Source organism: Podarcis raffonei, chromosome 2 (assembly GCF_027172205.1).
Source record: "Podarcis raffonei isolate rPodRaf1 chromosome 2, rPodRaf1.pri, whole genome shotgun sequence".
Classification (NCBI taxonomy): Eukaryota; Metazoa; Chordata; class Lepidosauria; order Squamata; family Lacertidae; genus Podarcis; species Podarcis raffonei.
The window spans coordinates 56912382-56984470 of record NC_070603.1 but is presented as its reverse complement, the minus strand read 5'-3'; the positions used below and the strand labels follow the sequence as shown (position 1 = coordinate 56984470).

The window sequence follows — 72089 nt, the reverse complement described above, 5'->3', positions numbered from 1 at the left end:
TTTACCAGGAATGACCCTTATTTTCCATTCTTCGTAAATTCACTTTCTTGGTAAACCCCAGCCCCATTTTTGTCTTTTGGGGATGCCAAGTTAATTTTTGTTTTCGGTGAGATTTCCTAGCGCTGACATCCTGGAGGGTTCAGCTTCTTTCCCTAGAGTCCCTTAAACTTTGCCTGGAGGTTGGATGCCTCACATTTGCAGTGCACATATAAATGCAAGCATATGAAATAGTGTGGAGCCACTCTGAAGCAGCTGATCTCCCTCTTAACATTTGCCACTGAAAGGCCATATGGTTGAAACATGTTTGGCAACGTAGTGTTGTTTTATTGACATCAGGTTATATTCTCTACTATCTATCAGTCTACCTTGTATTTAATCACTGTTATTTCAAATGATACATGCATGGCAATATATTGAGTAAAATTTGTGGAGGGTGAATTCCAACCAGCACTCAATGCCCCTTTCTCATTCTCATCTATGTGCAATCGCATTCGCGCTCCCTTGGCAAGACACCACCTCTACCTCCCCTCACCATATACACATACCATAAGCTGAATCCTGGGTAAAACTCACAAACTGCAAGAGCTCATTTAGAAGCACAAGCAGCCAAGCTAAGGTTCTGTGGCCATCTGCCAAGAATGCTATGGTTGCATCTTGCATTCAAGATCTTGAATAGAACAGGGCGTTGAAGTAGATGACCTCTGATATGCTTTTTAAACTCTTTAAATCCTATGGTATATGGGGAAGGGTGAACAGGGCTCAGGCAAGATATTTTTGCAACATTTTCTGAAGGAGAACCTTCCAGGGTCAATGGTAGAAAACTGTTAGTATGGCAGCTCCATTACCAATTAACATCCTGAGAGTAAGAAAGAAACAGCACGCCAGAATAATCCATAGCACCGCCTTAATAAACCATGTCCCTTCATGCTATTCCCTCCAGCAGAAAACATATTTGCATAGTGTGAGCATATGTTGCAAGTGAAGATGAAAAAACTGCTGCTTGTTCTTTTGGTTACGGCTTTTCCCACACAGCGCTGCAAGCAATAAATGCATTCCCAAAAGGAGATGTAAAGCCTTGGGTGGAGGCAGGTGGTCTACTGTTACAAAAATCCACCATGATTCATCTCTTGTGAAAGTGTCCATTATGTATAGAGCTGCCTTAGGACTTGGCTCTAAAGTTGGAATATTTCCTTGAGAAAAAGCCTTAGAGGGAAAAGGCTACTACACTGCACATCCTGTAAATACAGCAAAGGGACAGCTACCCAGGCTGTGTCTCTCTATACCCTGACTGATTCAAGGAGGAGAGGCTTTCTTAAACTCATCCAGGATTCTTTATGCAGCTTTGCAAGGAATCTGAGATGCTAGGCTTTACTTCTTAGAAAAGACTTATTGCACAGGTATGTGTGAGAGTGGTGAATTATGAGATTGCAACATGTTCTTAATTGGGGAGAAAAGCCATCTGTTTGGGCCTCTTCAACAGCTGATTCTCCTTCTGCAAACAAATTAAGCACATGTTTTAGGAGTGACAAAGGACTGTAATCCAGAAAGGGAAAGATTAATCTCCTAGATGAACAACACCCCCTTTTTCATAAGCACATCATCCTGTTTGCTGGAAGGGGAAAAAACCAGAGGGGAGTTGATATAAACCTTGTTCTGAGCTTTAGCGGGCCCTATCTGCTTTCTGAGGCATTGAATCATGTAGTCAGGCACAAAGGTTTGCCACAATTAACTTGAGTTATGCTTCTCGGTACATTTTAAGATGCATGCATTCATAGGTGCCAGCTCCCTGGGGCCGTGGGTGCCCAAGCACCCATAAAATTCCCCTGAAGTGGCCAGGCACCCACAAATTTTCATGCCAGGGCCTGCATGCTGCATGGCACCCACAGCCCTGGGCACCCACAATCACGAGGCCAAGCTGGCCCTCGTGCATGTTTTCCTATGGCAAGTATTGGTCTTGTGTATGTTCTTCCTTTATAAGGGACCTTTTAATGCATCCAGTGGACCTTTTAATGATAAATTCTGTATCCTTTCTTCATAAACTGCCTTTATATTTCTACAGTCTTGTTCCTCAGTGTAATATGAATCCACTGTGATTAATGCCAGTGACAATGAAGGTTTTAGCTTAGATAAGCAACAGGCAATGTTAGCTTCATCACAAAGCTTGGTATGTCAACACTGCCAGACAAAATGGGTCAGGGATGCATGTCAAAGTCTGGAATGCCTAAGCTCTTCAGAACTACAAGGAACAAAATCCAGCCAGGCCCTTGTGAATGTGACCTCAGTCCAGAAGAACACCCCAAGATCAACACATACGCAATCACTGGTGCTATAGGACTAACATCTCTCTGACCATGTGCTGCAGTCAAGATAAGTAAGAATATGAAAGAAGGCTTGAGCAGCTGATTGCCAGATGGATGGAGAGAAAACAGTACAAAGCCTAGGCAGAAAACAGCATCTTTGGGGCAAGAATTTTGCATCCACTTGGAGTATGGTGCATCTGGCGCTACAGCCCTGCTCCTTACTCCTCATTCTGAACTCCTCGCAGGTAGAGAACCTATTCTTGATATCCCTGCAGTGTGTGAATAAGAGCTCTTTTGATTTTCTGAACGGTATTCAGTACACATGCTGTTCTGAACTCCCAGCCCACCCCTCCACAGAAGAAAGGCAATGTGGCAGAATAGTGGTTAGAGTGTCAAACTAGTACCTGGGAAAGACCAGGGTTCAAATCCCCATGAAGCTCACTGGATGACCTTGGGCCTGTCACTGCCTCACAGCCTAGCCTACCACAAAGGGTTGTTGTGGGGATTAACTGATGAGAGGGAGAGCCACGTACGCCGCCTTGACCTCCTTGGTGAAAAAGGTGGGACGTAAATGCAACAACATTTTAGCAGTTTGTTTAAGGTTGGGCTTTACACTCACTAGGGGTAGCCTTCCTCCCAGCTCTCACCACCATCTCTTCTTCTCTCAGTTCATTCCCATAAGGGAGGTAAAGGTTGTTATTCTTCCTTCAACTCTTAATAGTCATTTACAGTTTTGATATTTAGTCAGCCTCTCTCCATCAAATGCCCTTTTGTGCCCTCCAGCAGCAGGCTTCAGGCAGGTTGTGGGGCAAGGTAAGTAGAAATGTTTAGTCCCATTGGTGCTAGTCTCTCCAACAAGCATCCCTTCATATGGTTCACCCTCTTTAACCCAGTCCCATGCCAGCTAAAGTATTCACCTGCAGGGAGGTGAGGGTAGATAACTCAGCAGGTTCTGCAACCCCCAGCTCTTCACCCCCATCACATCCTCAACACAATGTAGGAGCCTGAGTAGAAGTCTTCACGGGGAAGTGTTTATCAGGCATACCAACAAACTGAACCAGGTCCCATTTCATGATATAAGCTTCATCGTGATATGCTGCTGGATAACAATTATTTTGCTTGTTTATTACATTTCTACCCTGCCTAGAGCCAGGGAGACCCATTCAGCCATGATGCTCAGTAGGTGACCATTTTGAGTCACCATCTTTCAGCCTAGTTTACCCAATAGGTTTAATTTTAAGGCAAAACATGGAGAGGTGAAGAACTATGTATGCCTTGGAGAAAAGGGTGAGTTTTTTTATAATAAATTTTTTATAATAAAAAATACCCAAGACAGAACTCTTTCACGCACTGAGGCCTTTAATTTTTTTACCCACAGCTCTCAGACTTAGGAATGCTCAGCTAATCCTCCTCCCCCCTGAACCGGCTTATAGGCTCAGAATATTTTAATGCCAAAGTACATGCCTAATTCCACATACATAATTAGCTTTCTCCTGAAAATCCTGATTAAATGATTTGCCCACAAATTCTACAAATTCTGATTTGCACTAATCAGCATTCATGACAGTCTCATTCCTCTTTGAAATGTCAGCAAATGATATGAAATCAATCTGTATTCTGCCTGTTCTTTGAAAATGGCTTAATTGAAAGAACAAAGCCATTGGAAGCCATACATAGAAGTATTATAGTATTTCATTATATTCATATTAAAGATTTAAGACATTAAATATTTAAGAGTCAATAATTGTCAATGTTCTTCTAAAGCACTTTGTTTTGATGCACTACTCGCAATAATGGAACATGGACAATAAATAATTTCAAGAATATACCGGTATTCCTAATCTAGAGATTAGGTTCACCTGCCCAGTATCCTGTTTCTGACAGTGGCCAGCCAAATGCTTTCAAGGACATGAAGAAATAAAAAAAAATCACTTTTCCTCAGATGTGTGCCAACACATGACCAAAAACAAAACATCTGCCATTGGAGAGGATGAGAGTTGTGGGTATATTCACCTTATGTTTACCCATAGTCACACTGAAATTAATTGACCTATGTTAGTTATGGCAATTTCAATGGGTCTACCCTGAGTAAAAGTTGAATACAACCCATACATTTTAAGCTTTTGCAGCACTGACCTGGAGGCTTCTCAAGTATAGTTTGATCATGATATGCTGTTGGCTATCTCAAGAGAGTGGAAAGTTACATTTTCAGCTCCTCGTGATGTGGCCGATCTACTACATGGGGGGAAAGATAACATCTTTGATGGCTACTACTAGAACTGGCAAAGCTGATTTTCAAAGGCCTTTCTATACCTCCATGGAGGATAAGGCTATCAATGGCTACTAGCTACGATGTCTATGCTCTGCCTTTGCAGTTGGAGGCAGCAATGAATCTCAATACTAGTTGCTGGAAGCCATAGGAGGGGAGATTGCTAGTGTGCTTGGGTCCTGCTTGCTAGTTTCCCACAGGCAAATGGCTGGCCACTGTGAGAAGAGGATGTGGACGAGATGAGCCAGTGGCCTATTCCTGCAGGATCTTCTTGCGGTGTTTTGTTCTTGCCTGATTCATTTTGTACATCCGAAAGATCATTTTTGCGCACTCACAAAACGATCAGGCAAGGGGCAAGCTAGGCTCAGTCAATTTATGAGTCAATCTCCTTCTCATTGCTCTGTCCCGGTGATGGTATTCTCCATTATTTTGTACCATAGTTTTTGTATTTAAAACTGCTTTACTTTTCCCATTGTTGATCTGTTAGCAACTGATCAAGTCTTATAATCTATTATCAGGCATTGATTGGTTGTCTCTATGTAAAATATGTAATCCTGTCTAGACCTGTTGAGGTGAGGGGCATCGCCTCCTCTTGGCCTTTTCTTTGCTCCTCGAGTTGCAGCCAGGAGGGCCTGGCCCATAGGCGTAGTCAAGGGGGGACAGGGAGGGGCAACTCTCTCCAAAAAATCAATAAAAATACATGGCTAACTGAGGTTTTGCCTCTCCTAATGAAGAGCCTTTTCCCCCATGGTCTGGCCTTACATTATCTTTTCACCTCCTCCATACCATCCCTTTTATCTCAAGTCACATTCAATCTGCTGTCAGTTTTTCTTTCACAGCAAAGTATTTTATCTTTACAAGTTGTTTACAGGTTATTTAAAAAGGGCAATAGTGATTTACATTAAAGGAAATCAGTTTAGCTGACTAGAAAGAGACACAGCCTATGCTGAGGCTAGGAACTGCATCCTACTTGTACATATTTTTCTGTTGCCAACAGTGTGGGCAAAACCTTGATTAACATTTGTTAGTCGCACCAAGGGCAACATAAACATTGCTTTGGTTATGTCAACGCGTGGAAACAAGTCATGCAGTTGCTGTGTACTCATTGCACTTTTAAAACACATCTGAAACACACACGTGAATTCTGGGTGCTGTAGTTTGTTAAGGGTTGCTGGGAATTATAATTCTGTGAGGGGTAAAGTGCAGGGCTCTTGGGGGAAAGAATGTGCTTCAATTGTGCTTTAAAGGTATAGCGATTAGGCAGCATAATATGAAAGGTTTTGGTTCCTGCTCTAAATAACTTGGGAGGTCTCCCTATTGATCATGTTTATGTCTGCTTCTTCATGGACACTTTTTTCCAGCTTTGACCCAGCCCTCCTTCCTGGAAATGGGAACGTCTACATGTCTAGATTTGCTTTTCTTAAAAAGACATTAGTGCTAACACATATTTGTGCATGATATGCAATTAGCTCCTTTACCATTTTTAAGTGTACACTTAAGATCTTTTATACGTAAAGTGCCCTTAGGATAAGTTTGTTCACATTAAGGGAGTCTCCTTTTGAAAAGGGTGGAGTGCTGCTGTTGAAACCTGCACTGATATAGAAAAAATAGGGGTGGTTGGCTTTTGCTGCCCAATTCCCCAAGGGACTGAGTCCCCAAAGTCCATGATCAGTGAGAGATGAATGGATGGATCGAGGCAGGATAAAGTGAAAGCAAGACAGATCTTTATTTTTCTGTTTCAACAGAGTTCCCTCCACTCCTTGCAAGGAGGCAAGAGAGACCCAGAACCAAGAAGAACCATCTCTTTTAAGGGTTTGCATTTTGCCATGGAGAAGAAGCACATCCCCTCTACAAACATTCAGAAATTATATCACAGACAAGGTGAGGTTACTGTGGCTCAGACAAGCCAAGGTGTGATATTCCTGAGGATTTAGCAAGTTTTACATAGTTCCAGACACAGTTTACAGAAAACATTAGCATTTGATAAGATGATCAGGCTAGGCTGCCCGTCAGACATCCCTCAATGCAGAGCATCTGGGAAAATAATGACAATACAAAGGAGGTTCATAGATATAGGAGAGGATTGCTGTCTGCCTACCTGTCCGCAGGCAAGGAGGATTTAGGAGGCAGAGGAAATCTTTATAGTCTTCAGGAGATCCAAGATGGCTTTTGGATTGCTCTCCTGTACAATTTTAGACGTGTGGTTTATATACTTATGTATGTGCAATTATCAACATTTATTCTATATCTGAGACCTTAGAATTCCTACAACACACCTTATACTCTCTCTCTCTCTAGAATCATTCTACTTTCATTGAATACAGTCATACCTCGGGTTGAAGTAGCTTCGGGTTGAGCGTTTTCGGGTTGCGCTCCGCAGCGACCTGGAAGTAACCGAACGCGTTACTTCTGGATTTTGCCACTCGCGCATGCACAGACGCTCAAAATGACGTCACACGCAGGCGAGGAAGCAGTGAATCACGACCCGCGCAAACACGGGTTGTGTTTGCTTCAGAATGCGAACAAGGCTCTGGAACGGATCCCGTTCGCATCCAGAGGTACCACTGTAAATATATACAGTATGTACACAGAAAGGCAAGCTGTCTACTAGAGCTTAAAATCTTTGGTCTTCATTTGTAAGCAGACTGTTGTCCTGAGGATTTTGTCCTCTCTTTGTAATTAAGTGAAGTCACTCATCTAAGACCATCTGCCAAATCCAGCTGTTCAGAAACAGCAGAATGCATATTACATGCAAATGCACGTAACAGTATATTTCTTGGAGAAAGGCCATAGCCCACTAAGGTACTTATGTAGACCTACTGGCCTCCATTTTCATAATTAAAGCAAGGTCTGGAAAACCTTGCTTAAATTCACTTTTTTGTAAGTGAAAATGGAAGGCCAGTGAGTCTACACAAGTACCTTAGTGTACTATGACCTTTCTCCAAGAAATATACTGTTATGTGTTTAAACAAGTTGTGTTCAACTTCTTGTATATGCTACCCATAGAAATTATAGGATATTGTATAGAGTGCATTAACTTGCTTGACATGTTACATTCTCAAAAGTGTTCCTGTTAACATTTGCACCTCCTCTCTGCTTGCTGGAATCCTGGCTGTCCTTACAAGTGAGGCAGCAAAAACTTGTCTGCTTGAACCCTCATCTCTCCTTCTGCTCTTGGCAAGCACACACACAACATGACTTCTGAAGACCATTACATACCCACTCATTAACAGGAGCAGTTTCTTGCCAGAGGAAAGAAAGAATTGCTGGCCTGGCCTTTAAAGAAAGAAAGAAAAATCTTGTTATCTTTAGTTCAGAGAGTTCCATTCCTTCTCTATTACACAGCATTTCCAGCAAAGGTTACAGGGGCTGGGACAGCAATAACCCTATCTCCCAACGCAAGTCTATAATTGCTTGATGTAAGTCAGCTGATAGGTGAAAGACCCAGGAAAATGCAGATAAAAGTTAAAGGTAATGGGAGAAATTCAGCATCACCGTCTTCTAATCATTTGGCGCAAGCATTTCTGTTTGCCAAGAGGAACAACCTCCTCTCTCCTCCCCTGCATGCTATGCTGAGGGTTCTCCTGACTCTCCCAAGTGAATTTGGGGAAATGCGTGGACAGGAGAAGGAGAAGAAAAGCCCTGTTGCATTAGCAGGAGCCCTTGGTCTGACTTCTGCTAGAATGCAGAGTTAGCTAAATCTAGGCCAAAGTCTTATTTTTATTAAAACAACTGTATTTTAAACAAAGGTGTAGAGTGAGGTCTTAAATTTTAATAAATAATAATAAATATACTCAATAGTAAGAATATTTCATGGCTGCCTGACCCATTTCATCTGGTATATAGGCAGTGGGATAGCTGAGTTATTAAGAGCGTGAGACTCATGATTTCAAGGTCATGGGTTCGAGCCCCACATTGGGCAAAAAGATTCCTGCATTGCAGGGGGTTGGACTAGATGATCCTCATGTTCCCTTCCAACTCTATGATTCTATGAAGATACTGAGTCATAATTAAAACCTAATTTGGAACTGCTTCTGATATTATATTTATAAGAAATATGGAGTGGACTTGTAAATATTACACATTTCCTTTTGATTTACTCAAGCGTACAATAAATTCACTAACCAAACTATGTTGTATATTCAACTGTTCTTGTAATCTGGATATTGCCTTAAAAGTAGCGTTTAAACTGTTCTAGACATCTTCATTTTATCTCATTGGTGAAATGGGATTCTGAAGCTATTTATGAAGACCATCAGGCTGTTGTTTCGTGTGCTTTGTTCAGAATGCTCCAAGAGAGGCACAGAAAAGGCCCTGTTATTTATTTTATGTCCATCTACCGCACTTTAGACTGTGGGGAGAATACTGAGCAGGGCTGTCCATGAGCAGGACAAAAACAAACAAACAACCAGTTAGATTAATAATACCAAATATGATTTTGGGAAGGTCTACATACCAGGAGTTGGAAAATATATGACAGACCTACATCATCACACTGTTTTGGCATGAAGCAACATAAAACTACCAGATTAAGGGAGGAACAACTGGGAATACAAGACCCAGTGTGCTATTCGGAAATAATCTATTTTTGTGACATGGTTCCAGAGCAATGTGACTTAAAGGAGGAGGCAGTTTAATATGGGCAGAGATTATTCCTGTGCCCTAAAGATAAAAAACAGCACCTTAAATTAAGTCTGAAAACCAGAGCAGATGTTATAATCCTCTCTCTCTTTTTTAGGAGAGTTATAATTGTGACCTTCCAGCTTCACTTAATATTATGGTGGTGGCAGTCTGAAGCCATTTAATTTTCTTAACTGTCTTCCTAAACATCTCCAGATGTACTGCAATAATGCAACCTGGAAGTGACTAGAGCAGGAGAATGAATGAAGTTAGGCCAGGCTTTGCACAAAAAGGGAACCAACTGGAACTAGCAAAGAGGGCACTCCACTACTGCATGATCACTCAGGAACATGGCTGGTTCCAGAATCACCTTCAAACGGCAAACCTGATTCTAAGGTTATGCTCTTCTAAACCAAATGTCTTTCTTTGAGATAATTACTTTACCTGTGATGTCTTGCTTTAAGATAATAATCTTGGTGCTTGGGAGAATAATACGTCATACATTTGTGCCCCAGGCAAACATGTGTGCAGAAGGACAGCACACTTGATGTCATAGCCTACCATAACACTTCCGTCTTGGGATCCATTTATCACTGTGAGGTGAGGTCTCAGCATTGTATGGGAATTATGGGCATCAAAAGCAGTCAATGCAAAGAAGAGCTATAGTAGTGCTTGCTTGATGATAAATAAAAAGGAAAACATTAATGCATTATTCTTAGCCTTAATAAGAAAGTGCTGGGGAAGGCAGATCTAGCTGTATACTCTTGGAGGGGACTGATTCCAGTGAACTGTTCACAAATTCCCAATGTATTTGCATCTTCAGGCTGTCTTCTGTAACTTGTTTAAATATTTGTTTGTGCACTCTTGCTCATTAGTTCACAAGTAGGCAGAGAAGTTAAAGAATGTTCTCATTCTTTCGTTCTCTGTTGGTCTATATGTGAAAAGACTCCTTTATCTTAGGCTGATTGACATCCAAGGCCCTTTTAAAATGTGATGTGGAAGAGAGGATTATTGGGTTGTCTTTGTTTTTATTATGCATTTTGTGTTTTTTATATTATAATTTTTATGTTGTGAACCACCCTGAGATCTATGGGTATAGGGTGGCATAAAAATTTAATTAATAATAATCTTAGGCAAGCCAGTTACTGCCAGTGTTTTCAAATTGTGCTCTCCATGAGTCCAAAAATAACTACCGATATATGATTTGTTGTAAACTCAGGGAAACCCCAAGCTAGTGAGCCCCACTTGGGCTGTGGGTCCTTGCCTGCCTTCCATCAGAACTGACAGCTTGAGGTCAGGGGTGGTACATCCCATTTCACCACTTGAGGCAAAACAGGAAGTGCCATCCTGCTCTGCCACACCACCACCCACAGGATACTCACCACCACTGCCACCTGCCGGATGCACTGGTAGCTGTACCATACCCTCCAACATTTCTCCGATGAAAATAGGGAAGTCCCATGCCATCATGATAATTTTACTAAGGATAAGGATACCACATTTCATCGTATGTGAATGTGGTGCAGTGGTTAGTGTTGAACCAGGAGCTGGAAGACCAGGGTTCAAATCCCATTTAACCATGAAGCTCCCTTGAGCTGGCCACTGTTTTTTAGCCTGAGTGTATGTGTTGCGAGTACAAAATGGGAGATATACGCCACTTTGAGCTTATTGGAGGAAAGGTGAAATATAAGTGTAATAATAAATAAAAATAAACAAAAGGCCTGCCTGTTCAGTCAGCATCCATCTGTCTTGGGAGACAATGGAGGAATGCGCCTTTAAGGGTGAAGTCAAACTGTTGGAAGACTGCAGGGCTTACTGTGGCTGTAGAGACCAATACAGGAGAGACATGGTTTATTGCAGCTGGGGCAGACGAAGGTGTCTAGTTTTGCTATTACAGATGCACCACGGCGTTTCTTCTCTCTGCGCTCCTCCAAGCGGTCATCCCTTCCCTGGGCATATTCAGGACAAAGAAAATAAGGTTCACAAAAGAAATGCACCCTGCAGGTACTCAAGAGTACTTTATCCTTGCGTCATAAAAAATCAGAACAAACCACCCTGTTATACAAGGTGAGGAGCCGTAATTTTTGAAAACGAACATTAGCACCTTTAGAGCGACACCCCTTTCAAGGAAGTGTTTTAAAGTTCTTTGCACGGTGCTTGGCCACCTTTCTCTTAATAAATTCCTCACAGAAGCTATTTTTGCCTCTGGAAACTGCGCGACCGGCAGCCCACCGGGCAGCGAAAACCAGGGCCTTCGTTCTGGTGCGGCGCTCTCTGCCTCAGTCCATCCCGCGCCCGCCTGGGTGGCAGCCTCCTCCAGATTGCTTTTCCCGCCCAAAGGCCCGGGCGCCGCGAGGCAGGCTGAACGCCTTGGGGCGGGCTCGTCGCCGGCGCCTCCCTCCAGCGGCGGGAACCCGCTCGCAGCCCCAGCAAAGGTTATCTCGGTCAGGACCGGTTAGCGCCGGTCGCCCAGGCGAAGGGGGTGTGCGCGGGAAAGGCGGAGTCCGCCGGGGGAAGACCCCACCTCCGGAGAGATGACAGAGCCAGTCAAGAGAGCGCAGCGCGGCTGCCGCTGCCTCATACCCACTCGGCGGTGTGCGCTCCGCTGCTGCGTCTCCGTCAGCCTCCCGCCGCCGCCGCCGCCGCCATGCGAGATTACGACGACATCATCGCCTTCCTGGGCGAGTGGGGCCCCTTCCAGCGCCTCATCTTCTTCCTGCTCAGCGCCAGCATCATCCCCAACGGCTTCAACGGCATGTCCGCCGTCTTCTTGGCCGGCACCCCGGAGCACCGGTGCCGGGTGCCGGCCAGCGCCAACCTGAGCCGCGAGTGGCTCAACGCCAGCATCCCGCTGGAGGAGCGCGGCGGGCGGCAGGTCCCGCAGCGCTGCCGCCGCTACAGCCTGGAGGCCCTGGCCAACTTCTCCGCCCGCAACCTGGTGCCCGGGCGAGACGTCAACCTCAGCCAGGTGGAGCAGGAGAAGTGCCTGGACGGCTGGGAGTACAGCCGAGAGCCCTACCTCTCCACCATCGTCAGCGAGGTAGGGAGGGGCGGCGGGCAGGCGCCGCAGCAGCTGCTCCGGGAGGCAGATTTTATTATGACTGGGCTGTGGCGCGTGTGTGTGTTTGTGTGCGGAAGCGTCAGCTGTGGGTGGAAGGGAGAGTGAACTGCGTGTGTTGCCGGCGTGAGGGAAAGGAGGCGCGCGTGTCTGGAGCCTCGGAGTCAGAAAATGGAGGAGCGGGTCGGGGCTCAGGAGGGGCCTGGTCGGCTGCAGCACGCGCAGAAGATGCGCTCCGGGGCCGACGCGCCGCCGAGCTCCCCTTCGTAAGAGCAGAGGCCGGCTCCGGCTCCGGCGCCTGTCCTGGGGGCACGTGTCGCCCGCGCGGTTGTATTCGTTTCTGCTGCCGCCTGGCTCCCCGGAGGAAGGGTTGCATTTAGGCTGCGCGGGGTCTTCTTCTCATGCTTTCCTGCTTCTCTGGCATTGTCTCGTGCATCGCGCGGCACCTCGGTCCGTTTGCCTCTCTGAAGTCGTGGCACAAGCCTCTGCTCCTCGCCCTTCCATGCGTAGGGACAATGCTGCTTTGTTCGTGATCTATTGGGTGTATGAGGAAGGGACCGAGAAAGGCCCTCAGGCAACGTACATGCATACATTGGGGCCCACGTAACAGATCCCGGTCAATGCATTTAGCTTCGTATGGTTAAGATCCAGCAGTACCATAAGGGACCTGTTTACCCATGCAACCCAGGAAACATTTAGGGCCCCTACTCTTATAGCCGCTTGATGCCACGTCGCTATACGTCACCATTAGACCACTGACTGTTGAACGTGTGGACTGGCTCCATTGCAAAGTGTTGTATGTGCTGTGTGTAGGTGGATGATGTGTTGGTTTGGTTCACACGTGTAAATAAACTGAATGCACCCATAACATTTTGTGTTAATGGATTCTGCTCTCAAGGGAATCATATTAGAGAGGGGAAATCTGACTGCAAAACACAACACCAGAGTGAGGCTCTAAGTTATCTGATGGATCAGGCTCTTCTGGGTAAGAGAGCCATGATGCTGGGAAAGATTTTTTGTTTTGTACCCTTCTCCCTGTGTGTTGTTCTCCAGCTGTCACTCCCTTCCCAAGCTGCTTCTTACCATATGGAGGAAAACATAGGCACCCTTATGATCAGCAACCAGAATACTGCATAAGTACCTCCCATTGCCATCTGTATCCTGGACTGGTAGGCTACTGTAAATAAATAAAAAACACAGCTATTGCTAGCATGCTAATTATGTCAGGTCAGATTAGATCAACTCCTTAGAGTTCTGTTGAACTGTGTAAGTGTGGGCACTGGTGTGGAATAACTTCAATGTGGTAGCTAAGGGTGTGTCATATAAAGGGTGTTGTCATAATACAATTTTAAAAACATGTTATTTCACCTCCTTAAGGGGAAGAAGAAAGGAGCACAGTCCAAAACAAATTAGATTACCGTAACTAATCTAGGATAAATCTGGTAGTAATAATTACCCAATTTCTAGAACTAATCTAGAGATCACATCAGATTTCTCTTTTTTCATTTTTTTAAAAAATCTTCATGTCACAAACAATTGTTCTATTGGAATAGACTGTTTTGTAGATGAGAGTTGAAACTCTGACTCATTTCTGAAACATTCATGCTTAATATTTGGAGGATTATGGATTATGTTAACCCAACATGTACCTTTTGTATCTACTCGAGTGGTAACATTAACAGTCCAATCCTATATCTGCTTACTCAAAAGTAAGCCCCATTGAGCTCAATGGAATTTACTCCCAGTAAACTGGTCAGGCCACTGTTCAGACTTGCTTGTTTGGGAACCGCTACATTGCCTCATGTTATGGATGCTATCCGGGAGACTGCTTGAAAGACTTATCAATTTAAACTATCCTTTCTGTAGTTTAATACTGTTTAGACATTTAAATGAAGACTTGACTATTCTTAACTGACTCTTGTTGGTCCTGAAAATGGGGTCAGTGAAACGGAACATATAGTTATGAATAAGACGCACAAGCCCATTATTTTTATTGTGATCTTCCGAAATATCTGAAAAAGCACCACATCTTACCAGTAGTCAGTGAACTGCAGTTTTAAGTTGATGTGGGGTCTTTCAACAAGATTGACTGTGCATTAAGTCACTGGATGCTATAATGTTTCCTAATACCAGGTGCTGGAGGCCACAGAGGAGAGAGTGCTCCTGTGCTTATATCCTGCTTGCGAGTTTCTCACAGTGGATGGCCACTGTGAAAACAGAATGTTGGACTAGATGGGCCATTGGCTTGCTCTTGCTCTTATTATGTATGCAGTTGTTTCCCAGTCTTAAATACTTCCTCAAAGTCTTCACTTTGCAGAAAGACAGAGAGAGCATTTCCTAGCCACTCACAAAATAGTTCTTCTCCTAGCATTTGTTTCTGTTGTGGTTGCTGTGCTGAATAGAGTTGTACAGGGCCACCTACAGTGATAGGCAAAAATATTGTCCCTTTGTTCCTGCCCTAGCAGTATTTTGGAAACCTTGTGTTGAGGTGGATGTTGTTGTTGTTGTTACAAAATGTTTAGATGCTCCTTTTCAGTTTAAAACTCTTGGGGTATCTCACATAAAACAGCAACAGATACAGTATAATAAAACAGTGTTAGCTGACCTTTATCATGAGCAGGAGAGTACCGTATAATCCTGTTGTTGCTTGACCGTAGTATCCTCCTAAACTGACTTTGTGCAGTGGGATTGATGGCACTGTAATTCAAAGCAGGCAACAGACTTTGTAGAAAAACTGTGTGTGTGTGTGTGTGTGTGTGTGTGTGTGTGTGTGTGGTGGGGAGAACAGCAATACCGAATTGGCCTGAATATAAGCCTCCCTTTCCCCCCAAATTCTGACCATGAAAAGTTAAGACTTATGCAGAGTGCGCATAAGTCCACCCCTCCCCATTATGCCCTGTTTTCAGTCGTGCATCAATCAGATATGCGTAAAATGGTTGCTGCCTGTTGTTAACGTCTAGCTTTAGGACAGTTCACAGAGTATGGCTTTGTCCAACTGTTCATCAGCCCACTGGCATTTGCACTATGGGGTCCTTCTACCATAAGAAGAACCTGCTGGATCAGGCCAGAAGTCCATCTAGTGTAGCATCATGTTCTCTCAGTGGCCAGCCTGTAGGAAGGTCACAAGCAGGACATGAATGCAACAGTGCTCTCACTGCAGTGCTCTCCCAGCGTCTCATATTGAAATAGTGAAGCAGAACATGGCCACCTTGACTAGTAGCCATTGATAGCCTTATTTTCTACGAATTTTTCTAATCCTCTTTAAAGCCATCTGATGGCCGTGACTACCTCTTGTGTAAGCCAATTCCATAGTTTAACTATGTGCTGCATGAAGAAGTACTTTCTTTTGTCTGTCCTGAATGTTCCAAAATTCAGCAATCTTCCAAAAGTCCAGAGTGCTCTGATTTCTAGTGTTAGGAGAGAGGGAAAACACTGTATTCACGTTGTTTCATACTATGCATAATTTTATACACCTCTAATTGTGTCACCTCTCACTTGCCTTTTCTCTAAACTTAAGAAGCGCTCAATGTTGTAACCTTTCCTCATAGGTGAGTTGGTCAGTACTCTTGCTTCTGAGATGAGCCGACCGGAATTGTACACAGTATTCAAAATGGATTCATGCCTTCGGTTATGATATTGACAGCCTTATTTTCAGTCCTTTTCCTATTGATGCCTACCATCTTGCCCCTAATGCTTTTTAACATAACATTGAAGCCTTTGGGTGCAGTCATTAGGATATTTGGAACATATTTGGAACATGGTGTCATCAGTATACTGAAGACACTCAGCTCTACGCTGTCACATCTGAAATCAATTGAGACGATGCAAATTCTGTACCAACATAGCTCGAGTCAGTGATGGGCTGGATGAGGCCAGTAATCTGAAGCTGAATCTTGTTAAGATGGAAGCTCTATGGATAAGTGGTTCCTAAGTTTGAGAAATTCACAGGTTGCCTATTCTTGATAGGTTTCCACTCTTCCTTGGGAGTACTCTTAAATCCATCATTGTCACTTAGTGGCCAGTAGTGCTTTTTCTAGCACATATACCATCTACACCTGTTCACCTGTCTTAGTGATGGAGGCTTTAGTAACCTCTACATTGTACTATTGGAATGCGCTCTATGTGAGGCTACATTTGGGGTGGTTTGGAAATTTCAGCTAATGTAGAATGCTGTGGTCCAGAGCAGCTCCACATTAGCGTATTGCACAGCTAAAAGCTCTACACTGGCTTCCGGTACATTTACCAAGTTCAAGATAGTAGTGTATAAAGTCCTAATGGCCTCTAACGCTTTTTACACCTACCAGAGCACTATCGTCATCGGCTGAATCCTCGTAACTGTCCCACAGCTAACTCATATTCATTCAGTTTCTGTGCAAACCAAGGTTTTTCACATTATGGCACCAGTAATTTGGAACACTGTTATAAATAACATACAAATAAGGTGTTAAAACCAATAAAAGCCAACAAGCAAACAAGAGCTGGTAAGGTAAAGGAAAGGGGACCCCTGACCATTAGGTTCAGTCGTGGCCGACTCTGGGGTTGTGGCGCTCATCTCACTTTATTGGCCGAGGGAGCCGGCGTACAGCTTCCAGGTCATGTGGCCAGCATGACTAAGCCGCTTCTGGCAAACCAGAGCAGCGAACGGAAACGCCGTTTACCTTCCCGCCAGAGCAGTACCTATTTATCTACCTGCACTTTGGCAAGCTTTCGAACTGCTAGGTTGGCAGGAGCTGGGACCGAGCAATGGGAGCTCACTCCATTGCGGGGATTCGAACCGCCGACCTTCTGATCGGCAAGTCCTAGGCTCTGTGGTTTAACCCACAGCGCCACCCACTTCACCAGCGGAGCTGGTAGGCCTGGGCAAATAAAAAGGTATGGAAGAAATGCCTTAAATAAATAAATGAAAAATGTTTTCATTTACGGTGTAGCCACATGCACTGGCTGCTTAAGTGTTATGCACACTTTTTAAGGTGCACCTTATCAGAGGCATAGCTAGGGGACGGTGGGCACTTGGGCCTGCAGTGCACCCGAGCCACATGTCTCCTGGGAGTGACGTGGTGGCTTGGGTGTCTGCAGGCTCCGCGCTGTCTGAAAGGGCAGTGTACGGTTTGCACCTGCCCGCTGCCTCCTCCTCAGGATGCTAGTCTACGGCTGAGGGGGAGGCAGCAGGTGGACTGCATGCAAGCTCCATGTTGTGCGAAACTACTGTAAACTACAATGTGTTTCAGTGATGATGGTTTAGACCTTAGCCTGGGGCTTCCGTGCTCCCTATCTATCCTTCTTTCATGTACTCTGATCCCACCCACCCCACCCCCCGCTGACGTCCTGGTTTGCTGTAAGCCGCCACCTGCATCCAGTCCAGGTGAAGCATGTTTTTTCTGCAGACCATAGTTGGAAACCATAGGCCACATTTCTGTGTGCTCCTAAAGGACTGCAGCATTAAAATATATATGTGAACATGTGGAACAGATGCTCTTCCCTCCCTGTTTTCTTCCCTAGCAACAATTCTTTTTGCCACCATTTTAGCTGCATTTACCCTAGATAATAGCTGTCTAGGCTTACCGGTTGGGCCATCTGTTGTCCATTGTCGATTTTGACAGAAAGCATTAGCATGATACAAATCTTTTCATCTGCATTGTTTCAACATTTGATGGTACTTGGGGACTAGGTTCTTGGAAATGGGGGCAAAACTACTTCATTGTACTGCTTTCCCCACATATACTTTGGCCAGCTTCTACTTTGATTTAAAGGTCTTTGTTAATTGTAATATATATATATATGAGTAATTAGAAATGAAGCTAAGGGAGCGCACCCTGTCGAAAGGGCTTAGTACTTAGCCAATGTACGTATTCGGGGCTGTTTTAAATCAAATTGGCCTTATTTCTACAATTTCCATAAGTGAGATCTGCATATTTTTCTCTGTGTGTTTCGAGTTTCTAGGCCAAATTGAACATAAAATATGTGGCTTAGTTGGGAATGAGTTGTCCTGTGTGCTTCCCCAATCCCGATTTCCTAGCTTCTTCCCCGTGCAAGCCAGCTTCAGTACTTTGATTTTGGTCTCTTTAAACTAGTTCCCCATTATTATGCCTAAAACAGAAAACTAGTTGAATTCCACTCTTTCTATCAGACAGGATCAGAAGCCACAATCAAACTGTGGTTTCAGATCCTGATGAATCAACCAACACTGAAGTACAATTCAGTTTATAATTTAATGGAATAGCAGACCAGATTCAGTTTGGTGCATGGATACGTGCTGGAAGTCTAAGGAAAAAGAGGATACCTTTTACTATATGTGGTGGTTATGTAAGATCGTGAAAGCTTTTTGGGAAATGATTTATAATGAACGGGGGGGAAATGTTCAAGGTATATTTTATTTTAAAAAGCTTTATTTTTGGGAATAATAGGTCAAGCGATACCCAAATGTCAGGAAAAAAAGTTTATTATGTATGCAACAATGCCTTATGATGATTTACGCGCAGAAATGGAAAGAAGAAAAAGTTCCAACCAAGGAAGACTGACAGATAAAACTAATGGAGTATGCGGATAGAAACACATGTGGTTTCATTATTTGTATACTTTATTATAAAATTGGAAAAGGATAAATTATATTTAAAAAGGATTAATCTGGTGCATGAGGGGGTAGAGCAAAGGATAGGTAGCACAGTGGACCTGACTTGTTCAGTGGACTTGTTCCTGGCATAAAAAAAAACCTATGGTTTGTTAAGCCAGGAACATTATGTCAGAAACATCTATTGATCTTGTTAGCTTTTTCAGCCTGCTTCCATGATTTTATCCCTTTGTTTCATTTTTACTTTCCCACAGGTTTCCAAAGATTGGTACCAGCTTTTTATTTTGTCAGGATTTGCCCTAAAGGCAGGCTTTTTGAGTTTTAGGCTCACGGACATTTGCTTCTTAGGCTAATACAGGTGCTCTGTTGTGCTTGAACTCTATGATGTTTCAGTTCATTGCAAGACTTGGTTTATTATCAATTCACCATGAGTTACAATTTATTTCTATAACTGTATTTGCCCATATATTGACTGTCTTTGTGTTCAGTGGTTACAAACAACAGAGCAAGGTATTTATGTCAACAATGTTCTGTTCTCACCCCACTATTTTGTTTACTGGTGAAGGCTCAGGAATGTTCACAATTATTATTGCGCAAGGAAGTATTGAAAGTATTGACCTGTTTAAGAATGTTGTTGTTCCTTCTGAAGATGAGAAAGCTTGCAGGAATTTGCACCACTTCCTGTTCCCTTTATGGTTATTATTCCTACAGTTGCAGACCCATTGATATTTCTTTGACTTTGGTCCTGCAAACTACCTATATAGTACATTTGCCTCCTCCATTAGCTGGACCAATTTTTTAAATTCACAGTTGGCACTGTTGAGCCAGTCAGTCCCCTAGCTAGGATAAAGCTCAGGGGCTTCAGCAAGTGTGGGCAACCCTTGGCCCTCCAGATGTCACTGAACTACAACTCCCATCAGTCTTAGCAAGCAGCTTCCGAAAGGCCAGACATTCCGCACACTTGGGCTAGGAGATGCAGCAAGCAGGGTGATATTGAAAGGAGATGGGGGCTGTGAGAAAGCAGCCTTTCCACAAAGTGTGTATTGTGAATGTGGCAGGAACAACATGATTGCTTTGCTTATATGTGATGGAGGGCTGGGTAATTGTGAAGTGAAAAGCTGGAAAGAGCAGAACCATGCCACAAATGCTACTTCGGAAGTATCTATTGTGTGGTTTACTGTAAACATTTCCAAACTGGTGTTGGTTATGGGAAAATATGACTTCTTTTTCCTTTGGGGAGTAGTAAAATCTCTGCCGTTTTGAGATTTTTAAAAAGTTACATTCTTGGCCTGCAGTTACAGAAGATTTGTAAACGTAGAGAGAAGAGCAGAAATGCACCATCACAGGGGTTAGACTGGAGAAAATAAAGTTCTCTCCTTTACTTCTGTTTTTCCTTTGAGATAGAAGAACCGAAAGCATATTACAGGAAATTAACTTATTGGCCAGCACTGTGCACATTATGAGGTAGAAATAAGAAGAAAGTGTGAAAATCCTGTCTTGCCTTGATTTAAAAGTTGTTGCAGGATCATTTGGTTTTCAGGAGCAAACTAGATAGATGCAAATTATATAGATTAAATTCATCTATGCATTTAATGCATAGGCTCTTAAAAATGCAGGTTACATTAGTTGAGAAGGGTTAATAATGAATTGTATCAGGACAGGCTTGGAGAAGAATTCAAACACTTTCCTCCCCTGCAGTGTCCTGAGGAGAACCCCTTTTCTCAAACTGATATCTGCTGTGGGGAGGGATTACCCAGTGACTCAATGCATGGCCAGAAGGAGCCAGAATGAAAAACTGCAATTTATAGTGAGCCCGGAGATATAAAATATCTGGATTATTATTTTTTTAAAAAAGCTAACTTAAACCCAACTTTTATTTATATCCCACTCCATCTTATTAAATTACCGTATTTTTCGCCCCATAGGACGCACCGGCCCATAGGACGCACCTACTTTTTTGGGGGGAAAATAAAGAAAAAAAGGATTAATCCCCCGACCCCAGCCCCCAGAACAGGCTGCTATCAGCAAGCCGTGGGAGAGCTGTGCGAAGTCACGCAGCTCTCCTACGGCTAGCGGAGGACTGCGCAAAACCCGAAGCCTGGGGTGTGCTGAGCTCAGTGTGCCCCAAGCTTCTGGGTGCCGGAAAGCTCTCCGCTAGCCGTGGATGAGCCGCGCAACTTTGCGCAGCTCTCCCACAGCTAGCGGAGGGCTGCGCGAAGCCCGAAGCTTGGGGCGTGCTGAGCTCAGCGCGCCCCAAGCTTCTGGGTGCAGGCAAGCTCTCAGCTAGGCGTGGGAGAGCCGCGCGACTTCACGCGGCTCTCCCACAGCTAGCGGAGGGCTGCGCGAAGCCCGAAGCTTGGGGCGTGCTGAGCTCAGCGCGCCCCAAGATTCTGGGTGCAGGCAAGCTCTCCGCTAGCCGTGGGAGAGCTGCGTCTCCTATGGCTAGCGGATAGCTTCCTGAAGCCTGGAGAGCGAGAGGGGTCGGTAAGCACCGACCCCCTCGCTCTCCAGGCTTCAGTGAAAGCCTGCATTCACCCCATAGCACGCACACACATTTCCCCTTTCATTTTTGGAGGGGGGAAAGTGCGTCCTATAGGGCGAAAAATACGGTATATAGCATTGAAAATAATTCCAGCATTATGTTTATTTACCGGTTAGTGTCTGAAAGATCCATAGCTTCCTATTCAGAACTTTCACTTGGAGTTTCACAGCTTCAAAAAATAAAAGACACTTGAATCAAAATAATACTTTCAGTTCTTTCATGTCTTAGTTTGTTCCTTAATTAAATGTGGGCATCAATATTCATTTGATGCAGAAATCTGAGACAAATGAGAGCTCAAAGGATTCATTGTTCAAGGCCTTGCCACCATGTTACAGGAGCAATATGCTTGTGCAGATACCCAGCTTATAAACATCTAAACATGGCACTGTATTGTTCAATATGTAAAAGTGCTTCCACTTAGGGCAGTGGCCGTAGGGAAGCACCCTCCCCCCCAATCTAGGCGTGCATACATTGCACTAACAAGTTTAAGCTGGGCCAACAAACAGCTGTTTCCCATTCATGTCTCTCCCTTCCTTTGCACTTCAATAGTATTTCTTTTCTCCAGTTTTGTTTCATCTATAAGGCAGCAATTTCATGTTCTGGTCATCTTTAGTTTGTTCACCAATATGATCTGGGTTTATTGTTGCTGTCTTTTTTTAATGCAGTGGCTGGACATTGCTCTGATTATTTTTAATACAACCTAACTGAAATGATTTCATTAATATGATTCCATGTCATTTTTATGGGTGATGACAGTTGCTATTTAAAATAAATAAATAAATAAATAAATAAATAAATAAATAAATAAATAAATAAATAAATAAAATGCCACAGTCTCTTGTAATGGAGAGCAGAAACACTAAAGCTGTGGTTATCTGTCTTTGCTTCACTAAGTCTTCTATTTTTATTTTTATTTATTAGATTTATATGTGTTTCTATGCCTTTCTTATAAAGTCTGTGGCCAACACTCTGGTAACCTCTAGGTTGAATTACTGCAATGCATCATGCGAGGGGCTGCATCTGAAGGTGGTTCAGAAACTTCAGCTGGTGCAAAATTTGATGGCCAGAACAAGATTTGAGCTGATCCTGGCCTGACTGTGCTGGCTGCCAGTTAGTTTTCAGGCCCAATTCAAAGTGCTGGTGTTGACGTCTAAAGCCTTACATGGCTCAGGACCTCAATACCTTAGAGACTGGCTCTCCACGTTTGAACTGACCAGGACCCTGCACTTCTCCTCTCAAGCCCTTCTCTATGTTTCCCCTACCCAAGAAGTTCGGAGGGTGACTACATGAGAACAGGCTTTTTCTGTGGTGGCTCCCCATCTGCGGTATGGTCTCAGAAAGGGGTGCCTAGCGCCATCATTACATGTCTTTAGGTACTCAGGTCTTTGGCCATTAAATAATCTATGACAGGCATCCCCAACCTTTGGCCCTCCAGATGTTTCGGATTACAGTTCCCATCATCCCTGACCACTGGTCCTGTTAGCTAGGGAATATGAGAATTGTAGGCCAAAACATTTAAAGGGCCGCATGTTGGGGATGCCTGATCTATGACCTGTTAAATGTGTGTGGGTGTGACAGTTATGATTATTTTATTATGTCATTGTTGTGATCCATAAATTATGTTCTTAATGGTGTACACCACCCTGTGATCTTTGAATAAAGCGTGGTTTAGAAATCAAATAAACAAAAATGCCAGACTGCTATGTTGATTTTGCCAAAATAAAATTTTCCATAGAAAGGGGGGCATTTGCCATTGTTTCAGCATGTTCCAGACTGCAAAGTATGTTTTGGAAAAGGGCTGGATGTGATGGGAAGTAGTCCTAATCCACTTTAAGTCATGGGATCTGTGACACTTACTTTAATAGAATTAGGATAACAGCTAATTTTCTTTTGGGGGAAAAACCTAAATATGTTTCATAAGACTTCAAACACACAGCTTTCCCATGGAAAAAAAGTCAGTCTGATATCAATTTAATAATGCAGTCTAAGCATATAAAACAGTACATTTTTGTTGCCTCTCCCTTTTTAAGCTTGTTCCTGCAGTATTTGAATTACTTGTGTAGCCTTACCGACACCAGCATGCTGTGCCTGATGCAGGCTTGTGCTTCTTTACTACCTAATCTCCATACCAGATGGCAAATACATTTCAAAAGTGAGGGAAATTTTGAAAGCTGAGTGTGATATAACATTACATAGCATTTCACTTTTAAAAAGTTTATTTATTTATTTATAATTTTAGATTATAACCAAAAAGAAAACATTTCAACAATAACTCTAACATTTTAAGCCTCAACTTCCCTCGCCCTTCCTGTGGTTCCTTAAAGTTATTTTCATCTTTCCCTGCATATCCTAAATTATCTTGTCTTATTCTTTTTATTCCTCTATTATTATATATGTTTTGAAAACTGCAAGTTTTTACAATAATCCGGCTAACATCTTAATTTGTTTACAGCTTGTATTTCAATAAACCATTGCCTATCCTTAATAGTTTGTTATCTTGATTTCTAATTCTTCCAGTAAGTTTTGCCATTTCTGCATATTCCATTGATTTCTGTAACCATTCTTCTCTTGTCAGAACTTCTTCTTTCCATTTTTGGGCAAATATCATTCTTGCAGCTGTAGTTCTATACATAAATAAGTTTCTATACTGCTTAGGTAGCTCTGACCCCATTATTCCCAAAAGAAAAGCTTCTGGGGTTTTTTTTTACAAATATTATCTTAAAAATACTTTTTCAATTCATTATACAGTTGTACCTTGGAAGTCAAACAGAATCCATTCTGGAAATATTCCAAATTGTTCAAAAAGCAAATCGCGGCTTCTGATTGGCTGCAGGAAGCTCCTCCAGCCAATCAGAAGCCACGGAAGCCCTGTCGGACATTCGGGTTCCAAAAGACTGTAGAGACCAATATAGGAGAGGTATGTTTTACTTCAGGTGAGGCAAATGAATGCATCTGGGGTTTTGCTATTATAGATGCATCACAGCTTTTCTTCTCTGTGATCCTCCCAGTTCTTATTCCTCCTATGGTCACTGCTGTGGATACACGACCTGTGTCTCCAGGCACTACAATAATCTGTTAATGTTGCCAGCCTTCATGTCATGATTGCAGACATCTTTGTAATGCAGAGATGGTCTGCCATAACAGCAGCCATAACAGATGGCTACCTTCTTTTCATAGACCCAAATAAATATGTGCTAGTTAGATACTTAGAACTGCTTCAGGACCACTGGATTGAGTGGTTTTAGAAGCTCCATGCCAGCTGTTTTAATAAGGCAAAGACCAACAAGGCATTGGCAGTATCTGAAGCCATGTGTATTAATTCACTTGACTAAAAAGGGAAGGTATGTTTGGGAATCCCAAGATGTGAACCAAGCTGGAAATCCGTCTGGCAGAAGCAGCCCATGTCATCAAGGATAGTAATGTAGATTGATTCTGTAATGGACTAGTTGAGCATTTTTCCATGGAAAGCAGTGGTATGTAAACTACTTTCACCATGCTCTTTTTAAAAAAAGATAATCATTTAAAAAAGTATTGCGCTGGTATTTCTGACTGTTGTGTGCTGTGTATTTACAAGAGATTTACAGCCGGGTGCATTTCAGCTCAGAGGTTCTGTTGAGTTCATTGAAACTTACTTTGTATGTAGGTGTATGCACATGCAAGAGAGAGAGGGACCATGCCCAGGACCAGGTTGTGTATATTGGTTCCTGAAGATGGCCCACCTCAGATGCTCCAGCCATGTCTGTGGCATTTATTATTTCCCTCCTGTACTTCTTGGTTTGAGATACAGTAACTATAAGTACAGTCTTTGACTGAACTGTCATAGACTATTGTCTTGAGGTACATTCTTTTTCCTTCGTTCTGTCTCTGAACATGTGCTTGTGAAAGGCGGGGGTGGTTGTTGTTTGATCCTTAGGTTGGGAGTGTATGGTTAGAATTATCACAAGTATGCGCCCTACCCCTGCTGGGTAGAGAACTACATAAAATAATTTTTTTATTTTTGATTGCCAAGAGATTTCCTAATAATAACTCTGTTTGATTGCCAAATGATTTCCTAATAATAAATCTAAATAAAGTTCCAACACAAACTGCTGTTTCTGTGTATAATCCACTCTGCATAATCCACTGATGTGATTTTAATGCCAGCTTTTGTTTTGGTAAACACATGTAGTAATGATGAATAATTTCCTTTTGCCATGACAACCAATAGCTATTTTGAGTTCCACATGCTTGGTATTATGGTTGCTTTCATAATTCTAGACCCATTCTTTTTGGCAAGGCATTGTCATCTTAGGTTTTATAAAAGCAGTGAATATAAAACTGCTGTGGCCTTTTGATAGGGTTTTGAATGAAGAAAATTTGTTTTTCACTTTTGTGTATTCAGAGTTTTCCAAGGAATATGTAAATATTGGATCCTATCTTTGTGAAACTTTGCAAGGCTGTGGCCTGTGGCACCCTGGAGCAAAGAGGTATGTTAATTAGTAACTTCAGATTGGGTAATAGACTACTAAAGTCTTTTCTATGCCACAAGGAAAGTGTATTACTAGAGAAATTTCTCACATTAGAGAGATTATATGTTCTGATTATTCTCAGAACTAGTGCTCATGGCACAACTTTCTCTTGCAGCTTGCAACCACGTATAATCTCATATTAATAGTTAGGGTAGATCCTTTATTCATATAGGCAGTGTTCCTCTACATGTGCATAACAGAACTCTCCCTCTCAACCTCGCCTTCCTGGACATGCATAAGGCCCCATATGCAAACTGAGGAGGCTTGTGAGTACTGCCTTAATCCCGTCCAGTCCTCCCATTCTGCTCAGTAAAACTATGTCAGCAGCATCCATTTGAGGATTCTGAATGGTGTAGAAGTGCTGACTTGGAATATTTATTTTAAATATCTGTACCCTACTAGTTAGCTAAAGGCTCCCAGTAATAAGATAGCCTCTAGCCTCAGGCTTGGAATCTAAAGTGCTGAATGAAAAGGGGGGAAATACATCTCAAAGATGCCAAGAAGATTGAGGATTTAGGCATAATGAACATGCCAGCATACTGAACATCCTGAAAACAGCATATCTTTTTGGTATCTGAGAATTATTCTTCCTTTTTGCTCATTATTTTTGAATACTTTCTTGTTTTAGTGTGTGTGTGTTTTCTTAGTCTGAAATATGCGATACAGAAGGAAAAGGTTTTGTAACTGAGGAAGAAAACAAATGAACTTGGGTGCTAGTTCTTAGCTGCATAGTTCTTGTAAGTTCTCACTGCCATTGTTCATTTGGCTGATGGATGGAACTAGGTTTGTCTTCCCTTTGCTATGATGTTCTTTCTGGGAGGCAGGGACAACAGCTTCTCATTGACCCTTGGTTCCCTGGTCAATGATTGAGGCACAGCACCCTGCCCTGTGGTCTCAGAATAACTTACACATGCAGCTCTCCTATTCCTAGTAATATCCCATTGTACGGTTCACAGGCAATGACGAGAGACTGCAATGAAGAGAGAGTAATATCCCATTGTATAGTTCACGGGCAATGAAGAGAGAGTGCAAAAGGTGGTCCAGTGCAAGGAAGAATCCTATCCATAGTGGATAATGATGAAGTTGAGGGATTGATAATTGCAGAAAGCCAAGGTCAGTCCTTCAGTATAGGATTCCAGTCCCTACTTGCACACTAGTAAATTGCACTGTTTTATGTCAAATTTCCAGAGACTTTGCCCTGTGATAATGTTTAATCAAATGACAGAAACTCGTTACCTAGTTAATGACTAACATAACGCTTCTTTTGTTTTCATACCGATGTATTGGTGCAGCCCTCATACTCAAGTGTTGTTAACCTTGTGTTTGGTAGTAAACCCAAACATAAGAGCTCATAAGAGCTTGCATGTTAGAATACATCCCTTCCAAACCAGCATGTCTTGTTTTCTGCATGCAGGAAAAAATGTATGGAGCAGTATTCAAATGTCTCATTACTTTTCCTTAGAAAAACAAATATCCTTAAGGTGCACCAAACATGTAGGAAAGAGGTGTCAATTACAATCTTCCTTGTTGCCAGCAAAAAGCAAGGATGAGGGAGGGCCAAATCAGAGCGGAGCATGACAGTAGCAAAGGATTAAAGACCACCCCACCTGTCACATACATACATAAGCATGTGACAGCTATGTCACACATATGTGGTGACTATTATTTTAAATGGTCAACATAGCAGGAGTACCTTAGGGCAGTTGGAACTGTTTTAATTAAGTAAAATATTCCACAGTAACACACAATTACTGAAATCAGTTTGTCAAGTTATATGGCAGTAGCCTTCATGGTTCATGACCTGTTGGTCTTTAACGGTGTGTAACACTCGTTTATCTGGGGCATACAGCCTTAGTGACACCAACTCTCAAATTGTAGATTCTTACATTTCTGTCAAGTAATTAACTGCAGTCTACGGTGAACTAAGATCATACTGGCAACAGTTCAACTTAGCTGTTAAAATTCTAAATGGATATGACCACAGGTCTTTATATAACAATAAATAGTAGCAAAGAAAAAGTGTGTGCTGTACACTACCCTGTGAAATGTCTCTCAGCTCTATCTGTTCCTTCCTTGGTTATCAGTGCTATGCACTTTGGTTCATAGAACAGGAAGGTTCTTCTATGCAATATGCAAAATTCCGAAGATTATATATTAAAGGTAGGGGGTGGGGGTGCTGGCAGAACACTCTCCCCACCCCTATTCTTCTTCTGTCATCTCCACTGTCTCTCTTCTTACCCTGAGAGAAGACGGAGGCTGGTACAATACTGACTGTTACTGCTACTGAGCCTACTTAAATGGGGAAAAACCATGGGGTAAAGGAGATATCTATCCAGGCAGGTAATCAGGCTCTAGGAGGATGGGGAGGAAATAATTGGCTCTCTCACCTGCTCTGGTCACTGTCTAGGGCAGGGGTCAGCAACCTAAGGCCCATGGGCTGGAAGCAGCCCGCGGAGGTCGTTTGACCAGCCCACGGACCACCCCGAACCAAGTCGCCTGCTTGTGTGCTGCGCTAAACCAGCACGGCATGGGGACTCGCTTCCGCGGTGCTGGAAATTGCGTCTGTGCATGCGCAAATGCAGGAAATCGCAGGCACGCGCGTGCGATCCGACCCACGGAGGGATCTCTGCCGGACTGATCTGGCTCAGGCAAGATAAAACTTGCCAACCCCTGGTCTAGGGAGTAACTAGAAGGGTTGGAATTGAGCAGCAAGGTTTTTTAAAAAACAAACAAACAACTGTTTTCTAGAGAAAATCTTTAAAGATAATTATTTAATTTTAATTAATTATGCCATTTATAGGCTGCTTCATTTTCTGGGTGATTGAAAACAGCTTTAAAAGCAGTAAAAAATTAAAACTCACATCACAATGAAATACAGTAAAATGCAGCAAATAAAGCATGTGCGTTATAGAAACTTAACTTGTGGTAACTACAGAAGTCTATAATGGTAGATAGGCCTCCTGTTTTTACCATACTAATCCAAACTGGATTGCATAAGGCTTATATGTGTCATTTTCATAATGTGTCACACCCACCGGTTTTAAAAAATAACAATAGTATTTGAAAACTGTGTGTGTAAATATTTACCATTCCTTTTAATGGGTAGCACTGTAAATTGTTGCCTTACTTGGAGACATTCCTTAAAGACCATAGGCAGGAACACACAGACACTTGAATAGTTCATGGGGTTTAGACACAGAAACAGGCATTTTAACATTTTAAAAATGAAATCTGTTCCCCTTGAGCACTGTATTGGCCCGAATATAAGCCGCACCCAAATATAAGCTGCTCTATTCCTCGCTTCTCCTGGCTGCATACTGGGGGGAGAGAGCCACACTGCGTTGCCGGTGCCCTTTCCTCTTCCTCTCTCCCTTCCTGGCCTTGGGGGAGAGGACAGAATACTACGTCCAGGGCGGGCGCTGCTTTGCCGCAGTCCTGGCGCTGTTTGCCCCGCGCTCCTGTCTGCATACCACAGGGTTGCGAATATAAGCCGCACTTTAACTTTTCATGGTCGGAATTTGGGGGAAAAGGGAGGCTTATATTCAGGCCAATGCAGTATTGCTGTTCTCCCCAACACACACACACACACACACACACACACACACACACACAGAGTTTTCCTACAAAGACTGTTGCCTGCTTTGAAACGCTCCTGCATTTCTTAGTGGAGATGATAAACTGCTTTCCTTTTATTTTAAGAGGCAGTTGATTGGTTTTCTTCATTTCAAGTTCCCAAAAGGAAGTATTTTTCATCAGCTAATAAATTATTTATACCAAGGCTCTAGGAGTCACAATGTGAGAATAATGGGGCTGGATTCTCATTCCACCCTTCCTGCTGGCACTAGTGTTTTGCTACTCTTTAATTGTGTCAAGTTATGTAGCACGCTGGGTGCAAGTATTTCCTAGCTGATGCTGCACACCCTGATCCCAATCTTCTAGCCATCTGGTGAGACGAAATGTATTGTGATGCAAAACCAGGAAGTCTTTACCAGATTTTTCCATAATAAATGGCTTCCCAGCTGCACAAATAAATATCCACAGTACAAAAGAGATACGTACAAAGTTGCAATGTAAAATTCTGTGGTGTTTCTGCTTCAGCCCCTCATCTTGGCAGCAATGAAGGGATAGTACTGGGGTAGTCAACTTCTTGACTATTTGGGAGACAATTCATTCACCCAAGTCTATAAGACATGGTAGTAGAATGCAACAGGGGACTGAATAATTTGCCTTTAAGTGCCTAGGACATAGAGTGGGAAATACCAGACTAGCTGTCCGGGGTTTGGAAATATGTTAATTGTGTCTGGTGAAGGAAATGTCTTACCTAACCTGAGGCCAATGCAGTACTTCCCATAACCCTTGGGCTTTGGGGGACCAGATATGACGCACATGCAAGTATGCTGCGCAAGAGGCAATTTGGCTTGATTTTAAACGTAAAAGTAATGGGGGGAAACAGAGGTGGTGAAGATAGCAAATTTAGGTGCGTCTTATCAGGGCTATGGGGAACTCTGGGGAGAAATTTATAGAGGCAAACTAGGTCATAGCTCTTGTCACCCTTATTGGACTGTTCTTCCACAGCAGAAGTGAACAGATAATACTGGGCTGCCCATTGTTGAAGCTCCTTTTAAAGTGGTGTTGGAAGTGTGGTTATACAAGAGACAAGTCAAAATCTCAAAATTCAGCAAACTGTAAATTAGTCAGGAGTCAGGACTAACTACTGTATTGGCTAAATTTCTGAACTGCAAAACAATTCACGTTCCATTTTGTCTTTGTTATGTGCTGATGACCTTTGGCTTAATTTTAAAATAAAGGAACAAGATAAGATGGTTTTGTTTAAAGATGCTGCACATTTTAGCCTGTATACTTTAAGTTAATTTTTCATACCAGCTTATAGCATCTATGAAGTATAATGGATTTTAATTTTTATTTAATTGTGGTATGTAAAATGCAAGCCTAAGGCAAGCATTTGAAAAGTGGACTGTTCTTTGTTTGTGATATACCAGACGTCAGGGACTGGCGAGTGTGCAGGGGGCTGGAGTCTGACTCAGGAGAGCAGGACAGTGGTTTGTAGGGACCAGTTCCAGCCAGGAGGCAAGAGTCAGAGGCAAGAGAAGCTTCAGAGCTTTAGCCTTATTATTGTGTCTACAAAGAAGCAAAAACTGTAAAATAATCACATTGTATTTTATATTGTGGAAAGCAATGTGTGGCCTTCATTTTCAGAACATGCAGTTTACGGATGGCTGTGTGGAGTGGGCTTCAACAGGAAACACAGTTACAACACTGTTATCTCTGTTTTGTCAGGCTGCACCTCTTTATCTACCTTAGTCATGCCTAGCATGTGTCTTTCAGTACTGTAACATTTAACTTTTACTGACTATATTGCTATAGAGCTGCGGTCAAAGCGTTGAGCCAGGAGAACTGTGCCTTACTTGTAATCTGACATTGCCCAACCTGTGTGGGCAGTTAAGTGACCTTTCTTTGTGGTTTTAAAGCATGAGCTTGCTTCAGATACTTCACTTGATAATCCTTCTGACCTGCTTTCGAAATTATATGCCACCTTCAATTACTGTTGTTTGCTTGAAGCTTTCTCTTCTCTGAATAGAATAGTTAAAATGGCCAAGAAGCATACTCTTAGTTTTAAACGTCTGTAGCTGTTTAATGTCCTTTATTTTCAGATACGTATTTCAAAAAAATCTCAAAACATTTTACAACCTATCTTAAAGCATGAAATAGAACATTACAAAATATTAAAATAACTAGACTGTCATATACACTGTTTTTAGCGGGGCGGACGACTTAAATATAAACATTGAAGATAAAAACTGAATACAAAAATACAATAAAATTCCACATATACAGCATCATTTGCAATTAAACAAAATAAGCAAAATAGAAGTTGCACCACATTCTCCCACACACCTGGTACTATAACCTCTCCCAAATACGTCCTTTACAACCTTTCATTTACAAGCCTCATTCTCAAGCATTCCCACCAATCATACTGATAACACAGGTAATGCTCAACCAACCATTTGACATAAAGAGAATGCCTGGTCTGCAAAAAATCCCAGACATTTTTAAGCATGATTAACAACCTGCTCATTCACCTATCACCATCTAGGGCAATAAAGTAACATACAAACAACAACATAACCACTCACTCCTTGTCTCTCATCCAGGTAGCACCTTAATTGGTTAGCTCTCCCAAACTATGTGGAATTAAACAACTTCAGAAGACACAAACACATTACTACCCAGACTTTCACTCTGGGCAACCAAAAACACAATTCCAGTTACTACCGAATAATACCTCCGGATATGTATATCTAGATAATAATCTAAATTACATTATGCTTTCTAAATATGAAGGAGAGAAGGAACTTCTTTTGAAAAATTCTGAGAAACAGTGCTACAGGCTCCCCCGCGCCCAGTTTAGGCAATGGTAGGCATCTCTTCCAGCCACCTGGCTAATTTTCAAAATTCCAATATTGCATGATAAGGGACATTCTCAAAGCCAAGAAATCTTGAGTAGAAAGCTAGTGTTCAGTTAGAAAAATTCTATTTCTTCACTAGGTTGGGGCACGCCTATTAAATTACGTAAAAGGGGAGAAAAAACACATGGGAATGGCAAGTTTTAGGAAATTCCAAAGGAGCATGGTAAATAAATGCAAACAAGTAACATCTGCCTCTGTGCTGTGACTCAGTGGGAAGGATGGCGGTTCAAGTGCTGCTTCAAGGAAATGTCACTCTGCATAGTTGCAGATGGTGCCCCACAAAAATCTGAGCAAAGCGTATTGGTGTTGGCCTGCTGGAATCACTTTTTGTTGAATAAAAATGTTTTTTTACTAAAGGACTGAGGAAGCAAAGAGAACCTAGGAAGAGCGCTGCTGGATCTGGCCAGAGGCTTCTGGATCAGGCCAGAGGCCCATCTAGTGTACCATCCTGTTCTCACAGTGACCAACAGTTGCCTATGAGAAGCCCATAAGCTGGACCTAAGCGCAGCAGCACTGTCCCCACTTGTGATTCCCAGAAACAGTCAAGCACTGGAGCCAGAATCCAACCTTCCTCCTGAGGCCAGCTGCCATGTCATCAGAGCACTGTTGCCTCTAGGTCTGCAAAAGCTTTTATTAGTCTTATAAAAGCACACTTCACACCCACTCCAGTTTAGATACGGCTTTTAATATGTATAGAGTTGGAGCTGATCAGTTCTAGGGGTCTGCCCAGTCATGTTATGGATACCATTTTCAGCATGTTCACCCTGAGGATGTGAACCAATCTACTTAGAGAACAGAGACATGTACATGCAGGATCATGACGCTGGTGGTGGTTCAGCTTCAGGTGTTTTCCCATTAAAAGTACAGTTGTACTTACCTAAAGCGTAGTTTTCCACTTGGAATGGGAAAAGGGAGTATTTGGAATCCTTTACAGTCTTACTCAGACCTAGCTTCCACCTTGGGCTCTATATTGGGGAAACATGGGGTATTAGACAGACAAACAGGTGGGATTCTATCCAACTAAGTTATATTCAGAGTAAACCCACTGAAATTAATGGACCTAGTATGTGTAGAACTAACATTGGATAAAATCTATAGTTTTGGTGCAGAAACTACATTGGTTACCCTGGTGCATGACTGTTTCTGGGAGATGGATGAGGGGAGGTGCAAACCTTTTGATTCTGCTGGACCTCTCAGGGCACTGGAAAGCAACAAGGCCCCTCTGCACCCCCATGAATAGTCATCCCCAGACTTAAACAGAGAAAGCTTGTGTATGTAGAACCTGAAATACGATACATGATGTACAGGCACTATTCTCATTTTGGAGGAAAAACTTTACTGCTTCCCCTTTTAGTGTTTTAGTTTCCCTCACCCCAGAAGAAATCCTGTGAATACCCCTGTATCAGTAGCTTTTGATACCATCAGCCATAGTATCCTTCCGGGATACCTTGTGAAGTTGGATTTGAGGCCATTGTTTTGCAGCTTTTCTGCCTTTTCCTGGAATGTTGATCTCATAGGATGGTGTTGGTTAGAACTGCCTCTGGCCATTGACTTGTAAGGAACCACAGATTTTCATCTTTTCCCCAGCCTTGTTTTAATCTTGTTTTGATTATTTTTTGTGACGTACTTTATATTTTGAAGGCTTCTTTAAATACTTTGCAAAGGAAAAAGTGGACTAAAAACAAAAACTTAACTGGCAAATGCATGCTCCTCAGCCTGAGTTTGTTTAAGGAATAGCAGTTGCCTAACGGGACATGGGTGGCACTGTGGTCTAAACCACAGAGCCTAGGGCTTGCCGATCGGAAGGTCGGCGGTTAGAATCCGCGTGACGGGGTGAGCTCCCGTTGCTCAGTCCCAGCTCCTGCCAACCTATCAGTTCAAAAGCACGTCAAAGTGCAAGTAGATAAATAGGTACAGCTCCAGCGGGAAGGTAAACAGTGTTTCCGTGCGCTGCTCTGGTTTTGCCAGAAGCGGCTTAGTCATGCTGGCCACATGACCCAGAAAAACTGTCTGCGGACAAACGTCGGCTCCCTCGGCCAGTAAAGCGAGATGAGCACCGCAACCCCAGAGTCGTTTGCGACTGGACTTAACTGTCAGGGGTCCTTTACCTTTACGTTTAACACTTGGTACCATATCTTCCCCCCCCCTCCGAAATGCCTCCACATGCCTCTTCCTCCTAGCACAAATTGAAACAGAATACTTTATAGTTAACACTTTTATGCTTGTACAACATCACTGTAAAAGCTAGTGGGTGAGATAATTTAATTTCTTTTCTTTCTTTTTTTTGCTATGATTTCCCTCTCATTCCAAAAGCTGGGTATCTTAGTCCATAATAAATATAAATAAAGTCTGATAATGCTTCTGGACTGTATTTTCTTTCAATCATACTCTCTCTCTCTCTCTCTCTCTCTCTCTCTCTCTCTCTCCCCATCTCTTTCTCTTCTGCTTCTCCTCTTCCAGTAATCGTCGCTCGATGAGTTGGAAATAGATGAAAGATCTAAATAGTTTACAGTAGAAATGAGAGGTTAATTTACGCTCTGTTGAAAGTGATTTGACTTCTGGTTTGTTTGCCAATTGACTGCATGTTGCAGAGCATGAGTTTTGTAATCCAAGCTCTGCGGGAGCAGAGCTGTCTGTCGGCATTTCTCAGCTTTCAACTGAAGAATATTTGGCCTACATTTGCAGAGTATTGATTTTATCTTCAGTAAATGCCTGTTATTAACTCTGTACACACAGACAAATGCATTGTAATAAAGAGTTCATTTCTTTCAGATATACAGCCGTACATTGGGAGTCAGACGGAATCCATTCCGGAAGTCCGTTCGACTTCCAAAACATTTGGAAACCAAAGCATTGCTGCAGCTGCTGCTGCTGCTGCTGCTTCTTTTTACATCCTGGCCATTTTTATTTCTTTTATTTTTTTATTATTAATTTACATCCATACACAATCTTAGGTACATGTACAGCCTTAAATAAACATAACTTTCTCTGGCTGTAACACACAATACTGAGCTTCAACGCGGTTAATACGACAGCTGCTTTTGACTTGCCTTAAATCCCTTATCAGGTTACTATATATTCAGAATGGAAACTGGAGCCTAGGCTTACAGAATGTGGGAGACCCAAATGCATACACCATTTAAAACTACTTCGTAGATATAGCTTCTAGTATGTTTTAGCAACATCTTTGTCTCTCCCAGCTATATTTCTTCTCATTTGGCTACAGATTCCAAGGTACAACATTTGTACCCCTCATATCAGCTGCGAGTGGTACATCTCTTTTAAACTGCAGCCTCTCAGAAATACATGGAAATGATGATCAGACAAGAATAGAGATCCAGCTTGTGGACATATTGCTGTGAAAAAGGGGAATTGAAAGTGTGTATGTGTGTACAAAATCGATATGAGGTGTGTGTACAGGTATTTTGCATTTGGATATTTGTACCCAAATGAAAGCAGTATTGCAAGATAAAGCAAGTAGTTAAGGGTTGAGTGCAGTCAATTTATCCAAGCTAAGCTGAAACCAAGAAAGACGATGAAAATTGATAAGAAAAGTGGTGCTTTGTAATTTTAACATAGTAAATACAGGGATACAGGAGATCACCTTGGTTTTCAATTGAGATCTGTTTAGGATGCCTTGTGGGTGGGGGTGGGATGGATGTTTATTGGGCCTGGAAATTTGTTTGATTTTATGTTTTTGTAATTTTTATTGTTTTCTGTTTGTATTGTTTTATTATTATTTTTTAAGGTGTTATTTTGTTCTTAAGAGGAGGGGTCAGGGCTGCTGGGGAGTGGGCCCCAGCCCACAAAATGGCTGGGGCATGTTCCACAGGGGGGGGAAGCACTGGGACAACTGATCTCAGTGATCACGGGTAGGAGGAGGAGTTACAATAAGACCAGACCATGTCATTACAGAGGAGGCAGTTTTAGTCGTTGTCTGAGGACTATCCCTGCCTCCGGGTCTGGTCCTGACCGGATGGATACTAGAATCAGCAAGGGATACCCACATGACCTGAAAGTGTTGCTGTGCAATGCCAGGTCAATGATTCATAAGACCACTGCCATCCATGACTTGATCATGGATGGAGGACTTGACCTGGCAGGTGTAACAGAGACTTGGTTGGATGAAGCAGATGGGCCTGTCCTTGCCGCTGCTTGCCCACCAGGTTTCTCTTACACACAGCAACCCAGGTCATGTGGGCGGGGAGGGGGGGTTGCAGTGATTTTTAGGAAGTCATTAGTTTGCACCAGGCGTCCTATTGTGAAGACCCAGTTTTCTGAGTGCATGTTCTGGAAGTTGGGCAATAGGGGCAGTACAGGATTCCTTTTGGTGTACCGACCTCCCTGCTGCACCAAGGATTCCCTGCCCGAGCTGCTTCAGGTTGTGGCGGATGTTCTCCTGGAGACACCTAGCTTGGTTGTCCTAGGGGATTTTAACATCCATGCCGACACGACCTTACAAGGGGCCGCTCGGGACTTCGTGGAAAGCATGGCCTCCATGGGGCTGTCCCTGAATAAGTCTGGCCCAACCCATGCCTTGGACCTGGTGTTTACCTCTATGGATGTTGGTGATCTGACACTAAGTAAAAGCGAAACGAAAGAAGTGCCATGGTCAGATCACTTCCTGGTTCAACTGGACTTCTCTGCGACCCATCCCCTCTGCAGGGAGGTGGGACCAATTCGGATGGTCCACCCCCGCCACTTAATGGATCCAAATGGTTTCCAGAGAGTGGTAGGGGATGCTTTATCCCATGTTGATGGCCTTTCAGCCGCTTCCCTGGTGGCCCACTGGAATGTGGAGTTAACCAGGGCTATTGACTGTTTGGCTCCGAAGCGCCCTCTCCGATTGCATGGAGCCCGGAGAGCCCCGTGGTTTTCCACAGATCTGAGGGCAATGAAACAATCGTTGAGACGGCTATAGCGCCGGTGACGGATAACTCATTCCGAATCTGACCGGACACAGGTTAGAGCTCAACGTCGAGCCTACCAAGTGGCAATAGCGACGGCGAAGAAGACTTTCTTCGCCGCCTCTATTGCATCGCAGAAAACAGCAGCAGGAGACTTTTTCAGGTGGTTCACAATTTAGCGGAACCACCTGCTACATCGGGGCCCAGTACGGGCCACATGATCTCCTGCAATGATTTTGCAAAGTTTTTTGCAGATAAAATCGCTCAGATTCGGGAAGAAGTAGACTCCACCATGGGAGCAGGGCCGGGGCGGGAGAGTGCTAGAGTCCTGTCTAGTCAAGTTGTGTGGGATCAATTCCAATCTGTTACCTCCGAGGATTTGGACAGGCTGCTTGGACGAGTGAAGCCAACCACCTGTCTCCTGGATCCTTGCCCATCCTGGCTTATAAAAGCTAGCCGGGAAGGACTGGGCGATGGGCTTCGTGGGGTGGTGAATGCTTCCCTCCGTGAGGGATCCTTCCCAGACCCGCTGAAAGAGGCGGTTATTAAACCGCTTCTTAAAAAACCATCTTTAGATGCGGCCACGATGGCCAATTATCGCCCAGTCTCAAATCTTCCATTCTTGGGCAAGGTGATTGAGCGAGTGGTTGCTGAACAACTCCAGGCACGCCTGGAAGAAGCGGACTGTTTGGATCCCTTCCAGTCGGGATTCAGGCCTCATCATGGGACTGAAACTGCCTTGGTCGCACTGGTTGATGATCTCCGGCGGGCTAGGGACAAAGGTGAGAGCTGTTTCCTAGTTCTGCTGGATCTCTCAGCGGCGTTTGATACCATCGACCATAACATCCTTCTGGACCGTCTTGAGGGGCTGGGAGCTGGGGGCACTGTCATACAGTGGTTCCGCTCCTTCCTCCTGGGCCGTGTTCAGAAAGTGGTGGGGGGGGGATGAGTGTTCAGACCCCTGGGCTCTCACTTGTGGGGTGCCTCAGGGTTCTGTCCTCTCCCCCATGCTTTTCAACATTTACATGCAGCCGCTGGGAGAGATCATCAGGAGGTTTGGGCTGGGTGTTCATCAGTATGCGGATGATACCCAGCTCTACCTCTCTTTTAAATCAGAACCAGTGAAGGCGGTGAAGGTCCTGTGTGAGTGTCTGGAAGCGGTTGGAGGATGGATGGCGGCTAACAGATTGAGGTTGAATCCTGACAAGACAGAAGTACTGTTTTGGGGGGACAGGAGGCGGGCAGGTGTGGAGGATTCCCTGGTCCTGAATGGGGTAACTGTGCTCCTGAAGGACCAGGTGCGCAGCCTGGGAGTCATTTTGGACTCACAGCTGTCCATGGAGGCACAGGTCAAATCTGTATCCAGGGCAGCTGTTTACCAGCTCCATCTGGTACGTAGGCTGAGACCCTATCTGCCTGCAGACTGTCTCGCCAGAGTGGTACATGCTCTGGTTATCTCCCGCTTGGACTACTGCAATGCGCTCTACGTGGGGCTACCTTTGAAGGTGACCCGGAAACTACAACTAATCCAGAATGCGGTAACTAGACTGGTGATTGGGAGCGGCCGCCGAGACCATATAACACCGGTCTTGAAAGACCTACATTGGCTCCCAGTATGTTTCCGAGCACAATTCAAAGTGTTGGTGCTGACCTTTAAAGCCCTAAACGGCCTCGGTCCAGTATATCTGAAGGAGCGTCTCCTCCCCCATCGTTCTGCCCGGACACTGAGGTCCAGCTCCGAGGGCCTTCTGGCGGTTCCCTCACTGCGAGAGGCCAAGTTACAGGGAACCAGGAAGAGGGCCTTCTCGGTAGTGGCGCCCGCCATGTGGAACGCCCTCCCATCAGATGGCAAAGCGATAAACATCTACCTGACATTCAGAAGACATCTGAAGGCAGCCCTGTTCAGGGAAGTTTTTAATATGTGACATTTTAGTGTATCTTTCATCTTTGTTGGAAGCCACTCAGAGTGGCTGGAGAAACCCAGCCAGATGGGTGGGGTACAAATAATAAATTATTATTATTATTATTACTTAAATAATTATACCATTAAATATTGATTTAAACTTGTATTTGTACATGCTCCTTTCTTATAATTTCTGACTAAACAAAAATAAAAGTAAAAAATCCAATAAACTAAATTGTATGAAAACAGACTTCCCGTCTTTTCCCGATGTAAGTTACATTTACGACATTGAGTGTACTTATACTTCTTACCTTACTCTTACTATAGTTTGTAGTACTTTATTATAACATATCGTACCATTTTTCCTTGCTTAGTATTTAATTTACACAAGGTCATTCAAATGCTGCCATAGATGTTATGTTGTTGTTATATTTTTGTAGGTATTTCTTGAGCATATCCCATTTTTGCGTGAATGATTGTTTTGTATTTCCCCTTAATCTATCTGTCAGTTGAGCCAATTCTGCATAGTCTAATAACTTATTCTGCCATTCCATTACTCTTGGTACTTTTCCCCCTTTCCAGTTTGATGCAATTAATAACTGAGCAGCGGCTGTTGCATATAAAAAGATTTCTTTTATATTTTTTGGGATATCACTGCCTAAAATTCCAAGTAGAAATGCTTCTGGCTTCTTTGCAAATGTTAATTTAAAGCTCTTTTCCATCTCATCATAGATGAGGTTCCAGAACTCTTTAATTTTTCGGCATTTCCACCACTTATGGTACATATCTCCTTTTGTTTCCCCACACCGCCAACATTTGTCTGAAATATTTTTATACATTTTGGAGAGTTTTGATGGTGTAAGGTACCACCTGAACTGCAGGAAGTGCAGCTTCTGATTCGCTGCAGGAAGCTCCTGCATCCAATTGGAAGCCCTGTCGGATGTTCGGCTTCCAAAAATAGTTCGCAAACCGGAGCAGTCACTTCCGGGTTTGCGGCGTTTGGGAGCTAAAACGTTTGAGAACTAAGCTGTTCGAAAACCAAGGTACGACTGTACAGTATAGGTGTTAGTAATAAAAATATTTTATATTTGTAAACAAAAATGATCTGTATTTCGGTGAATTTGCTTGTGTGTTGAGAGTTCATAGGGTAGCTTAAGATTACATTGCAAAGCACAACATCAGATGATAGCACAATGCTATACATGTTTACTCAAAAGTCAGTCTTATTAACTTCACTGGGGCTTACTCCTAGGTGATTATGTCTATATAGGATTGATATGTTTGCCCCAGGTTGTTGCAGTACACCATGACTAAGAAGAAAATGAGTTCCCAATTTTTTTAATACCTTAGGAGCTAGCTAAATTTGTTCCAGAGCTTGCTTCTCCTCCTATCTCAGGGTTAGCTTCTGAACATCTTCAAAATCCTTTCTTTACAGCCATATAAGCTAGTAAATATCTCCCCAATTTGGGATAGTAAATGGAACAGTTCATATCATAACTGCCCTTATGCAATACTGTGTACATGTATGGTCAAACCTTTTTCAAAAATGGCACTATAGAACTGGAAAAGGTGCAACCAAAATTTAGCAGAAACCTGGAGCACTATTAGGTAAAGCTAAAGCATTTGGGGCTTTTTAGTTTAGAAAAGTACATCTAAATGCTAGGGGTTTATAACAACAAAGCAGAACTTGTGGTCTTCCAGATGTTGTTGGACTACAGCTCCCATCACCCCAACTACAAGTTAGGGCTAAAGACAGTGACATCCGGAAAGCCACTTGTTCCCCAACTCTGGTTTATAAAATTATGCATGGTATAAAGAGGATGGATACAGATAAGTGTTATAGAACCCCCAGTTTTATTTTCAGTTCCATTGCTAATACAGGTGCTCCCCCACTTACACAGGGGTTCTGTTCCAGGCCCCTGCATGTGAAATCACATAAAGTGGTTTGCACAGGGAGGAGAGGAGGAGACTCACACGGGCTGCAGCCCAGCCGGTCCCAAATCTGTCTGCCTGCCTGCCTGCCTGCCTGCCTGCGGAGAGCCAGAAGGGCCAAGAAGGGCACCCAGCAGAACTGGTGTCAGAATGGGGGTGCAAACGCAGCAGAGGGGGGGAGAAGGCACCACCCACCCCATTCCGCTGGTTGATCAAAGGCAGCCTTCCCTCGCTTGGGCAGCAGCCCCAAGAGAATGAAGGGCTATTTATTTATTTCATGGTAAATGTGGTTGTGAGTGATGGGGATGCTCATCAGTAGTGTGTGTGTGTGTGTCTGTGTGTGTGTGTGTGTGTGTGTGTGTGTGTGAGAGAGAGAGAGAGAGAGAGAGAGAGAGAGAGAGAGAGAGAGAGAGGCCTGTACACTCTAGCCTGGGATTTGGCTTTTTCTCAGCAGGAGCACATTCAGCTGATATTTTTACTGAGCGCTTCCCCACTACCCTAAGTTTTCTTTCTTGCTTAGTCACTGCTAATCCATATAGTTAGTGACCAATTTAAACTAAGTTTATGCCTTAATGACATGGGATTTGCTTTGTTGTGTTTCTCTTGCAGTGGAATCTGGTGTGTGATGATGACTGGAAAACCCCCTTAACTACATCATTGTTCTTTGTGGGTGTGCTGCTTGGATCCTTTGTATCAGGACAGCTCTCAGACAGGTAAAGTACACAGTCAGCTGGCTGCCCTAGGATTTTCGCCCTGCATTTTTGAGGGAGCAGGATCATGTTTGGTATTTTCAATTCCAGCTCTGAACCAAAATTAGACGTACGTAGCAGGCTTCAAATAGTGTGCCATGCTCAGTGTGAATTTCCCCTTTACTTTCTAGTCTATTTTAGGCATGCCTCAGTTAAAAAAGAAAGACACATACTTCCTTGACTGCTACATCTTATTTATTTGCCGTATTTAATAAAATTTATACACCACTTGATTGTAGAAAACCTCAAAGCACTTTATAAGTCTTACACATGCATATGAGGGAGAGAGGGAGACTGAGTGTACCATGCTGTATATGGGTATTCATTCTTGCCTACAAAAAGTAAATAATAATAATATTATGCAACCTGTTTATGCCAGTACTTTCAGATTAATTTTCACTTCTGTAAAAGGACACTGTGAGTACGAGTGTAACACAGGAAAAGGAAATAAAAATACACCCGAGCCAGGATGAAGATAAAAGAAAAAGGATTGTGGTAAACCATTGCTGCAAGGTTTTCACAATCAGTGTTACAATTTGGGCAGCAAAATGCTATTGTTATTTCTGTGATTGTAAGTTGTTTTCAACTCTTCTAATATTCTGTTTTAATTGTTGTAACCAGAGCTGGGATCTTAGAAAGAAGGGCAAGTAATTAATTATTGTGAATGCTAATATTCTGGACATGTTGCCTTGAGAGGCTATGATCTTGAGAACATAAGTAAAAGGAAGTGTGTGCTGAACCCTTGTTTTACTGGAATTTTTTTGTTTGCTTAATCTCTCCCCCCCCCCCCGCAATACTGTTCCCTGGTGGGTTCCACAGGCACATTTACAAGGGCAAATATTGCATCTGGAACTTCAGAGATACTCCCCAGAGGCTATTTCATTTAAAAACAAAGTTAGTGCAATACATGTATTTGCATGTAGTTTGCTCCTTGAGTTGCTGGACAAAGGCAATCTTTGCTTTCTGTCATTTCTATTAAAACCCCCAACAAATTCATTCATGGCATAAATATGTCACCATGTTCTAATCAATAACGCAAAATTCATCCTGTGCTTGCCACCGGATGTTCCATGGCTGTAGATTTTCATCTCTCATCAGGAGATAATGAAAATGACATGCTGCCACCATGTGTTCATCTGCTAAGAAAGGCAAATCCAGATTATTTAACTTTATCAATTGTAAAATTATTGTGACATCAGCTGATACTTAAAATACTTGTTATCTGGTTATATCTTGCTTCTCTTTACTAAGCATCACTCCGATTAGACAGAATACAGAAAACCCCAGAATTTTGTCCAACAATATTTACATAATTTCAATGGTTTAAAGCAAAGGTACCTGTAGCTGTGCTGCCTCTTGGTGTGATGTACATAATGAGTTAATTGCCATTTTAATTTGCAATTAGAGAATGCACAGGACAAATTGGTGGTAGTCAAGCTTTATTAATTTGAGTTCAAAGAATAGTCTACATCATCATCATCATCATTATTACAAACTGACCCCATGGGCGCAACCCTCCCTAATTTTTGTACTCCCCCCCCAAAAAAAAGATTCTGCTAACTCCCTGCTTTTTATAACATCTTGCCTGATGCAGAGTTCTGGGAAACTCAAAAGCTTGCCACATTTTTGTGAGTTGTTGGTTAATCCTTGGCATCCTTCCAGGGGGGACACACCCATGGTGGGCAGGACCAGAAGCAAAAGTGGGCAACATGTAAATTTTACCTTTGCATATAATAGTAGAGTTTTTCCACACACTCGCATGCCCTACTCTATCTTGCATCCATGCAAGCAAAAAGCATTATTGGAGTTCAGGGGCACACTCCAGCCAGGAAATAACCCTCAAAAGTTCCTGTAAAGTAGGGTTTCCCAAATTTGGATCTCTAGCTGTTTTTGGACTACAATTCCCAACATCTTTGACCACTGGTCCTGCTAGCTAGGGATGGTGGGAGTTGTAGTCCAACAACAGCTGGAGGGCCAAGTTTGGGAAGCCTTGCTATAAAGCAGGACCATTGAAGGGTGTGGCTGGGGAAGGTGTGTGGCTGGGGAAGGTGTGTGGCCTGGGTTGAGTCCCCATGGCCAGACAAAGGAGCCCAGGGAATTCAATTTGACTCTATGGCCCATCTCTGTACTAGGGTACTGTTTTCATTTTTGAAGAGTGGGGCTCATCAAATGTCACAAGTCTGTGTTCTAGTGAAAAATAATGAACAGTCGTGCAACGTTGGGTGAATATTGCCAATATCTAAACTTTCAAAAGGTAAACTCAATGTTCCAGCCCCTCTCTGCAGGAGAAAGGTCTGCTCCTTGAGTCTTAAGTTAAATCAACCTGCTAGGTTTCTTTGCTTTCTCTAGAACGCGGCAATAACAATATTGTGGATTCATTTACAGTCTTGCTTGTTTGTTTTTTGTTCTTTTCCTCCAAAGGTTTGGCAGAAAGTCTATTCTATTTGCAACTATGGCTGTGCAGACAGGTTTCAGCTTCCTGCAGATCTTCTCAACCAGCTGGGAAATGTTCACAGTTCTTTTTGTTCTAGTTGGCATGGGACAGATTTCAAACTACGTTGTGGCCTTCATATTAGGTAAGACTATTTCCACTCCATTGAAATGTCCTATTAGCATGGTAGTTTGAGTATGCATACTAATTTCACTTAGTAAGAAATGATTCTGTGTAACTGACAGTCCTGTGCCTAAGAGTGTAAACTTCTTTTAGGAACATTTAGCAAAATTGATATAGATAAATTTGCCATAATCTATTCTTCTCTGTAGGTCAGGAATTTAGGTCTGGTTCTCTGGGCCAAACTAGATGAGATGATGAAGTTATTTCTTTCTTTGGCCAATTGTAATTTCAGCAACGGCATGGAAATTATTTTTAGATATTTAAGTTTCCCAGTAATTTGGTGAGAAATGAGCAGAGAACAATTCAAAAACTCTTCCATCCCCCAAAATGTGGATGAACAATGAGTTGAATGGGCATTTCAAAAATGTTACATTCCTATGGAGACTAGAGTGGTATGCATCTGCAAAATTTGTCAAAAATTGTATTTTTTAAAAAAATCAGATTATCTCATCAAATAATCTCATCAGATAATTATCTCATTCAGATTATTTTAGGTGTTCCATGCTGCTGGTATTATCATTATTATTTGATTTATTTGTGTCATGCTATCACTGTATTCAATGATTCACAGGGTAAAATAAGTAAACAAAAATAGCTTATGCTCCAAAATCCTTTATAATCTATAATCTAAATGGTGGTTGGAAGAAAAGGGGGCATAAAGGAGGTAACACTCAAGTAAATGGTTTACTTAGTAGAGGCAACCTCCATATAGTGCCATTTGAAAGTGGCTACCACATCAGAGCTGTTTACATATAGGTGCTTGTCTTTCCCATTTCAAACATTACTAAGTTTCTGCAAATTTGATTATACTGTAGTTTCATTGACACTTATTTAAACTTCTCCTGTATTAATATAGTTTTTATCGGGATGGGATATTTTAATCTTTTCCCCACCCCCCCAGAAAATGTTGAGCTTTGTTTTGAGGTGCTTGAAGCCTCTTGTGATGGATATAGGGTCAGAATGTTATTGTATGATGCATTTTAACATGTAGAAAGCGACTCTTTCCATTAAAAAAAATATGTTTCTATTTGTTGAGGCAAAATACTGCACTGGACCAAGCTGGGCCGAAGGCAGCCGGGGTTAGCAGGGTTTCTCAGGCAGGACAGTGATGCATTCCTGGTGTCCCAACGCCGTGCATTGCTGCCGCTGACCAAGAGGAGGAAGAGTGAGGTGCAGGATGCTCAGCACCGTGTGGGCACTGTGCCACACCATGCGGAGCTCCCAGCGCCTTGCCCCTCCCCCCTTGGTAAGTGGCAATGATGCTTTGTGTTGGGAAGTCAGGTGTGCACCCCACCCCCGCCTGCACCATCCTATCGACCACAGCTGACAGAATGGGAATGGTGAACTGCATTTTAAAAATGGAAAATTTTATACCTGTGGGTTGGGTTTTTTAAAAAAATTAAACCCACTTTGTCCATGCCTCATGTCTTTGTGCATTTAAGTAAAATATGCTTAAGATGTCTCTCATTTTCATTGTCTCTCCAGCAGCGTAGACTGAATAACAATGCAATTCTGTTAACTGACATATTCCATACTTGTACAGATTTTCCTTCCTCATTTGGTACCTTTGCTGGAGAAATCTCAAAGGCTGTAGCCACAAATCCCAAACACTGAAGCAGGATTGTACAGGGGACAGGAGTGGGGGTATAGGCAGGGAGTCATGCAGTTGTGGAAACTTACATCCACTAACTACTGGAATCACTTCATTTGGACATGCTTTGAGTTCACACATGCTCATTTCAATAAACTGGAGCAATGATTTTCTCTTTTGGAGGAACTGTTGACTTTTTTGTACTATGGGGCACTTTTTTCGATCTAATAATCATACTGCACAGTTTGATTTATTTTCAAAACCTTTCCTAGGCTCACGTACCCTCTGTGCCTTAATACTGTGTTCACACACAAGCAAGCAACTTCACTTGTATATGTATGTAATTGTTTTTTAAAAGGCACTTCTTTTGTTGCCCTACTAATCCTTTATCAGGCTATTGAGTACCAACACCTCATCCCCCCCCCCAAATCACTGCCCAAAATTGTTTGAAGCACATCATGTTTTTGCCCCAGGTTTCTATTATGTGTTGTCATCTCCATGGGTTTGATCCCCAGCATGGATCCCAAGTTTGTGTGTGTCATTCCTTAGTCTTCAGAGGCAGACAGAGAATTCCACCCTGTTTTACCTTGATCAAAAACATACCCACATTATCAGGCTGGCTCATAAACTTTAGTACTACAATTTCTTTATCACCCCTCCATGTTAGCAAAACTGTATTGCCACATATTAATTTTCTAAGCATCATCTGACTTCCAAGAATGGTTAGATTTATAACCTTTAATGACACTTTAAACTAAGTTTCATAAGGAGAATTAATATAAATTTCCTCTTGGAAATAAAAAGAGAGCATTCTTAAGGTAAGATGTTCTCTTTTCCTACTGCAATAGCAACACTGAGGGCCAGGAAAGTGTACTAATACTTTCTCCTTCACCCTGGTGTTATATAAAGGAATATTGCCACACTATCTTAATTAAGAAGGCGGTCAAAAAGAGCACCCATAACCCTTGTGTGCACATTCCTTCCACAACAAATGTTGTACTGACTGCACTGTTCTTTCAAGCAATTTTCAAGAATTATTCAAGTTGCCAGAGTCTGCTTAAAAATGACCTGATGTATATTTCTGGTAGCACAGCTCTTGAAAACCATTTTGAGCATGCTCCAACTAAGACAGAACAAATTCCCGAAAGTATCTTCCTTCCTCTTTTTATTTTCTGCAGGGGCATTCAGCAATGAAGCAATATAATTTATGAAACGATTCCACACAATTCCAGCATTACAAACTTGTGTTTTTAAAATGTGTTTAAGGAGGCCACAAGTGCAGGAAATGAAGAGAAAAGGGAGAACTCAAATATGTACAGAAATCAAACAAATACATTTACTAGCTAAGAATCACGTAATATATTTTATAGAAACTGATTTGTATGCAACTTTGGAGCCTCTTTTCTTAATTCATTCCAGAACATACAAAGTTGTTTCATAATGTGTAAGGCATACTGTAAAATAGGGGGTAGGAGTGGGTGGGTGGATGAAAGAGAGATAGAGACCCGCCCCACCTCCCAAAAAATCCATCTGAACCATCCACTTGATTCTGCTGAATTCAGTCTTCTTCATAATAAGAAATTGTGAACTGAAATGCAGGATTCAATGACAAAATCTCAGGTACCCATTGTTGAGAATCTTGTCACCAGTAAACATACTTGATTATTTCATTTTCCATAAACTGCTTCAGAGAAAAGTTCTTCACAGAACTGAAGAAAATATAAAATTTGCTGCACCAGTTGGTTCATCACTCATATCTTACAAGATTTCTGACTGGGTTTACACAATGGCCTTCTTTCAGTCATGGGGTGGCCTATTGTGATGAGATACCTATGAAACGGGAATTTAAAGGTTAAACAATAATTAGATTCCCTAGGTTTGGCCGTCTTGATTTTTGAACTTGCTGGATGCTAAACTGGAAAAGGGCCTAATACAAAATAGTAATGTGACTTCATCTTAGAGAAGGAACTGCATAATGGTACAGATTTATGAGTATCAATGGCAATTGTACTGTAAGAGATGATGTAGCATAGTGGCTAAGTGTGTGAAGTCCCTAATTCAAATCTTGCCTCAGCTGCAAACTCACTAGGGAGTTTTACACAAAAGTATTCTCCCAGTCCCCAATATGGGAATAATAGTAATATGCACTTTCATGACAATAATAATATGGACCTTTCTTCCTTCGCTTGTTGAGGGAATTGCTGAGATAATCCCTCAGAGACCTTGTGCTTGGTTTCCCTCTTTTGATGCAGCTGCTAGGACTGCACTTAGGAAACCCAGTTTTAAATGTGTGATTGTTCCGATCAACTGTTCAAGAGGAGAGAGAATTGTAGAGGGGGCTGCCCTTAGTTACCTACCCTGCTTCCCCTCTCCACAGATGGACACATTTCTGCCTGCATTGGGGGCACTAACAACTCCATGGCCCTAACAGTTTCATGAATGTATACTTGGAGTGATGAAGAAAAAGAAGAATTTATTCATATCCCATCTTTTTCCCTGGTTTAGGCCAATGTATGTGAAGGACTTTGAATATTTTAAAGGACTACCTAAATGATAAGTGTATTTTTAATGACACTGAAGGTTCACCAAAGAAATAATTCATTAGCCCCCATAGTCTTCACAGAATTACTGGCACCAGGAAGTTCCCCCCTTCTTCAAAGCTTTCTGTTACAGATGGTTATTGGGGAATGTGGCAGGTGTTTTTATTATTCTTCAGAGTGAACCAAAGTATTACTTAAATCTCATTATAAATTTGGATATTATAGCCCTTATTTTCTGTTTTTAAAATTAAGATTATTTTTCTTATTTAAAGCATTTTAAAGCATTTTTCAACATTTGACGCAACCCCAGAGTTTGTTCCAGTGAGTCTGGGCTCTTCAGCATTCACAGCAGGGCAGTGTCCCTCTGGCCTCCCAGAAATCTCTGAAATTGAGCAGGATGAGTCTGGCCCTGCCCCCAAGGCCAGGTCGAAAGGGCCTTGCAGGGAGCGGTCTTCAGCACTCACAGTAGGGCAAACATCTAGTCATTTTTGTTAGACTTAATACTAGTTGTAGGGTTGAGATAGGATCAAATGGGACTCTGCTTGTATGACAGGGCTATCCCGACTCCCCGCCAAAAAAGCCATCTGGGTCCCTGCAAAATCTTCTCCTGGAGGTCAGCAGCCCCTCTGGAGCCGAATGGGCTGGGCTACAATGCACTGCTGTAGGCTGCGAAAATTGGAGGAAATTGGGAGGGCTGCTTTTCTCAAGCAGAATTGCTTTTTCGCTTGCACAAGACATCTCTGGATCTAAGCTATGGTTACAAATGGAATGACTCTTACTTTCGTGCTCTACTTTTGAGTGTCTAGAGAGATATGATTCACTGGTGTTAGGAACATAATAATGGATTATCTGAACCTTGGTCAAACCTAGCAAAGGCAATTCTGATATTTTTTAATAGAGGTTGAAACAGATTCTTAATAATGTTATAGCTGTGTTTGATAATCCCCTCCCATTTCTTCCCCCTCCCCCAGCATTATATCCTATCTTACACATTAAACCATAGTTACAAGCATAGCTTAATTCTGGGCCATACTTCTCTTGAAATGTTCTAGGACAAATGGCTCCATTTTAAAGACTGTATTCATTTTTCAAAATGCAATAGAATATTTCGAGTAACTTTTTTTTAAAGAGGGGGGAGAGAGTTAAGATGCTAACCCACACTCCTTGTTTTGAACAGGCACAGAAATTCTTGGCAAATCAGTTCGTATTATATTCTCTACATTAGGAGTTTGCATATTTTTTGCAATTGGCTACATGTTGCTGCCACTATTTGCTTACTTCATCAGAGAATGGCGGATGCTGCTACTGGCTCTTACTGTACCTGGGGTTTGCTGCGTTCCACTGTGGTGGTGAGTCTTAATGTTTGAAAGGCGTTCAGCTTCAGAAATGTGTCATCTGTAGCTGATAGCCTTCAACTTGCATTGTTATATAACCAGCTGGAGGATTTTAACAGCCTTTGGTTGCTGTGGATATATTCCCCACCCCTGGCATTTTGGTTGCAGAGAACAGAATTGTCTTCAATGCCGAACATGTTCTTTACAGATAAATTATCTTTCTTTTTAGAGCCTGACTGACTCTGGTAGCTTGGGTGAGTGCATCCTGTGCCGGCTCTTCAATGCAATTTTGAAATTATTTCTCTCTTTTCTTATTCTTTTTCCTCCAGCTTTTTTTATTGCCTTTTTTGAATCTTACTAGATGAGCACACTTGTACAACCTTTCCCTTTCTCTAATTTTCTTCCATCCCCATTTTCTTCATAGTTACAACTAAAAAATTTCCTGAAATATCTGTTATAAATTACATAAAATAGACAATTCACCTTGCTCCTCCAATAGTAGTCATAGAAAAGTAGTGGTTAAATCTTCCGGATCACATTATATAATTTCAGTTGGATACCTTCTGTATGTACAGTGGTACCTCGGTTTTCGAGCATCTTGGAAGCCAAATGTTTCGGTTTTCAAACGCCAAAAACCCAGTAGAAAATGTTTCTGTTTTCGAATATGCCTCCAAAGTCAAACAGCTTCTGCTGCATTTTTTTCAATTTCCTCCACTGACTTTGCCAAGCGCCCTTTGCACCTCAGTTGTTGAACGTTTCGGAAGAGGAACGGTCTTCCAGAACGGATTACGTTCGACAACCAAGGTACCACTGTATTTGATATATGTAGCCTATTTACTTGTTTGCAACTCTGACATATCTAGGCATAGTGAGAGATTGGGGAAGGCATTGCAAGTTCATCTTTAGGGGGGGAAATAGCTCCCTAAAAACCTTTGAATGACCTAATGATTCTTAACACGGATGCTGAATCTAACTCAACTTCTAAAACCAGAAAAATATTGAAAACACATATGTACCTGTCTTGGACTGGGTGTGTATGTTTTGCTTGGTATTCGCTCCTGCATTACTGCTCAGTTTGGGATGTGATGTTAAGTTTATTCCAGCATCACCATTTGTAGCAGCTTAATGCTATAGCTATTTTCACTAGTAGGGTATTCAGATGGTGAAGTAGAAGAAGAGCCACACTACTCCCAACACTTTGCTCCTGGGCTAATTCTGCCCTTCATCTGCCCCTGTCTGCCCTGGTGCCCATGGATTTCCCCTGACAGAATTTTTCTCTCCAGTAGCTAGCAATATGTTGGCACTAAATATTTCAGTAATAATAGTTTTTTATTCATTCTATAGTTGGTGTCTGCTCCAAATAACATGAACAGGAGTATGGGCCTTTTTATTCCCCTACCCCACCCTACCCTCCAGCTAATAATTTTTCCTCTTCACTGAAAAAGCTGTTAAGTTGATTCTAAAATGTGGTGTACAGCTCAAATGTTCTTGAGGGACATATCACATTTAATTTAATGTATTTATGCTAACTCATTTATCCCCTGTTCTCTCTGTACCCCATAGTGCGCACACTCTCTCTTCCCTGCTTCCTTCACCACCGCAGGGCTCTCTGAGTCCCCCCACCTCTTCTGCTCCATAGCTAACACGCCTTTCCCCCCACTACCTCAGGCCTTTCTGCAATCCCAGATCTGTTTCTTTCTTTTTCTTGCATTAGGCCTTTTGTTTTGTTTACACACACACTTTTGAATACTATTATCTGCTTTCCTTCTCCTATTCCCAAGTTCTGGGCGACAGAACATAAGGCATTCACTCTCCTAGAAATTGCACAGTGGTAATTCAAGTGGTGGCTAGTTACAACAGGCTAGAAAAACTAGTACAGATTCTACCTTGTAGACCTATTGATAACGGTATTTGACCATCTCTGCACCCACTTTTGATGTGCTTGAGTGAGGTGGGAACAGCTGCAAACAAAGGGGATTTTTAATTTTCTGAGAAGGATTCAGTCAACTTTTTAGATTTGTTGACTTGAAATAATGATTTGGCAGTGGCCTTAAAATTTCACTATTGTGAACACATCAGTTTCAGATGCTCTTAATATACAGGAACTGTGCATTTTTAAAAGGGTTTTAAGAATCTGCTACCCTGTTAAGCAATTTTGCTTCATTACATTTTAGTCTACAGGGAATGTGTATGGTGTCTTTTCTCCACCCATACTCCATTCCTCCCAACCTCAGACTACTTGTTTGAGTTCTACATAGGTGTCCTCCATCTTTAATCTTGTCCACCAAAGCCCTCTCCCTAAGTTTCTGGTGGCTGATGTTTGATGTGTGTTTTTGCTAGGGAGAAACTTCTAAAATGAATCCCCCACTTTAGCTGCTGAAACAAAAACGTGGTTCAACCTTGGTCCCAGCTGCTTTCTACTCTGCTAATCAGTTTGCCAGTTTGCTGAAGGGTAAAGCTGACGGTTAGAGATTAGAAATGTGCCTTGGGGTTGACCTGACTCCCTGAAATGTCCTACTTTTTAGCCTTGGTTCCACAAAAATAAAACAGCAGATAGTTTTAATCAAAATCCTGCTAGCTACCATATGTATTGTATCCTATGGTGGTTGCAGTAGAGAGTTTTCCCTTTAGTTACTTCTTGTGTCTTCATATAGTTCTTCCTTCCACTTCTAATTTTCCTGCTTTTTGTTCCTGCAAATCTTGAGTTGTTGAGCTCATAGCTAGCCAGTGTCCATGTGATTCAGCGGCTACAAAGTAAGAGACCACATTTTATAATGGGCCACATTTTTGAAAAGACTGTCACAGGTATCTGTAGCAAACTCCCAAAAAGAGGTACTCTCCTTTTCCAGTTCTGCTGGCCAAATAACATAAGATTGAAGGAGATGGGTTGCAGCAATCTGAGATCCAAGTGGAATCTCTCTTTTCCAGTTTGCCTGATACACTTTAGATGTGAAGCTAGTTTCTTGGAAGATGGGTATTTATAGAAACAGCTTTAGGGGTCCCAGAATGGAAAGTAATCTTGGAAGGTAATTATTAGACAGTATGTAGGGTGTAGGAAGCAGACTTTGGCTTGAGTGGCCATGTTATTATGCTCAGGAAACAAAATGCACTCTCTCTCCTCCCCCCCCTTTTGGAGGAGGGTTAATTTTGTGTTTTCCATGCATTCTTCCCTCATGTTCACTACAACCCTTGGATTTTCATGCATTTCAGCCTTGGCCATTTCAACACTTGCTAATTCCCCTGTGTGTGTACACAAAACTACCCCTCTTAGGTGCTCTTGGATATTTCTCTTTTGGCTTTCAGTTGCAGTCATTTCCTTTACACCTTTTTTTTCAAATCAATACAAATTTCAACAAATTCTCACTGAACTCGCTTCTGGCTGGTTATGTGGTTTCAGTATGAAAAGAGATTATATATATACATATATATATATTTAGAGTTATTTTGTCCATGACTTGGTGAAGTAGCATACAAGAGAGTGGTGACCTATTATGCTTAGCTTGACGCTCAGAGAAGATCTGTGATGTGAAGTGAATTATGCCAAACAGACAACTTCTCAACTTATTTTCATGTATAGATCCGAACTTGTAGAATCCTCTCTCAGTGAACAGCCTCTGTTTTAATATTAAGGTGATAAAGAGAATGTGGTTTAATGGTTTTTATAGGTTTAAGCAAATTAATTCACTTTGTTACAGAAATGCCTTACTACTGCCTTTTTATTATTTTTTCTCTTTTGTATTAAACAAAAACATCCTTGCAGGCAAGCACCTGCATGTATAGGGTTTTGAGCTCTGTGGACTGGGCATTATAGGAAATAGAGGGAGCTTCAGACCTCTTGTGTCTCCATCCAGCCCTTTTCTCTGAATGTCTGTATGTATTAGTCACCCCATAACATACATTCTCTGGGCAACATTTTAATTTATATTTTATTGTATTGTATTTTCTTTATTCTTTGTAAACTGCTTTGAGGCCCAGATGAGGTGCAAAGTGGTGTATAATTTAAAATAAATACATAAATAATAAACCTACAATAACTTAAGTTTAAAATAAAATACAACACTAAATATACTAAAGCTCATGTTCCTCAAAAGTTTGCAAGGAGCTGGATGGTAATAAGGGACATGCACATAGACCTCCCATTTCCTGTCGGAGCTTGGTTCTCCTTCTGTGCACATACGGTGGGGTTTGGATAGAGGAACCTGTGCATTATACCATCGGGATTCCTGAACAAGAAAGTATTGGGCTCATGAAATAAAGCTATTGTGAAATTCTTTCCTCTCCCCCCTTGGTTGCTTGCGGAAAATCAGTCCTATTTTATATTGGTTAAATTACAGTGCAGACCAATTTGTTTGCAGCAGAAATCTAAATACTTGTTTGCTACAGTGTGACATATTTGTGTCTGGAAATAAGCTCCATTGAGCTCAGTAGGGCATGCTTCTAGTAAATATTGCCTGGATACTATGCTTAGTATTACTGTGTTTTGAATTTACTATGTTTAGCATTTAACAGTTGTTCTTAATTAAAACTAATGTTTTTATCTTACTTTGGGGACATTTTGGTTGAAAAGTGGCATTTATGCATTTTTTAAAAGTATGTGGGAAAGATGGTTCTTTTCAAATTCCCATTGGAAATGTATCTATAAGATGATACCGTACAAAAGCCCCTGACATGAGATCAGATCAAAGTGCACTTGTGAGAAACTATATTTTTTTCTTTTATGGTCATGAGTGGCCACCTCATTCTTTATCAAGCCTTCTAGAGATGGCAGACTGCCCTAACTCAGTGATGGAACACTTGCCATGCATGCAGAAGGTCTGAAGTTCCTAGGCAGGGATAGGAATGTCCCCTAGCTGATATTGTGAAGAGCTGTTGCGAGTCAGCATGGATAATTACTGAGCTGGATGAACCAATGGACTGACTTGGTATAAGGCAGCTTCCCATGTTCCTTTTCACAGAGATTTAGAAAAAGCTTATGCAGTGTCTACCAGTAGTATTCGTCCTTAGCATTCCAGTCCCATAAATGCCTCGGGTGTTAACCCTAGATAAAGTTCCTAAGCTTTGCAAGTATTTACAACTGTTACCTGGCCAATTAATGGCCCATAGAGTATCATGAGTACCACACACACACACACAGAGAGAGAGAGAGAGAGAGAGAGAGAGAGAGAGAGAGAGAGAGAGAGAGAGAGTAGCACCACCCTACCGCATAAGGAAGGGGGAGCAAGAGAACCGGTAGCTGTGTAGGGTTCAGATCAGTTCTTTGCCAGAATTAGAGGAATGGGCCGTTATTTTGTGCCAGCTTATGATGACTTCTGTGAACAGAGGAGTCCTAGTGAAGGAACAAGTAGTGTTTTGGGGTATTATCCATGAACAAATCAGCAAAACAGAAAACAAATCCATAATGATCCACAGGGATAAAAACATCTTTCTGTTGTCAAAATCTTAGAAAGTCCAAATGTGAAATCCTAGCATTTGGTTTGCACATTCTATATATTTCATCTCTGTTATAAAGGAATTGACATTTACATTAATATCTGAGCATTTGGGGGGGGACAGCAGTTTCTTATCATTCAAAACTTTCTACAGATACTAGAATATCTAATTTCTGAAGTGTTTTTCTGTAAAGAGGGACCATTTCCCCTGTGAAAGAAAGCAATGCCACAACTTATGAGAATGATATTTCAACCTTAATGAGAAGTAAGCATGTACTTGCCTTAATCACATGCACAGTTCCTGGCTAACTTCATTTGGATTCTGCTTGAGAAGCAGCCAAGCCCACAAGATGGCACTACTAACATTTCCTCATTTTGCTAAGTTCCTGCTGCAATTCAGTTTTGCAGGTTTTCGTGCCACTGCAAAGAATGCCCTCAAAATGTCAAAGCAAGCTCTTCCTCCAAATTGTAAATGAGCATTGATGTGTACACACGCCATGCCCAAAGCATTTTTTTGAACTATGATTCATTTTTTTTAAATGTATGTAAGCAAGAAAAAAGCACTCACGAAGCCTACTTCTACATTACATCTGTACCGTTACCATATTACTGATGTCAAATCAGGGCCAGCATCACACTACAGCTCTATTTCCAATAATCCCTGCTGTAAGTAGGGTTTGCAGTCAGTGCCAATCCCAGCTAGGTTTGCAGTCAGCCCCTTTTGGAAGGTATCCTCAGTTGCAGCTCAGCCTAACTTCGAGCCAGGCTGCAAAGGAAGGAAGAATTTGGAATGCCCTTAAGAGTGCACTTCCAAGTCTTTTCTTTGAAGTTGAGTCACCTGATGTCACGACCTGAACTGTTTGACAGGTGTGCCTCCCCACTCACCTGCCAAAGTGACCCGCAGGAGATTGGGGAATTGAAGTTCTGACTGCTGGATGGATCCTGTTCTCCACCATTGGTATACAGCCTAAGTAATGGTTGTTGTACATTAAAGCTGCTGTTTAAACACACTTTCAGTTTTACTGAAATTTAGTATTATTAATATTGAGGCAAATGTGCTTTAGAACCAGACTATTTGGCTTTTCCTTTTACATGGGTCACAGGTTTGATCCCCATATGGGACAACTGCATATTCCAGCATTGCAGGGGATTGGACTTGGTGATGCTCAGAGTCCCTTCCAACTCTACACTTTGATGATACTCTTCTAAAGCATCGATATGCTCCATACCCATTGCTGAAACAGATCTGATTGTTTTTATTTAGCATTACATTAAACGAGGAATACCTTTTTATGATTTGTGACATATAAAACATAGCCATGAGGTAAGAAGAGTTTGGCTCACCTCGCCCTCATGCACCTTTTTGATATGAAATAGAGACCTCATTCCCTGCATAACACACAAACAGGAGAGACATGCATAAACACACATAGCCTGCTCAATCATATCTACAAACTCCAACTAAGGAAGTAATTGGCTTACAAAGTTCCTTTGAACCAGCAAGTTCATAGTTTTAAAAATATCAGCTTGATTATTTGACGCTTGTTTCAGGCTCATTCCTGAGTCTCCCCGGTGGTTGATCTCTCAAGGAAGATTTGAAGAAGCTGAAATTATTATTCGAAAGGCTGCCAAAATAAATGGTGTTCCAGCCCCAGCAATACTTATAGATCCTGTGGAGGTAAATATTTCCATGTGCTTGACTACTTTGTGATCCTTCTTTGTAACTGTTTCAAACGAGTTTTGTGGTTACAATAAGCCAGTAGAGTAAACAAGCCACAACTGGAACATTTGTCATACTAATAAGTAGTAAATATGTGCCACTGGCAGTTGATGGCTCATGCAGTCCTTACATTTATTATTACTTTCAGGGCCAGCCCACCCATGAGGCAAGGTGAGGCAATCACCGCCAGACATCAGGATCCCCAGGGGCAGCAGATCCTGATGTCTTTCTTTCTTCCCTGCCTTGTTCACTCACCCCTTCTTCCCTGGCAGAGAGGGGGGCACTATTTTAGGGTCTTCCTCACCTGTCAAAATGTCTTGGGCCAGCTCTGATTACTTTAGCAGCAAGAACTCTCTTAATTTGCTGAAAGATAGGTGTGTCTTGTTTGCCTGTTCTTTGTGGCAAGATCTTTGGATGCTTTCAGCAAAGAAGTAAAAATAAGGATCTCAGTTTGGTGGGCAAATCATTAGCTTTGAAAAATATTTTCACTGAGATAAAATGGTGTTTAGCATTAGATTATTATTTTTTAATTGGCAACCTGTGACTTTCTAACCTGTTGCTAATGTGTTAGTAAAATAACTCACTTAAATTCCCTTAGTCTCTGAGCAGTGTTGTAGAAACATGTGCAAGGGCCAACTGGTTGCTCTAGTCTGCTATGGGCAAAGGAAAACAGGTCACCTGATTCCATGTGGCATCAAGTGATTGACAGGTGGGCCGTCCTGCCAGCCTATCAGAGTTGGCCCATGAAGGGTAGTAATAAGGACCTGACCCACTGGCTGGATCCAGTTCCCCACTCCTAACTGAGTTGAACTCATCTAGCTTTCTACTGTAAGGTAGATTTCTAACCTGTAACCCTCTTCTGCACCTTACCTTGAATTCTGAACTTGGTTCCACCAATGGCTTTACTATTGCTAAAAGAAAAAGGCAGAGCGGGACAATTCTAGCCTTGTGTTCATTTTACACATAAAATAGGTAGCTGACATACTGCAGTGAACAAAAGAATACATTTGATAACAGGACCACTACAAAAGGGGAAGAAATCAGACTCAGAAATGTAATGGTGTCTCAGAACTTCCCTTAGACATATGATAGTGGATTACCTGTATCTAACAACTGATTTCCAGCTAACTTGAATCCTATTTCATGACTTCAGTTTTTTTGCACCACTGCCCTGATCACAATTGTTTCCCATTTTGGGTACTGAGGGCTTTTAAGCTTGTTTTGTTTTTGGGAATCATTTTCACTTTCTTTTCCCCCACTCCTAAGATACAAGATATGAAGGCCAAGCAGCAGCAAGGATTACTTCTGGACTTGTTCAGAACCCGAAATATTGCAACTATCACTGTCTTTTCTCTTCTCTTGTGGTAAGTGTGTGTATGTTTCTAAAGCACATAAGGATCAAGGGAATATGGACACTGCAAACCATGTATGAACTGAGTTGTTCAAATTCCTACCTAAGTGTTTAAATAGCAGGTTCAAATTCAACATACATTATTTTGCGAGTTGCTCAGCAGTCTACTGCAATTGTGGGAATATTTAGTTTCTACATGTTTCTAGCCTCTGCGATATTAAATGGATTCCTTATGAAATTGAGGACAGTGGTGGGGGCTACTCCCTTAATGCATGCAGAAGTGGCCCAGTAACAACAATTATGTCTGGCAATGTTCAATAAAAGAAAAACAGTCAAGGAAAATAGTCTTTTTAAAAACCAAAACAAACCTAATAATTGCCCACTAAAATTCTTCATCCTGGCAGGTCAAATACCTATCAGAATAAAAATGTCTTCACTAAAAAGCAAACAGCTGAGACAAACGAAGAAATCAAATGGGCCTCCCAGGTCAGGGAATTCCAAAATAGCTGCTTCCTTGTTCTTTGCACTAAAACTACTAAACATTCTTGAACGTTTCTACAAGATGGAAACAAGAGGAAAAAATGCACCCGCTTGAGGTACAGTAAGTCCACAACTTACACAGGGTTTACGTTCTGAAGATCGTGCCTAAAGCCAAAATCACATATAGTAGAAACCCACTGGGTTCAATGGCAGGTGGGATTGTCAAAATAATTTCCCCAGAACCCTGCCTCCTTTCTGCCCACCCCCTTCATTTTGGCATGCATGTAAAGCTGAATGCAGACAAGTTAAATGTTGTGGGCTTAGTATACTTAGCTTACTAAATGGCCATTAGGAAATCCAGACCATTTTGAAGATTCAGAGCTGTTACTAATGAAAGCACTTCTTACAAAGAGCTGTAACAAATGCTGGCACTGCATGGATGTGGGTAACTGAGTCAGATAATGAGTATCTATTAGACCACATTTCATCTTCAGAGTAAAGCCCCCTCAGTTACATAGCAACTGCAGAACAGCCACAAAAAATAATAATTCTCCCTGCTCATGAAAATCTCATATAGTGCAACTCAGGCCTAGGGAATCTTTGACCTGCCACATGTTGTTGGATTACAGTTCCCATCATCCCTGACCATTGGCCTTGCTGGTGGGGGCTGATGCACTTGGAATCCAACAACAGATTCTCCACTCCTGGCTTGAGACCTTGGGTAACAGAAACCTGATAAGGTTCCTACCTTCCTACATATGTCAGGATTAAAAGCTAGAAAATTTCTTTCCATGGCTGGGCCTAGTATAGAGGCTCTTATTTAAAACTTCTTATTTCAAACAAGAAAATAAAATCAAGGCTAGAAAATGTCCAAAGTGTCTTAGCTATACCTTTTGCAGGGGCAAAATTCTGTAAATGTTGTTACTACTTGCCTCTGACTGAGAGTAGTGCTCAGTGACCTTTGGTCTGATTGGTAAGGCAAGTGTTATGCTTGTCTTTTGGGATGAAAACATTTTGTTTTATTTATTTTTAAAATGTGTAGAGCACTCTGTATCTGAAAATGGATCTCAGGGCAGTATACAAAAAAGTTTAAAACCACAAATACATTCTAAAACAAAGTGTTGCTCCATGGAATGGTAGCGTAGAAAATAACTAGCTATTGTTGTATTGGCTAATACTTTGAACATCAAGGCACATTATTATTATTTCTCCCTTTCCTATTCCAGGATGTTTACATCTATTGGCTACTTTGGCTTGTCACTCAACACCCCCAATCTACATGGAGATGCCTACCTCAATTGTTTCCTGTCAGCAGTAATTGAGGTTCCAGCCTATGTGATTGCTTGGCTTCTGCTCCGAACCTTACCTCGGCGTTATTCAATAGCTGGCACCCTTTTCTTGGGTGGAGGAGTTATTCTGTTCATTCAACTGGTACCTCCAAGTATGAACACCCACCAATGCTATAGATGTGTTGATATTTGACCGTACTGTGCAAGGCAGGGGTGGAGAACATTTTTCATTTCAATTGCCACATTTCTTACTGGGCAACCTTCTGAGCACCAGATGGCAGTGTTTAGGCTGAGGCAAAAGCGTGAAGCATAAACTTTATATACTGGACTACATGCAATGCCCTATCCTCCATCTGGGCAAGCAAGAGGCATTAACAAAGTTCAAGGACATATTCTAGGCAGACAAAAACACTTGAGGGTGTGCAGCTGGGCCAGTGAAGGCTGTGGTCAGGGAAGTGTCCCGAGAGCCACACATAAAGGCATGGAGGGCCATATTTGGCTCCTGGGCCTAGGGTTCCCCACCCCTGGTGTAAAGACTCTGCTAGAGGATTGGGTATTGGAAAAGACCAACTTGAGCTAAGTATCCTTGAGTTTTGTTTAGCTCCATTATCCTAGTCGCTTATCCATGTTACAAGTTAGATTATGGACTTGCTTCCTCTGTACTTTAGGACGTATCATCATGCATTTATTCTAACAGGGATTTGAAGCATGAAAACTTCACTTCCTAGTCCTATCTATGTGCATAAATGAAAGCTATGTAGCTCAGAGGTTGACTGGACCAGGTCCTTGCCTTCTTAGTGCCTTCATTTACTTGCACCCATGCAGAAAATGACAAGTCTCTGGTTGGTAGTGATGGTGCAGCCTTCAGATGTTTTGAACCACAACTCCCATCAGCCTTGTCTAACTCTGGCAAAGGTTAATATCATGGATGAAGGCACACCTCTTAATGGCCCTGCCTATATAACAAATGTTCAATGTTAAATAGTTAAGAAACTTATTTGGTGCATTCAATGCTATTATGGTTAATTTGATTTTCTACATTTAGCTATTGGAACTAGTATACCTGCAGCTTAGTCTCAGACCTGTTGTGTAAATCAAGTATTTACAGGTACCACTAACCAACAAGGCATATATGCTGACATGCTGCAGTGCTCTTAGCAACATTTAAAACAGTTTGTAGGATAAGTAAGAATAGTTGGGATAAAAGGAGGATTTCTGGAAAGGTGGTGAATAATAATAGAGGTCTTATGACTCCGTTTCTGTTTTTCTGCAGGCCTCAACCTCCTGTCTGTTATCTTGGTGATGTTGGGGAAATTTGGCATCACGTCTGCCTTCTCTATGCTTTATGTTTACACCGCAGAGCTCTATCCAACCATAGTAAGAAACATGGCCGTAGGTGCCACCTCCATGTCATCCCGTGTGGGCAGCATCATTGCTCCTTACTTTGTTTACCTTGGTAAGAAGTCTCCTATCATTTTAAGAATCTTGCAGTTCACTTTTCTGTCATCTCTAGGTAGCTGTTGCATAAGTTCAATTCTGACTGCCTTATCCATGAGTCACCCCTTGCTTCAAAACACTTACCCTCAAACTTCCAACATGCAGTAATGTAATTATTATTTATTATGCATTTGAGCTACATTTTTAAAACAACCTTCACTTCCCAGTTCCCATCTAATTTAGGATTATGAAACTGAATGACCTTAAACTAGGGATGGATAATCTGACAGCTTTGTTTTCACTTTGTTTTTATTTTTTTTAATAACCTTAAATTCAGTTTGTAACATTTTCACATCAGTTTGCTTTTTTTTGTTTTGTTCTCATTGATATTTATCAGCATTTTACTTCACATTTCTCCTAATACACATTTTGCAAGCAATTTCCCTTCATACAGTGCAATTTTTGATTATGCTTTTACCAATGTATATATTTTTATGCAAACTGAGTATGTATATATTTGTGTTCACATTTTGGGGGGGGGTTGGAGAACTGCAAAATTCAGAGAAGTATGAATTTTGAAGGATAACCGCATTTCAGTTTGCATATTGTTTCAGGAAGTCCAAATTGGCTAATTTCATGTTAAAATATGAAATTCTCTCCTCCCCCCCGCCATATCTTGAAATATTCACTGTATTTTAACCTAGCCTACCTCATAAGAACATTGTTGAGGATGAAATGGATAAACCCATGCATGCTGCCTTGGTATCCTTAGAGGAAGGACAGTATGCAAATATGATAAAGTAATAATTACTTCAGTTCTTCTGTAACTATATTGGAATATAATCTAAACTTTGGAACTTCTGTCTCTCACCAGGTGCCTATGATAGATTTCTACCTTATATCGTCATGGGCAGTCTGACTGTGCTGATAGGGATTCTCACCCTGTTCCTCCCAGAGAGTTATGGGAATCCTCTGCCAGAAACGTTTGAAGAGATGCTGCGAGTTAAAGGGTAAACACATTTCACTAAAATAAAGCTCCCCCTTGCATTGTATTTTTGACGTCATGGAGTATAATGAACTTTTGGCCTGGAGGCAGAATGTCAAATCTACTTAGATGCTATGCAAGCTTCAACAGGATGCTAGGAGCTAAACCAAACCATAAAGGAAAATAAGTTTGTTTCTTTAAGGTTCTTATATACTACTAGGTACTTTGCCCCTGCTTGCTCTGCTCACCACTCCCTCTGCCTTTCCCACATGAACACTCTAGAATAATAGAATTGTAGAGTTGGAAGGGACCCCAAGGGTCATCTAGTCCAACCCTCTGCACTGCAGGACCCTCAGCTAAAGCATCCATGACAGATGGCCATCCCTCTGCTTATAAACCTCAAAGGAATGAGGGAGACCGTTCCACTGTCGAACAGCTCTCAATGTCATAACGGTTTTCCTGATGTTTAGAGCATCTACTTCCCACCCCAGTCAACTACTAAGCTTGCTTTTCACCATCCTAATTCTATTTCTGAAGCCACTTCTCTCTTTTATTCTGCATCTCCGCTTTTCACCCCATGGCCCTACTGCATTCTTCCCCTCCTTTTGTGGAATGCCCCCCTTGAACACGACCCCACCCATGGTAACCTCTGGCATCTTCCTCCTCCCAAGCATTTAAACTGCAAAGCAGCCATCTCACTTTCTGCCCAGTTATGAAGCCACCATCACCTCCTTTCACCAGAGGTACTGCCCCTCCCCTAGCACCCCATACACCCCAATCATGACAATAATACTACTATTACGATAAACCAGTGTTACTGTTAGGGAATAAAGTGTTCAGATTGTACATAATGTATTAGAAATCACCCCAGAATCGGCCCTACTAAACATCTTCCAAGACAATAACGCCCATTTACATCACAAAGAACTCATAACCCACCTGCTTTCAGCAGCCAGAAACATAACCAGACACTGGAGAGACCTGTCAGGAGTAAGCATGGACCAATGGTACCAAATAGTATGGGAAACAGCCCTACTAGAAAATTAACCAAGAAGCTGAAACTGACACGGAGACAAACAGAAGACGCCTTCACCCCGGTATGGCTCCCCTTTATCACATACACAGCCCAACAAGACAACAACAAGAATCCACCAACAGCATACAAATCAATATGGCTAACCTGATCCAAAACACCCACCCACCCCACTCACACATGAAAACAAAGCTCACCACAGCCAATCACAAACGACCACACGCTAGGCCAACCCCAACCTCTCTCACCACCAAAGGAAAACAAGCCAATAGCAGAGAACCTGCACAAGTGACACTGACACAAAACCCCACACATACATTAAGTAAAATAGAAACATCGCCACCCAACCCCAACCCCATTTGCCTTTCCCCCCTCCACCTCTTTCCCCCTTTTCTTCCTAATGTAACACTAATGTCTCAACAAATGAAACTGATCTGTAAAAATGTTAAACCAAGATTTTTTAAAATAAAAATACATTTTAATCTCAAAAAAAGAAAAAAACATTGTACATAATGCTTTCCCATTGTGGATGCTGAATGCTGAAAAACAAAAGGATGTATCTGAGTGAGGATATTGTCTTAAATGCTCTCCTTCGGCAAGTGTCAGTTCTAAAATGACCCCAGCTTGAGCCTCTTGCAGCTTGAGCCTCTGCATGCTTCCTCAGAAGTAAATCCAATTCAGTTCAATAGATCTTGCTTCCCATAAAGTGTGTTTAGGATTGCCTTAATTGGATTACAGATGCTCTTTGCTGAAATATGGATGCTTGAACAAAATTGTATTGTAGGAGAGTTCCTGTGGGGAAAATATAAACCAGAGCTTTGCTGTTTCTGTTTCTAATGTATGTAATCTCCTGTTTATTTTCAGATTCAGAAATAGAAAACACACCTACAAAATAGGGAGTTCAAAGCAGAGTGAACTGAACTCCAGGACTATGAGAACATCATTGTGATCATATATCTTTGCCTTTTACTGAAATGAACAACCAGGACTTGTTAGATTGCAACTATGAAGATAAATGAAAAAATTATTTACCATACAAGGCAGCAGTTGTCCTAATAATCTCATGTTTCAGAACACTGGTGTACCAAATGTGTGGGTTTTTATGCTAAGTCATGGTCAGCATGTATAAAGCTCCCCCATCTTTTTTTTCTTTTTTGTGCCTTGGTTTTGGGGTTTGTTTTGTGAAGCCTTGAGCACTTTTTTCCCTCTCCTTGGGATTTATGTAGTACTGTATGTACATTTTAAGAGCAGGCCATCAATGATGGTTGGAAGAAGTAGAGGTAATTACTGTAGAATCTTCAGTTGTAGTTGATGGCATGTCAAGCTGCCCTGAATCCCATATTTCACTTTCTAAAGGCCCTTAAATAGCTGGATAGATTGTTTTAAGGAAATAAATGGTACTGAAATTAATGGAGCTGTTACCAGAAAGTACTTTGAGAACCAAGCTTCATTTTCTTACACTAATTGGAAAATCTTGAAAAGGAACAAAATTTTAGTAGACAACACTTTATCCCCAATAAATCATAGATGTAAAATTTTAAAGCCATTTTTGAAAATAGACGCATTCTCTTTAGAGTCTATGTCATTGTCAGGAGTAAACCTGAACCATATTTCCATTCATCTACCATCCCAGATGACATATCAGGAATTCCACACCCTTAAAAGCAGCTGTCATTCACCAAGAGGTACCTTGCTCTTCATCCTGATAATTTTTCCTAAACAATGTTCACAAATTGAACATTTGGGTTTCGTTCTCTTTCACTTTCACCAATTCCCCTCTTGCCCCTTAAATCCTACTAATTGTGGCTGAGGAACATATGTTCATCAAACTGTAAAGGTTTGTACAGAAAGCAGTACTGTATATCAAAGTAATTGCAAGTTTTATTCACTTCAGTGAAGCCCAGGCAGGGCAGTGTTTCTGGAGACTGGGCCTTGCAAAAAAATTTGACAGTGCAACCATGGCTGCAAACCTGTATACATTTGTTTGAGAGCAAGGCCAATTGAACCCATTGGACTTATTTCAGAATAGATATATATAGGCTTCAGCTGAAAGCTTGCAAGTTGCATTTCCTATTTTATGCCAAACACTCTTATTCCTCCTAAGTACCTAGCAAATGAAAGTTAGTTCAATATAATTGCTAAATTAAATTTTCTGTAGCAGATAAAATTATTGGAACTGGATACAAACCGACATTTAGAGAGAGACACTGGTTTTTCTGGGACCAATACTACTGCAAACCAGATCTTAGGTTGCACTTGTGCCATTCTGCCACAGAAATCCATTGTGAAGCTGGAATCTTCTAATTTTTTATATTATGCACACTGTAAATTTCTATATTTAGGACGAAGTAGAAGAAGTATTTAAGTAAGGGAAGACTTCATTACCTAAAACACGTTTTGTTGTTTCCTTAAGAGATTTTGAGCACATTTTCTGCTGAGAAATGAATATTGGTGAGAGAGTTAACAAGTCAAGTATTGATTGACATTGACATTTGTGCCAAGTAAAGTTCATGTATAGATGGCAATTACCCACTTAACAGTGAAATTATCTGCTTGGAATATATATTATATAATCTCCTGGTTTGTTGCCTCAGAATGAACAATTTCCTAGTGCATATTTTGAGGACCTAGTCATATATACTAGCAGCCCTGTTGGGAGAAGACCATGGTGTGTCTGCTTCCATGCTGCAACTTCCACAAAATACAGTCCAGCTGAACTTAGAATGATCAAAGACTGAAGTAGAGGGACCTACCTTGTCTGTTTTTAAAGCCTAAACTTACCAATGCACCAGAACTCCACAGTATATCGTTGCTATGTTTTAAATATGGTTAGAACCTGCTTCATGACATCACATCTAATCCATAATGGCAGGGAATGTGGCAAGGTGATCCTGTTTTGCAGGTTCTTGGCACCCAGTTCTCTAAAGGACTATAAAGATCTGGTGCTCCACATTCTATATGGGTGATCACTGCCCTTCTTTAAACAGCAGGGGAGCAGCTGGCTATGCCAGAGTTCTTAAATGGAAACATCTTTCTGATTTTGCAAGTGGCCTAACAAATGTTATTAATGTTGCAAGCCCAATTTTTCACCATTGCAAAATTAGCCAGTTTTTTCCAGAAACAATTTTATTTGCCATATGAAAGCCTATACCATTGATACACCATTGTGCCAAAACAAGGTACTCCTTTATTTTCTGTGTGTTATGTATGTGTATTTTTCTTGGGGGGGGGGGGTTGCCACAAAAAATATCCCTAGCCCCATGTGTAGCATGGCTTGGTTGTCTTGGTTGCTGGTAAGGTGGCCAGTTTCTGAGCCAGAGACTGTAGTCGTCGCTTTTATATGTAAATATTTGACAACATTGTTTCATGGTCTTGCTCTGCAGCAAAAATTCCAAACGCAGTCTTTCTGATTAGGTTTATTCTTGATCCTAATAGATTTCTCAGCACACTCTTAACATCTGCAAAGGATAAAATTGTTTACATAATCTACTGCAGTTTGGCAATATGTACCATGGCATCTGTTTATGTATATATTTTATACAAAAATAATGGATTCTTATTCTGTTTTACACTGTTGTAACAGTCACTATTTCTAACATATACACTTTAATATCTCTCTCTATATATTGTGGTATTTTTGTGGAAGACTTTGTTTTGCCAGTGTTTCTGTAACAATATAAAGTTCTCTCAATTTTTAATTGGGCAAATTCCAATGTAGCTCCTCAGGCAGTGCTTTAAAAAAAATTTTGGAATCTTAAAACATGAAGCTGCACTTTCTAGAGGATTGTGATGTGATATAAAATAAAGGCCTTTGCAAAGGGACCAGTTCTGTAAAGATTCCCCCAATATTGCTTGATTTGACTAAAACTTCTTGGGGTATATTTGCCTTTTAAAGTATGGGTGATGGTTTCATAGATAATGAGATTAGTTATGTTACTAAAAGCTGTGACTGTAAGGGTCTGCTTGCTGCCATGCAACACGGCTTCTGGTCTGAAGAGATCTTATTTAGAAACTACATACAGTATGTGGTTGAAGAAACCCACCGTAACATTTCTATGTGCTTTGCTATAAAAACTGTAGGGGCTTGGGGACTGGAATGAATTTTTATACTAAGTCTTTACAGTATTGATCCTAGAAAGAGTTGCTCGATTCTTGTGGAGCATTTACAAGGAAAATGTACATTCTTTGCCAAATGATGATTCCTCTCAGGGATTTGCCAGGTGGTATCTGCAGTAGTCCAAAGATTGTGAAAGAAAGAAGGATCAAGATGGAGAGACTTCTGTTGTTGGCACCTTATTTTTCTTTTTCTTTTCTTTTTCTTTCTTACTGTAAATCTTCCAGAAGATGCTGGCAAAAGCTTTAATTTACTTTTGTGGGACTATTCTATCTTTTTATTACAGGGCTGTACAACTTTGACCCACTTGGCAAAACACAGCCAACCAGCAGCTTAATCTGCCTGTTTTTGCTGCCTGCCTGGGATGGCACAAACTATAAAGATACCAGGCTCCTAGTAGGCTGTGTATGGCTCTGCGGTCACAGATTTAAGTTGTGCTGCAATCTTTGTAAAGTGCCTGCTGGTCAGGTTGGGCCCAGGATATTTCTTTATTAGAAGGGAGAAATGTTTGATCAAAGTATTTCTACTAACCTGAGTGGAAGTCTCCCTTTTCTTAGACCTCACCTAGCTGCTATCTGAGATGCCCCTCTCCTTTCCATGTTATATCTGAATAATGTATACACTGTTTAGATCTACAAATGTTTTGTGTGTGATTTTTAAAATATGCTATGCATCACCATGTAGCAGTTGCCTCTTTATTTTTCCATATTGGCAGGAAAAAAAGAAATACAATTGCACTGACCAGTTTTCTCTAGGTATTAAAAAAAAATCTCTTTCTAAGATATGGTTGCAAGACCAAAAAGCCACACAAAAAAACGCTATGTAAATACTCAGATATTGTGTTAAGTAAGTGGGACAATGAGAGAAACAAACCAGTACAAATGTCCTCACCTGAAAATGGAAGAACTGGTATGAATTTGCACTGAATAATATAGATAGACCTGTCAGTATGAAGCATTACTCTAACTGGTTCTAGTAAAGGCACTACAGTTACTGTTCCACCATGTTCTCAACCTTTGTTGCATGTTCTTTGGTATAATAAATAAATAAAAAAGCCACAAAATAAAGCTACTGTGATTACCAGAGAATTTGCTTTTTTGGTCTGAAGGTGGGAGAGAGAAGTAATGAGCATCTTGGAAGTCTCTAGTCACTTTTTCCACCATTAGAATTTTTGATTCCCACAATTAACTTGCAGAATTGGAAGAATTCGTGCATGTGTCTATTAGTACATCAGATAGGTATTCTAGAATCCAGCAGCAGCCATTGCATCCACAAATTCCAGAGGATTAGCCATGTAGTTCTGTTGCATGATATGATGAAACAGAGAATCACAGCACTATAAAACTGGAAGTAGCTTAAAGACCATCTAGTCAACAAATGCCTGTGATTCTTATTTCCAGACCGAAATAGGGTTACAGCCTTAAAATAATTTTATTTATACATTTAATATTGCAAATCTGTACTCTTCTATCTGAGTATCACTACAATATGTACTCCAGTATGCAACAAATGTGATTGCTTTTTGCCAGGTACAACCAAACAATTGCATCTATTTTCACAGTGAATCTTAGTAAAATCTGTCCATTTCCACACACTCCAAAACTTCAATTAGTCACTTCTTGAACCTTGGTTGTTAAAGCTGCAAGCTTTTACTAACACTATGCAATGCAGTCTTGCCTGCTAACAAAAAGTTAATGATAAGCCTAAAAACATCCATACTGTTCTCATCTTAAGTCCAGTTATTGGTTACAAACTTGTTGATAACTCATCTATGGTAAACTTGAGTGTAATAACCCATGCCTAACGTTATTGGGAGTATCATTGTACTCTCCCTGATGTCAATGAGAGCATGCCAAGTTGGGAGTAATTTCTATTGATTAATTGCCAAATCCAATTCTAAATTGAGCAGAGGGCCGTTCACCCATCACTGCTTAAAAGTTTGTATTGTGGTAACTCAGGTTTTCTGTAGCTGCCTTCCACAAAACTTAAGTGTTTTAAAGTGGAATAAAATTTTATGAAAATAAATACTTAGTTTGCACCATTTTCCAGCCACTCAGAAATCCAGGTTAACAGGATTAACATATACCCTAGCTTAATTAATCCGCTTCACCATATGGTTGGAGGCTACAGTTGCTGTCCTAACTTGTAAGCAAGCAGCTGCCTTTCCCATAGCTCTGGGTGGTTGGTGAGCAACTTGGGTTTATACACTAGAAAAAATATTTTTTATTAGATGACTAATATATTAAATAGACACACAAATAACACTATATAAAACATTCCTTCATTGTTTATCCAAAGCAAATATCAGAAAGAAATCTTTGCCACGCCTGAGAAATTAAGACCCAGTTGCTTTATTGAACAAAAGCGCAATGAAATGGCCTTTTTTCTAGGAGTACTTTCATCAGTGCTGTTGAGCAATTTTTAGTGTGAGCTCGGATGTGACAAGATAAAAACAATGTGTGCAGACTTCATTGTCGACGCACAGAAAAGAATAGAGAAGATAAACTGTATTGCTGTCTAGTGAAATCAAGCTATTCAGTCTTTGAAGATATTCCTGACCTTGTTTAGTTGTGCAGCCTTCACTAGTAAAGGCCTCATGTGGTATAGTCTGAGTTTCTGTTTTGAAAAGCTGTGGAATTTTCCCCAGTTGGATTAAAGCATATCTATATCAGAGCTATCTTGTGCTTTGTGAAATATGTATACAATGAGGAGCTTTTCATGGGACCCAGTAAAAAGGTATGTCTTCCTCATAATTGTTTTTGCATCATTTCAGCCTTCATCAGCAGTCACAGCATTTTATTATGGCTGAGTCTGAAATTCTAAATAACTTTTTAACCCTTACGCAGGCATCTTGTCCTGTCCATTTTTGCAGGAACTGGAAATCAAAACAGCTCCAGTTGGGGGCAAGAGAGGTTTTCTAATTCATGTTGCATTTTCTGAACAACTCTAGACCATACCCCAGTTTAGATGACACACATTATGGCTTAGTTCAGCACAGCAGCAAAATGACCGGGAAGGAGTAAAGCAGGCACAGTCTTCTGGAATCCACGTATGTGCACGATGTGTAAACCAGGAGTGTCAAGTACAGCATCAGTGCTCAAAAAGTAAGGCCCAAGCTATGCATGATTCTCACACAGCAGTCCTATGCATTTCTTCTCAGAAGTAAACCCCACTGAGTTCAATAGGGCTTACTTGCAAGTAAGTGTACACAGAATTGTAACTTTGTTTAACCCCCTTCCCCTTTTCATCCCCTTTCTATTTTTTGTTATTAGTTTTAACTAAAACCATCCATGATACTGTTTTAGCAGACGACTAATAGGATTCTCCTTAATCCCTGTTCCAACTGTTTTTTCCTCACTCAGAATTGCCTCCCAGCTGCTTTTTGCCTCACAAGGAAAAATAGGTGGGTACCACTATTTCTCCCCTGCATGTGGACATGCAACATAAGGGAGGTATCTTCTGCAGAAAAACAAGGGGAAGTGAAAGTAGGCTACCTTTGGTTTAAGCTACCCTTTCACCTGGCATTCCTCTGCTCTAATTCACTGGAAAAGTGGAGTGTGAGGCAGTGAGCGTTAGATGTAGCTTGGACCAAAGTCCAAGAAGCTAGCATATATATTTTTTCAACTTTACCCTCAATACATTATCTTTCACCTGCTATTTTAAAGGCCAAACAACAACAACAACAATCCTAGTAAAATAAGTGTATATTGATTTTTTAATGTAATCATTCTTTTTTCTGTTGAAATGGGTGTTGCATACTTTATACATAAATATCAAGGTAACAGGTTTTTCTGCCCTGAGGGCTGTACTACATGCTGATGATTATGTACTCAAGCACTAAGCTGTGTGGCTTTACCTTTCACCTAGTAACTAAGAGAAACAGGTTGGAATTTTTACAGCCAGAAATGCAAAAGGTATTTTTTGGACAAATGTTTTGTGGAAGCATCACTCTATTCTAATAAAATAAAGTCTTATTTTGAGAACTAAACCATTATTTTAGGTAGCCGTTTGTACATTGGCCCCAAAAACATTTAGATTCTCTGCCAACAAATTGGACAGGACTCACTAGGTCTTAAATGTGATGCAATGCACTCTAGATGGAGGTGATGAGTGCAGGCAGCAACACTCACGGCTCCATTGTCTCCAGAGGTCTTGCAACATTGCCTTTAGGCTCATATCGTACTTTTTGGCTATTAAGGCAATCAAAACCAAATGTTAGCAATGCACTGCTGAAGTAATCGTCTGCAAAATAATTTATCCTTGTTTGACTTAGATATAGGTGGAACCAATAACAGACCAGGAGAAAGCACCCTGCACTTTAGGCT

General features: G+C 41.6%; 1 protein-coding gene across 1 annotated transcript; it reads left to right on the top strand.

The window, feature by feature from the left end:
* The first annotated feature begins 11560 nt into the window (after window positions 1-11560).
* Window positions 11561-64795, top strand: LOC128407855 (solute carrier family 22 member 4-like). Its single transcript, XM_053376760.1, has 10 exons — window positions 11561-12229; window positions 41708-41811; window positions 44269-44423; window positions 49770-49941; window positions 56907-57033; window positions 58342-58439; window positions 60133-60347; window positions 61469-61651; window positions 62507-62642; window positions 64515-64795. The coding sequence occupies exons 1-10, from the start codon at window positions 11837-11839 to the stop codon at window positions 64597-64599; spliced, it is 1668 nt and encodes a 555-aa protein (XP_053232735.1). The 5' UTR covers window positions 11561-11836; the 3' UTR covers window positions 64600-64795.
* Window positions 64796-72089: the final 7294 nt, after the last annotated feature.

Bases quoted from the DNA above. Each gene is read 5' to 3' on its own strand.
- LOC128407855 (XM_053376760.1), top strand. From the start codon at position 11,837: ATGCGAGATTACGACGACATCATCGCCTTCCTGGGCGAGTGGGGCCCC. The intron at 57,034-58,341 runs GTAAATATTTCC...CCCACTCCTAAG, and splicing joins TACTTATAGATCCTGTGGAG to ATACAAGATATGAAGGCCAA. The intron at 62,643-64,514 runs GTAAACACATTT...GTTTATTTTCAG, and splicing joins GAGATGCTGCGAGTTAAAGG to ATTCAGAAATAGAAAACACA.